The sequence below is a fragment of the Magallana gigas genome, chromosome 3 (genome assembly GCF_963853765.1).
Source record: "Magallana gigas chromosome 3, xbMagGiga1.1, whole genome shotgun sequence".
NCBI classification, from domain to species: Eukaryota; Metazoa; Mollusca; class Bivalvia; order Ostreida; family Ostreidae; genus Magallana; species Magallana gigas.
Window position 1 is genome coordinate 6,834,022 of NC_088855.1, and position 60,948 is coordinate 6,894,969.

At 34.5% G+C, this 60,948-nt stretch overlaps 2 protein-coding genes and 1 long non-coding RNA gene across 5 annotated transcripts; 1 reads left to right on the plus strand and 2 right to left on the minus strand.

Annotated features, from left to right (window-relative positions):
- Positions 1–9,354: 9,354 nt before the first annotated feature.
- Positions 9,355–11,266, minus strand: LOC105321712 (protein hairy). Of its 2 annotated transcripts, none has more exons than XM_011420127.4 (4): positions 10,878–11,266; positions 10,692–10,787; positions 10,373–10,460; positions 9,355–10,268 (listed from the first exon to the last, which is right to left on the minus strand). In XM_011420127.4, exons 1-4 carry the CDS (start codon positions 10,920–10,922, stop codon positions 9,397–9,399), a joined length of 1,101 nt encoding a protein of 366 aa, XP_011418429.3. In that variant the 5' UTR covers positions 10,923–11,266; the 3' UTR covers positions 9,355–9,396. The 2 variants fall into 2 exon arrangements, with proteins under 2 accessions (XP_011418429.3, XP_011418430.3); XM_011420128.4 differs by having other exon boundaries at positions 10,379–10,460; positions 10,878–11,262.
- A 9,717-nt stretch (positions 11,267–20,983) lies between these two features.
- On the minus strand, positions 20,984–55,270 carry LOC105321714 (cholecystokinin receptor type A). 2 transcript variants are annotated; one of them, XM_011420129.4, is made up of 4 exons: positions 54,890–55,270; positions 43,330–43,373; positions 29,478–29,539; positions 20,984–22,451 (listed from the first exon to the last, which is right to left on the minus strand). In XM_011420129.4, the coding sequence occupies exon 4, from the start codon at positions 22,427–22,429 to the stop codon at positions 21,308–21,310; it is 1,122 nt and encodes a 373-aa protein (XP_011418431.1). In that variant the 5' UTR covers positions 22,430–22,451; positions 29,478–29,539; positions 43,330–43,373; positions 54,890–55,270; the 3' UTR covers positions 20,984–21,307. The 2 variants fall into 2 exon arrangements, with proteins under 2 accessions (XP_011418431.1, XP_011418432.1); XM_011420130.4 differs by lacking the exon at positions 29,478–29,539.
- LOC136273303 (uncharacterized) lies at positions 38,328–40,516 on the plus strand. Its single transcript, XR_010711487.1, has 4 exons — positions 38,328–38,598; positions 38,811–38,865; positions 39,537–39,678; positions 40,410–40,516. It is a non-coding gene; the product is annotated as an uncharacterized lncRNA (long non-coding RNA).
- Positions 55,271–60,948: the final 5,678 nt, after the last annotated feature.

Sequence of the window (60,948 nt, forward strand, 5' to 3'; positions counted from 1 at the left end):
TTGATTAGGATTTAATGACATAAATGAAGAAAATATGTCATCATTAATTAAAGAAAAACATTTCTTTTCAGTAATTATTGAAAAATAAGGTAAGTAGCCGTTCGAATATTAATAAGTTATTTATGAAGAATAATTGTGTAATAAAGAAGGAATTATATCTGACTAAATATATTTAAAATAAACTATGCAATGTGATTTTAGATTGTAATTATACAAAATAATGCGTATTATAATGCATATTTCAAAGTATGCTAAGTATGCTAAATCCGTAAAGTATGAAAAGTAATTCAACTAGTACATTTTGATGTTACATTTGATTAATTAAAAGGTTATTTAGATTAATGTTATTTCCTGAAATCAAGTCTATTCTATCACATCTAGTTTGACCATCTGTCTTCAAATTCTGCAAACTTTATATTTTGACAAAGGTTTCAAAATGTACATTTATTAGACTTTACGATATTTATTCACATACATTATCTTTCTCTATACATTGTCCCTTGTTGAAAGTTGTAAGAGATAGAACATGTAAATTTCTTACAACAATTTGCATTATTTTGAGATAATCGTCTTTATGATCCAAAACATGTGGTTATGTACATTTGTGTGGCAATCGTAAAGAATGGGACTCCGTTTGAGAAAAAGATAATGCTTTCACGATTAGATGTATAGGTCTTTATCTTCAAAAGAAATGCTAGGTTTTAAAATGGCGGAATTAGTAGTTATCAATTACCCAATAAGAACCCCGATCCCGATCAACATAAGTTCCCACGCCGTGGACAGATTCTTTTGGAGATTTGGTTACTATAAGAATAATGTGTTCACTTAAGAAAACAGGAGACAAGATGTCTTTTTTCGTCCAATTCCTTCAAACTAGTTATTACCTTAATGTCTCGATCATTATCTAGGTGTTTCTACCGAGAGATTAAAATATGAGAGAGAGAGACCCCAGAGAGAGATAGAGTGAGAGAGAGGTGAAAGCAAGCGATAATTTAGCATTAAACCCACTTAACAAATATTAAATTAAACTCATCTTACTAGAGAGTTATCAGGAATAAACATAATGTTCTCATAAAAGATTGAAATGTAACACTTCGGGGATTGATTCGACAGAAAAAAATTCTATTGCTTAAAACATTTATTTTTTCGCCTTTTATGGTATCTTCATAAAAAAAGATGTTTCAGTTAGTCGGTCGTGAAGAGTCAGTATTAAAGTTCATACTGAGTTTTTCTTGTGGCTAAGCACGGTCGAAAGTGCTTACAACATGTCAAGTTTGATTTTTTATACACATTCATTAGACAACACCTGTTTGACACAGAAAAACGGTGATACAGGGGGCCCACTGACCAACGTCCACCTTTGGCCGCTCATGTCGTGTCGGTTTCATCTTAAATTTCAGGTGCACTCGCATCCCCCCGTTGTCCTTTGGTTGACCATTACATTCTTGTTATTTACGGTCCCACATACCATACAATATTGTCTAGTCTATATACCCAATTTGAATTCTAATCTATTTCTTATACATGTAAACGACGAACTCCTTTAAAAACCATATTATATTTCCTAAATATGAATTGGACGGTTTATCGTCTCATTTCTGATTTGTGTATCGCTTTAATGTTCTTAAATAAAATTAGCATATAAATTGACATTTCCTTATGCTTTTATTTTCTTATTTCATGATGTATGAGAAAGAGAAGTTTTCAGAGGACTTTAAGACTAACTTATAAATTTACTGTTTATCATTAGCTGACACCGGCTCTCCGGGCGTTTGTGGGTGGACATTTCATACATGACAACCAAAATATATATCATAATCCAGTAAGAGGAGCCCAATCATCTGGTTTCCAACAATTAGCCACGATCGACTGGTCGACAAAGCCAAGTGTAATAGAAGGAGCTCTAAGTTATCATTTTTCATTCTTTAATTTGGTTTTTACTCTCCTCTCTTTTTTTGTAAATTTTTTGTTGTTATATATGTATTTTTTTTTTGGTTAACTATTTTGGGGAAATATTTTGTTAAATGAGAGTATTTTTATTTGATACATTTTTATGTGTTCTATAGTAAATATATATTATGGTCCTATTTTTTGCAATGAACAGCTCAGATAAAAAAATATGTACATTGTAAAGCAGTAAGTGATTGTTTTATTTCTGTAAAATGTGCATACTAGAACGAAATCAAACTTTTAGTTGGATTCAAATGTATGTAATCTCTTTACAGGACTTTTTTATTACATGATTCAAAAAGAAAAACAGAAATGGTAAAACTTAATGAATTGCCGCTGTCTTTAATTACTAAATAAAATAAAACATTTCTTTTTTACAGTTTTCTCTGCTTATTTTAAAGTAGAAACTTTTATTTGATATCTTATGTGACTTCAAGACCTTTATCTAGAGTTTTAAAAGCATAAATATTCTAAACAAAAGAAATATGTCAGTGAAATAACTATATTGGATAAATGTTTCGTTTTTTTCATACACTGAAAACAAACATTTTTGTGATGGATCATTTCAGGTATCGACTCATCACTTCCGGGTGGGTTTTTTTCCTTTTGTTGATTTATTAATTTGTATGTTGATGTAAGCTTAAAGTTGTGTAAAGCTCTTAATTTCTTGAAATGTTTTTATCTACACGTTTGTTGTGAACTCAAAATGGTTAATAAATACATTCAAATATCAATACCGTATGCGATTCTTATTAAAAGTTCCTCAAAAATTAAAAATTTACCTTATTTGAAAAAAAACCCTGTGCGTTTATAGAACCGCCATGGTTCAATGGAAAGGACATTGTATTTGCAATCCACCTGTATTAATCTCACTGTAAGTGTTCAAACGCCTTCCAGTTCACCTGATTTATCCCCCTTACCTGTATGACCTAATTTTTTGTCCCGAATGACAAGACCGTGAGCATGGACCGTGTGTTCTTTCATAAACTACAATGGCGATTATCCGTAAAGTCAGTATGATTGTGGACAAACATGAACAAAGCAAGGGGAGCTTCAGACAACATCCAGGGATTTCTGTGTCCTCCTGTCGGTGGTCATTAAGGAGCATTAGGACTCATTAGCATCGCCCTTTGGAAAGGACTCGAGTATATTAGAGGTTTAACTCTTATCTGTCATCATTATCAGGAGATCATTTATGTAATACTTGTCCTTTAACAGATTGTTTGCTTAAGATGATTTCTTTCCATGATTTAGAACTTTGAATGCAATTAAGTGAAAGAGAAAGGCAAGACAGTAATGACCCAAGATGGCGAAAGATAGAACACACACAAAAACCATAAGAAAACACAGAAGGCAATAGCAAGGCATAGGACTTAAGCATAATAAAATTCCCTTGAAATGTTTTTTTTCATAGTTTATGATTTGATTTTGTTAAATGTTTTGCAATCAGTCCTGAGATTTGTTACTTTACTTTAATATATTTAGAGATCATTTAATTGTTGACGAATATAATTAATATTGTAAGTGTTTTGTCATTATCATATGGTAATTTCTGTTGTATAAATTATTTTTTGTATTCTCTATGCCAATATTTATTTTATCAGGTATAGATATGGTTTTGATGTTACGTACATGATTATTTGTTATTCATCAATATATTTTTATCCTGTCAAGACTATTTTGTTCATTGATTATCTTCTCGATTCATTTAAGATAAATCTCAAATACAAATATTTCATATGTACATGTGTAGGGCATTACACAGATACACGTTGCAAATCCGAAAGGGCCACCTGGCTGACATAAAAGTTGTCCTTGCAATTAATAGCGTGTCCACAGACTGGAAGACAGCAATTGCGGTTAAGCAAACACATAAGTGGAGTGTTCATTATTTTCCACACCAGGGCACCCTCTTTGGATAAATCCGATTTCACTTGTGATATTTTCACCGTCTTTCTAAACACGATTTCTTCCATAGGACAGTCTTTTGCCGCTCATAAAGAATCTTGAGTATTATATTTTGCGAACTTGTATTAACATGTTTCAATCATATATATATGTAGGTATGTAGGTATCGCTAATATTCCAAGGTGAACTTGTATGGCACGCGACTGACAACTTACCTGAGTGTGGGAAAACCCCGCCTATTTCATAGGTAACTTGATTACCGGTGTCAAGCTTTCACCTGCGATATATCTGTAGATAAAACCCCTGGAAAGGTTCTCCGCAGAGCGTGAGAAAATACCAGCAAAGATATTAAAATATTTCATATTCACGTGTGAAGTCGCAAAAGTTTTAAATAGTAGAAGAAAAGGAATTTACCCTCCCGGATCACAAAATAATAGCATGAATTATTGCCAAAAAAGTAGAATATAAAGAACTATATATGATATGAGTCAAATTGGTCCCCATAATTCGCAATATTTAGAAATTTCAGATGCGTTACATTATTATGTTATTGTTTAGAATAGTTGGTATAATATATGTTTTTTACCTACTTATTTTATTTATTTTCACTCGATGGCAGTATATGACGTCAGAAATGACGCTATTTTGTAATTCAATCAAAATCAGACACAGATGGAAATTTTTCTTTTCTTTTTTCAATTGGAAATATAGAGCAACACTTTTAACAAGAACAAACTTCCCGTAACTTATAAGTCTTGGATAGATACATTTCTGATGAAAATATTTTGTTTTTTCAATCAATGAATGCTTTGTGATAGAAAAACTGCTTAAAAACAAGCCGCATTTGGATCAAAATGAAAATTACGAAAAAAAATTAACACGTGTTTCCGTACAAAAGAACCAAAGAATTACAGTATACGTAAATATATTATGTTCATTTTAGGGGGCCATAATAGGCCCATATTATATAGTCCTTTGCATAAATTTAATACAATAGTGATAGCTCATAGATAACTTTTTCCTGATTGCACCCTTTCTGTTTTTATAAAAAAAAAAAAACTTCTTTGCGTTTGATAGCAAACTAGTTCAACTCGTTTATTTTGGCATGGTTTCATCAATTCGTGTCCATGTTTTCATTAATTTTCTGCAAGTTGTCCAATTCAAAATCCGCATGACCGATTGAAAACAAATTATATTGAACATACATTGTATATTTACGCAAAAAGCGTCTTTTTAAAATTGTTTTCTTTGACAAATTGAGGCATAAATTAAATTTTTTCTTTATTTTAATTTTTTAAAACTTCCAAACCTGTTCTGAAAGTTAGGAAAAGAGGGCTACTTTCCCACGGTACCAGTGATCTGATACAATGGTAGCACACATAATTTGGTCTCGCTCTCTTGCCTAAGTGACGGTGAGAAATGTATGATGACATATGAAGACAGGTCGAGAAACCACCTGTGATTTACCTTTTTTGTTCGTTATAATTTCCATAACGCAATTTTTATAACCTCTGCAACACAAGGGTTCTGTCCACATATTGCTAGTATTTCCTTTTCTATGTCAATAATTTCATGTATACTTATTAAGTGTAGAAATTTTAATGTCTTGGAGATAATTTACTTTCATTGATATGGCTTTGAACGCAATACTTATGCGAGACCATTGCAAAAACGTTTCATGGAACATACTCAACGGGTATCTTCATACCAATAAAACTAAATATAATTATAGCTCTTTTGATTAGATTTAATAGGATATTATAAAAACTGTTTTGCAGCTGTTTTCATCGTCAGGCCTTACATGTATGTACATCTATTTACACATTGAAAAAATAAAGACTTGGAGTGATAGCAAATAAGGTTTTAGAGAGAAAGAAATATATATTTTTCTATTTATCGCTACTATTAATATTCTTTTTTAAATGTCAGTCAGCTGATAGAATATATCATTACCGCCACCTGTCTGAAGTGAATGCAAGACATCAAATGTAATAGAATAAGTTTACCTATCTTGGCACGAGTTTTGCGTGCAACCAGGTGTATCACACGTGGGAAAATCGCTTCTTTTGACAGGTATTTCTAATTTATGACCCATAGGTAAATGAATAGAAAGGAAAACATCAATCTTCTAACTTTAAATGTTATGCAATCCCACAAGATTTTTTTTAATTACGACAAATTCAAATGAAAAATAAATATGTTTTCTACATCATATACGATCCAGCAATGAAAAGGATTGGGAGGAATATAAACGTTCATTATATATCATGTGTCAAACTGGTGTGATTATACGTTCCTGTTTTTGTCGTTTTAGATAAGTTTACTTATTCTCTAATGTTTATAAAAGGTCCCGCCAATTGTGACTTTTTTATTTAGTGTGATTTTGTTGTTTTTACGCACGAACATTTAATTTATTTTTTGAAGTTTTTTAGACCGAAAGCGATGTTGTTTTGCTGTGGTTGGTGTTGTTTTTGTTTTTTGGTTTTTTTTTTGGAGAGGGGAGAAGGGATTGGGGTACGGTGGTTATTTCAGGAAGGGGGAATATATAAAATCATTTTTAGGGGGGGGGGGGGGTATGTATAATCATAAATACTCGCTAAAGCACAAAAATGACATAAATGGTCATCCGTGAAATGACGTTAATAATACGCGAACATAACCTATTTAATGGGGATACAATGTATTTTCCTTTCAAGTAGGGATTTTCTATACCAAACGTATTATAATCCATTTACATCCGAATTTTAAATTCCGATTTTTATCCCACATGACTGGACAATATTCAACAGCGTCTTTAAGGCGCTGTTTATCAGCAGAGGCAATCTTAATCATGTCTTATTTACATTTCAAATTTAGTAATTTCTTTCAATTCAGTAAAAACTGCTTATGGATAACCTTGCCAGGTAATACCCCGAAAGACATTTTATGCACGTGTCAATCAAAACACTGTCTCCGTATTGCAAGTCAAACAAGATCATCAGCAATATGTAGATAACCGCACACAGAAGAGGCCGTTGGTCTTTCATAAAACGTAAAATATTGCCTTAAATCAGTACCATCGTTTACCCCGAGAACTCAAGTAAAAAAGATACCGCTAATCAAAGCGGCCCACCCAGAAGACACGGTATTTGCTCATAGTCAACTTGTAGATCTCCGGAAAGATACAAGTATTAGCTCTCATTAGATCTGAACTAAGTAATTAAGACTGCCTATTTACTGTAAAGATAATTATATTGACCATTATTTGGTGGGTTTTTTTTGTTTTGCTAACTTTATATGTTGAACATATATTTCAGAACATTTATTTACTTTTTATAAACATGAACACTTTCGTGGGGCCAATAATGACTTCTCTTTATTGTTTACAAGGATAAATTAAGGGTAGATAAAGAGTAGATTTACTGACATCGGTTTTTGTAGGTCCTTGGTTTTGTTCGTGCGATAGTCAATATAATCTTGGTTTGACTGGTTTCTACACAATGTGAAAGTACTTGCCAACCGATAAAGTGTTTACTGTCAATTTAGCATACCTCACAAAAAGCCAAACACACGGCAATAAGAAATTTATCAAATTTCATTGCATTTCAAGTATGCTAAGTTTTTTTTTCAGAAGTATTGCTTACCATAACTAGCATTTACAGCATTTTCGAAACAGTTACAATTAATTTAGGAGTAGCTACATGTATCTGAAGTGTTGAAATTTTGATAAGAAGGAAGGTACACGCAAGAATGTATAAAAATACCTTTTGGATTTGAAATAAAGGAAGAAAAACCGCAAACAGTTTTTACTTCTCGTTTTTTATTCTGTTAAGTTTAATCTATTCATTGTTACAAAAAATGGCGGCTAACTAACACATGTCACATGTTGGATCCATCTAAAAGATGTTTTACTTTTAAAACAGATTCAAGAGGTGAAAACTCTTAACCTAAATGTAAGCCAATTAATAAGATGGAATTACTTTGTTTGTCTATCTTGAAAGTAATGACGTATTCCTTTGCTGCTCTCTCTCAATAACTTGCTCATTTGTGCAATATATTAAGCATGCTATAAAAAGATCTCAATGCTGAAAACTCATAATATTATTGAGGTGAGCCAATTTGTTTGTTACAGTATTAACTGTTCAATGCTAATAGTGGATTTTGATATCACAGACTGTCTCAAGTTATTGCTTCCGTCACTTTTTGATGATTTCTAATTAAAATAAACATGCCTGTAAATGAAGTACAATTCAAATCGATTAAAGGGAAAACATCCAAGATTTCTCCATTGATACATCATTTGTTCATACCTGGAGATTTTTACATGAACAAAAACAGACATCGTACGGAGATTCAAAGTGGGAAATGTTTACATCTTTTCTCCATTCGGAAGTACTCGGGACACCACGCACATCTTTTTAACTTAATGCTGTTTGCAATGCAAAATCCCCGTAATCTTTCTATTTTTAGTTGTTTAGTTGTTTATTGAAACTTGAAGCGATAGAGGGGGCGTTTTATAACAAATAATCTGGACTTTTTCCATTCTAATGAATGGATGTAGTTTCGGCTTCCATCGTTTTTTGCGTAACATTCCAATAATTATAAAAACCTGTGTGCCAAAACTACATCCATTCACTAGAATGGAAAAAGGCCAGATTATTTGTTATAAAACGCCCCCTCTATCGGCAATCAGTTTTTGGAACGCAGTACGCTATTCGCAATTGAAAAGTGAACTGCGTTCTAAAACGCAGTTCGCAATTCAAAATTGGGGCCTGAAATTCAGGGTCATCTACTGGTGGTATACCATTACCATCCTGAAAATATGGTGATGTGATCATCTCCACTACTCCACATCTCTACTTCTAGAGCGCAGTTCGCAATTCAAAATTTAGAATTCATATTTGGGGCCTGAAAATTTCAGGGTCATCTACTGGTGGTATACCATTACCACTGTGAAAATATGGTGATGTGGCCATCTCTTCTTTTCGAGATTTCGGTTCTAGAACGCAGTTCACTTTTCAGTTGCAAATTGCAATTGCCCGAATCTCAAAAAGTAAAGATGATCACTTCACCATATTTTCAGAGTGGTATTTATGATTGAGGAAAGCAGGATGAGATTCATCTCAGGAATGTTAACCCATACAATAGAGAGACAGATGACCCTAACTATTAAAAATACTGTATACAAATAAATAGTCGCCCCTGTTTTATTTTCACCCCTTTCGCCTTCGTTGTCAGTGGGCGAATTGAAGACTGGTTGAATTCTAATGTCTCATATTACCTCTTATTTCAATACAACTGTGTCTGGTCGAATTCAATGCGGGCGAAACTGTTTGCAAGTGTTGAAGGGCTAAAATTACAGGGCGAAAACAACCCTGTATAAAGTAATGTTATGGAGAAGGATATCTGCAGGTGTTTATATCAATTAGCTTATCTACCACAATTGGTATACATGTTCATGCACACAATTCTTGTAAAAAAAAATTAACAGCGACAAAAAAGTAACAAAATCAAAGATGAATATATAAAAGATTTATTTATAAATATGTGTTCGTTTTTTCACCATGGCCTCCACATGTCAGTTCCTTTTGATTCTTTGCTGGTTATTTCTTTAGTAATGTCAGAGTCATTTTGGCCGAATTGGGTGGAAGACAAGGAAAATGTCGTTTTGTTTTGGCCCAGATGGCTTGTCAAATTATTCAAACGTTGTACTGAATCTGTACTCTCGAAGGCAACTCTGTCATTGATTCGAGGAACAGTCTGCGGCAGAAAAGTCAACTTTTGCTCGGGTTGCAAGTTCGCAATGGTCGGTTGATTCACATAAGCAAGGCTCGAGGAACTGGTAGTAACAACAAAAGGAGAACGGCAGGGAGCAGGGGAAGTATTGATATTGATGGGCTGGACAAGGCGGATGAAAACGTTAGAGCACGGGACGGGGTCGTTGTTGTACTGTAAAACGCCGGAAGCAGGAACGAGGTATGCAACTTGTCCAGAAGCAGCACTAACATTGGCAGACTGTGTGTTGTACACCAAGTTACTCGCCATGTTCTGATTCTGAACTGACGACCATTCAATGGCGTTACAAGTTTTACCATTCACTCTTTGGTTTGCCTCGTTTTGGGTTTCAACTGATTGATTCGTTGTCATCACAGAGTTAGTGCTATCAACGTTTGCAGTGATGTTTTGATTTGGACGTGCCTGGTGTATCCGGTCCTGCATTTGTTGATTGGGCATTAACGGGATTTGGGAATCGGAATTTTCGGAATCTTGATCTGAGGACATGGTGACAGTGGTAAGATGATTCAGCAGACGGGACCGGAAGTCAGTCTCGACACCGTCGGTATTCTCCAGATACTGGCTGACTTTGCTAGCACATTCGCTAAATCCAAGTCGATACTTGTTTATTCTAGACACTTCCTTTCCGTCGGTAGCTAAAATGACAAAAAATAAGATAATACATCTACATGTATACTTCTATTGGACGTAGGGAATGTGTTTAAAGTTAATAAAAGATTATTGAATAAGGTGCACATACACATACTTTTGTTTTTCTGCACTTTTCTCAAATGGCGGACCGTCATTTCAAGAATATCGGCTTTCTCTAGTTTATTCTGCCGTGTTCCCTGCAAGATAAATAAATACGAACAATTTATTGCTTAATAAAGAAAATCTTTGAATAATAAAGCAAATGATACATTTCGAGATTTTTCTGTATGCTCATTAAGTCTTAAAGTCTTAATCTAACACATTACTAATCTATATAGTAATGAAAGTCAACTGACCGAAAGTGAAACATATTAACTTTAAATTAGTTAAATGGAACTCTAATCACGTGGTATGAAAGCTACTGATACCTCAGCCTTGATGACTTCGATGAGCAAGGACTTCAGTTCCGCCAAACTAGCGTTTATCCTGGCTCGTCTCTTCCTTTCCATGACAGGCTTTAAGCTCTGAAAAGTAGCAAAAGTAATGAAAAGTTCCTTATTATTATAATGTACAATACGCTGCGTTCATAAGAAGTAACACAACTGATAACTTACTTTACGATTCGGGGATGTGGTGGATGACACTTTTTCCGGACTCATTTTCCTGGACTTTCCCTCGGCTATTTCACAGAACAGATCGTGTCGGACACGTGTCTTGACCGTGCTGGGCTTCCAACTTCTCCGAGTGGCGCTTGCCAGTTCTGTTCGCTCAGAAGGATCAACAATGAAATGACAACCTCAACTCCCCTGTCATTCATATACGTAACCCTGCCTTTGGTAAATCAGAGGAGCAACGATTGGTCCGTGTGGAGGAATTTCAGGGCTACAGTGTACAGGTATTTATGAGTGACTGTCTCTTAAATGGCGGATGAACCGAGTGGCACGCGACCGACCTGATTCTAGACTGTGGGAAAACCCCGCCTCTTTAATACTTTTACCTGCGATGAAAGATTTCACCTGTATGATAGAGGAAATGATGGAAAGTGGAGAAAAATACCTCGTAACCAGCGCATTTATATCGTTTTTCTAAAAAAGATAAAATAAAAAAAAAAGCTTCCGATCGGTTCACATTAGCAATTTGGACTAGGACTTATTAAAAATATATATTTCAATAAAATAAAACCGCGTAAAATTAAATACAGGAACAAGACAACAAGAATTTTTAAAAATGTAACTTCTACCTATATTCTGCTTTCGCGCCATGTTGATTAATAGATAGTATCTGTTCTTTCTATAATTAACCATGAACCCTTAAAATCTCAATGCAATTGTTAAATGTGACAATTGTGGGGAATTTCTTTTTTTTTTTAAGAACACTGTAAAATCAATTACTTCCATGATTCAGTTAGTTGAGTGCAGAAGGGACGTTACCATATGTACCTATTACTCGAGCTATTTCAAATGGATTGCCTAATTAATATAGACTTCATGTAGACAATTATTCCGTACCTTCATCACTAAAAACAAGCAATGTATGGTACTTCTGAAAAATAAAAAAAGTCTTATAAAAGATGCAAAATATTTGAACTGTCATTTGATACCATATTGCTCAAAGTGAAAATATCAAATGAACACCACTTTATCACATGAAAAAAAAAAATTGCTGTTTGAAACAACTACCCTAAGCTCAAGTTCTTACTAAAATGATTCTACATGTAGTTGAATTGAAAATGGAAATGCAAGAAATATTTCTTCATTTACAAGCTTATTTAAAAAAAATAGATGAGCTGGCGTTATCGACATTTTTATACACACAAAGTGAGTTATTTTGCTGAATTTTCCCACGTGAATATCCTTTCTTTGCTTGGATTTTTCCGTATGATAGACTCGAATCAAATTAACTAGAGAGAAATCATCTTTATTTGTGCATTGACGTAAAATTTTCCCGATTGAATGTCGTTGCAAGTGTGCTTTTCTGCCAAAAAATAGCCAGTTTTTGAATGAGCTTGCCGGAATTATCTAAAAAGGTGGTATCGATAATAACTTTAAGGAAAGCTAGGTTTTGTCATATTATCTCTACAATATTGGCATGATATGACATTCATTTTTCTTGTACTTTTATGTGTAGGTTAGACAATAAATTAAGAAACTTCAGCATTTGGACCATATCAATTTTTTTATGATAAAACGAAATTGTAATCGTACTGTCTGTCTACATTAGTTTCCCAGAATGCACGACCGTAAAGTCGAGCATGCGTATTCCAGAAATTACATATAGAATAACGTACATGTAGTTGCTAGCGCTCGAGAGCGCCAGCAATAATGCAAAGAACGATAACCGCTTAAAGGGTTTGGGTTTAGCCAAAAGTTCAATAACAACACCTTGTAAAATGATGTATAATTTCAATATTAAAAATTGATCCGTTTTCTATACTCGGTAAAAAAAAAATGAAAATAATTTCTGATCAAAACATCAGAAAAATACGTACCAATCCTTTAAAGTTGTTACTAAATACCAGAAGGCTATACAGTTGAAATTTGTCCCTAAAGGACTGCCACTATATAAATAGTGCCTGTTTGGGAGAGTAACTGTTGAAATTGACATCCCGAGAAATTGACATCCCGAGAAAACCATTGCCAACCGACGCGAAGCGGAAGTTGACAATGGTTTTCGAGGGATGTCAATTTCAACAGTTACCCTCCCAAACAGACACTATTTATTTTATTATACTGAATGTCATATTTTTAAAGAAAATATTGCTGCTTTTATATAGAAATGAAGTGAATTCTACGGCGAACCGTACGCGCATAATTTACGCGCATGTAACAATTCGTTGTGTTACCTGTTGCCAAGTGTGTTGCGAACGCTTAGGGTAATAGAATGGATTAATAGCTGCGTCTTAACCAATCATATTTCACTTATTTAACATGAAAGTATAATAATACAGTTACTGTTTGTTTACCTTACACTCCTAGGACAATATCAAATGGTAGACAAAAGGGTTCTTAGACCTTAATTCTGATAAAAACTTTATTTTTCGATATTAGTGTAACTATTTAAAAAATTAGGTCCAATCTGCATTTGAATATTAACAAGACGTATTTATTTGCAACACATTTGTATTTGTACATTTCATAAGTTGTTCTAACCAGTTGGATATAAATATTGGAGATATAATATATATATATATATATATATATATATATATATATATATATATATATATATATATATATATATATATATATAGGATTGCCAATTATAATGTTTGTATATCAAGCTGCTTGATTTAGCCCTATAGCAAAGTCTGGATGGTTTATGGTTGCAACACATTAATTTGAAATATAAGCAAAACTATTAAATTAGATTTCTGAATTAGAAAAATCGTGGACAGTATTTTTAAAGATAGTTTACCTGTAATACATTTCTGTTTGGTTCATTGTTTATTTATATATCTTTTGATGAATCTTTGACATTGGAAAGATGGATACTGTTAGAGTGAACAAAGTCCAATCCATCTTGTGTGTTCTATTTGTTTACAGAATTATGTATAACTGGATCCACGAAGATACATTGTTAATAATGGTAAGTTACTAATCACATAAATATACGAAGTGGGTCTAATTTTAAAGGTACGAGAACATAATATTACATCATGTACGTCATTTAAATAAATACATGTGAAGTCAAAAGTTACCTTTCTTTGGCTGCTGTTTTATTATGGAATATCACCATTGTTTCTATGGTGTTAATTTCGAATATAAGATGTATATGAAGTGTATTTTTAAAACTGTGTACTACGTGTATTGTAGTGTTCATAAGAATAGTTAGACTGATTTTCAGTGCTAATTTTGAAACCCCACTATACTGTCAATATTATATAAATAGTGCCTGTTTGTGAGGGTAACAGTTGAAATTGACACCCCGAGAAAACCATTGTCAACCGACGCGAAGCGGAGGTTGACAATGGTTTTCGAGGGGTGTCAATTTCAACTGTTATCCTCCCAAACAGGCACTATTTATTTTGTTATACTGAATGTCTTTTTTAAAATTTTTAAGAAAATTTTACTGCTTTTATATAGGAATAACGTGAATTCTACAGCGAACCGTACGCGCATAATTTTCGCGCATGTAACATTTTTTAATGTTACCCGTTGCCAAGTGCGTTGCTAACGCTGAGGGTAATAGTAAATATTATTAACTGCGTCTTAACCAATCAGATTTCAGTATTTAACATGAAAGTATAACAATATATAAATAGTGCCTGTTTGGGAGGGTAACAGTTGAAATTGACACCCCGAGAAAACCATTGTCAACCGACGCGAAGCGGAGGTTGACAATGGTTTTCGAGGGGTATCAATTTCAACTGTTATCCTCCCAAACAGGCACTATTTATTTTGTTATACTGAATGTCTTTTTTAAAATTTTTAAGAAAATTTTACTGCTTTTATATAGGAATAACGTGAATTCTACAGCGAACCGTACGCGCATAATTTTCGCGCATGTAACATTTTTTAATGTTACCCGTTGCCAAGTGCGTTGCTAACGCTGAGGGTAATAGTAAATATTATTAACTGCGTCTTAACCAATCAGATTTCAGTATTTAACATGAAAGTATAACAATATGATTTAATGTACAAACGTAAACGCACAATACACGCGGATGCTTCAACTTTCTGGTCGAATGAATTTAAAAATATGTGATTTACGGGAAAAATAGACGTGATATGCTAGTTGAGTCAAGAATATCATCATTTATAGCATTGAAAAGGTGAAAATGCAAGAATAATATTTTCCATTTATAACGCTAGAACGAAGTTTTACCTTACTTGTTGTGGTGAAAGATGTTGGAAAAACTTAAGCACGTTCACCTTTTAGAATAATATAAATTATAAATTCCAACAAAATTACCATCTCCTCTACGATCTAAAACTAAGAGGATATAAAATTCCTGGTCAACATGTGACGAATATCAGACGTTTTCTGTGAAGTTATTTCCAAAAATGCAGTTGGAAACCTTATTTAAGTTTTTTTCCAAATAAAAAAATCAGAATGTGCAAAATCTCCATAAAATTTACCTTAAAAGCTAACAGTCGAAAGTTGTCAATAAAGGACTAGTGCTTTAGTTTAGTTTATATTCCCAGGGCAATATCAAATTGCAAACAAAAATATAATTTTAGACCGAAATTCCGATGGGAACTTCTTTTTCGAATTTACGTGTTTAATACTTATGTCTGTGCTGCATTTGACAACACCTACAAGGTTTATAAATAGATGAATCTGACAGTATATATATCAAGATAGTTCTCGGAATCGTTTGTTTTTTTACTCTGTATTTTTTTAATGAATCGTTAACACTGTGAACATGGATACTTGCTAACTAACGAAAGCCCGTTGCTCTACTGCTAAACAACACGTAGGCGGTATTATTCTCGATGCATCTTGTTTGTTATATTATTTAGATGATAAAAATATGTATAACTGGATCCACGATAGATGGGTCAGTGACTTATTACAATCAAAGTACTGAAAGTACTCATAGACGAAGGCATCATTCGGCATATTAAATTTTAAAAATTTAAATTAATGAAAATATATGATTTTATTTTAATTTTAGGGTATCGAAGGTTTGTAGCATGAAGACTTTTCAATACCAAATACTACAGGATTAAAACTACTTTGAGAATTTTCTTACATATTCGTGCTCTTATATGGATTACAAAAAAACCCCATTATTTTACAAAACAGAAATTTTTTTTTAACAAATAACCACTCCATGTTTATTTATTGTCATAATTATTCAACATTTCGTTTGCCATAGGTAATGCATGAGGAATTCTCATTATTTGTTATTCAATATTTCGTTTGCCATAGGTAATGCATGAGGAATTCTCATTATTTTGACATCACGGCCAAGGCATTCACAATATTGTATACAGCTTCCGTCTAAAAAGTAATAACCACTATATACGGCTACATAACTTTGCTTGTGAACCCCAAACATTATTAATATTCATTAAACTCATGCATATTCATACTGTTTGTGAATTTGACGTATGAACCAAAATTTACGATAAATGATTTTCATTGATTGCCATATTCATGAGATTTATTGTTCTATTTATTGTATATTTTGTTATCCTAAATAAGTTATTTATTTTAATAATAATATTACACGTGACATATGAATTCTATACAAATATTGCAAAATTTGCCGCTAGGTGGTGTCCGTCAAATCTATCAAGCTCATTATCGACGTCACATGCAAGGTGACCGGTTGTAATAGGGCAGGCTCAGAGCCACCGTCTACTAAAAGGTATCACCACCGGTAATCGGCCAATCAAAATGAACTTAGTCAATTGTAGTTCCATATATACCTCAAAATTATTTTTTTCCTTGACTGCATTTTCACATTTTCCTTTACTTAGTTTTGAAAATTTTTGTACTACTGAGTAGGATATTTCATGTATTTTGTTAGGTGATGATCTTTTTTCACAGGGACTACTTCTTTCAGGGCACATGCAGCAGCTTCCTGGGGAGTGTGAAATCTGTTTACATACAAATGGAAAACACGTCGTTTTGTGGGTAGACCTGTTTGGAGCTAGATATTTTGAGAAAATGCAGTATCGCTTGCCCTTTTTATGGTGTTAGCTGATGACATAGGTAACAAATAACATTTCCTCCGAATATTTTGTCATGAAAAATACAAACTGATTTTTAAGAATTTTTTCCCCTCTATAGTGCTATAAAGTGAAAACAATTACCGGTGTGATACTTTGAATATTTGTAAGATGCAGATAAGTAAAATCAAAAGTTATTGTTCTTTGCCTGCTGTTTTATTAGCTATTAAAATTACAGGATGCATGTATATCCAATGTCTTTTTAAGATTGACCTACATTAATTTTGTTATTTTACAAGGTACTAAGTATTTGTACTACGGGTTGACTATGTGAGTGTTGTCATTAATAGAATAGAATAGTTATTATCTATGGCTTGACTGATTTTCATTGCTCACTTTAAAGCTTTTTCTCATTATTGGGGAGCACACCATTTACATTAGGACTTGTTTTGGCTGTCTTTGGCTCTCCAACTTAAAGTCTGTCTACACTTAATTCCGGTTTTTGTACAAAGTAAATGTAAAGACAATTGAAATTCAACCTTTTGACGAATTCAGCACAGTTGGACCAACCATAAATGTTTGATAGCTTTATTTCTCTACAACTCTAATGCTCACTCGTCTATTTTATGCTATGTTAAGTTTATCCCGAAATTGTGTAAAATATCCGTCTGATCTGCTATTCTTTCAGGAGTCACGCAAACAACGGTACATGTAAAACAAAGTTAAAAATCGACACAAGCAATTCGCCATGTTGTTTACTTCACGAGACACCTCGGGGATTTAGGTTCATCGGTGGTAAAGAAACTACCAGCCAAGGTTTTGACAGCAGTGATTGCATTGGCTATCTGAAAGGTCACTCTGAGAGAACCCTGTACGGAGTGTTGTTAGTCTAAGATCATTGTATGGCGTATTGTACAGGAGCGGTTTTACTAGTCTAATTTTAATTTGATAAAGTTATAGATAAACGTGCTGTGTAATAAATATTGTTTAAGTTGAAAAAGGTAAAGGTGCGGGATTTAAGAAAAAAATGTTTACTTACTGGTTCGGGAAAAAAAGTTTAAATTTTTTCCGTAGTAGAATTTATAGTGTCGATTCAAAATCGTTTTAGAGTGTGTTTTAAAAAAATTAAAATTGTGAGAATTAACAAAAAATATGTATATCTACAAAATCATTGCGTTGTTTGATTCATATTGGCATTTATTATAGACATCGCTGACCGCCACTATATGATGGTCGGTTACTGGTGGATTATATGTAGGTTTTATGTAACCGTGCGTTTCTGCGGGTTTATTACTGGCATCTTATTCAAGTTGTAAAATTGTGATAGATTAGGTAGTATTCTAGTAGAAATGGTACACTTGCTATGCTACCAGATTAGTCCAAACTTTTTAAAAACATTTCATGAAGAAATAAATGTAATACTAAAGTAAGAAGATGTCTCATTTTCAAGCCTTTTTGTCACATTATTGCATTGTTGCAGTAAAAAAATGTACAAAAATGTATTGTCGCAGTAACCACTATAGGTCACTTGACATTCGCTTGAAAACGGTGATACATTTATTTGAGATATATACTAGTATGATGTGAAGGAATTGCTTAAAAAGGTAAATTAATTTTTTATTTCTTATAGTCAGGAACTTTATTTTAGGGAATAGCAAGTACGATTAAAAATGCATTAATTCAGTAGCAATATATTATAAACAAGTTACAGAAAATGAAGATGCTTGAGCATTGAGGTAACCATACTTCTATAGAAGTCAATCGAACGCCACAGCTATCATATGTGACTGTTCATTATAAGATTGTTTATTATTGTGTAGTTGCAACTGTATACTTACCCTATATTAACCACTGCATATTATGAGAAAGCACCATTTTACAATGGACTAAATCACGAAAGGCAGCTTTTGGGTTCCTAAGAAGTTACATGCATGATCTAGCTGACTTATCGCATAACGCTAATAGAATGACTTCATTAAAACTGTTAAATTCAGAGCAAATTGTTATACAATGCAGATTTGACTTAATTGGCAATTTTAGTCTTTTGATTCATGATTTAAAATCTTTTTATTATTTATTATTTAACTTCAAAGAAATCGAGCATTACATTTATTAACAGTAGAAAGACGAAAGGCTTTAATTCATATCTTTTCATGCTCTGTATGATCCTGCCCCTTCGAAGCCCTGTACTTTCGCTGTGTTGGAAGTGTACAATTGTTTGTATAAAGCTCTCTCTTTCCTCACCCTTTCCTTGTCTTTTTCGACCGTTTCCGCTGGAGGCGAGAATTGCTACCCTGTCTATAAAACAAACACGTCTCTGCTAAAATTTTGAAAAATAACGCATTCAAATTCAAGTTTACTTACCAAAAAAAAGGGGGGGGGGTTTACAAAATGTCGGATTTTTTCCTTGTATGTTTCTTCATTTGTCCATTATCAATAACTTTAATAGTCTTAAAAATATGCATTTATTTTGAATTATCACGTGCATTCAACTTCCACAGAAGTTTTGGGCTGATAAATCATATTTTAATCATATTTTAGAACCTTATTTGTACAAAAATTTTATTCTTTATCCTCGGACATTTTATGACAGATATCGTCACCTTACTTGCCTCTGTTAATCACCAGTCCCGTACCATAGTAAAGTAGTGAAGTTTATTACATGTTAAAATGGCGAATCTTGATCTGCATGTGAATTCAACATACTTCATCTCCCGGGGTCGGTTAGCGTATAAAAGAGACAAGTTGCTGTCCTTTAAAAAAAGGACTACAATACGTGGACCATTTGCATGTGTTTCCAACGAAAACGTGAAAGCCTTAAGATTATCAGAGATTCCACCGACTCTAGCCCTCTGCTTTTAACCACTAAATTTGTACGTTGTATTACGTATACATGTACATGTATGTATAGCCCTGACTTTTTATCTCAGAATTTAAAGGATTCATACTTCTGAAATAATTATGATCTATCTATGAATGAAGTTTGCATGTATAGTATCAGGCATTCGGTGAATTCTACTATTTGCGCACACATTACGATTCGCACTACTTTGTTAACTATGCAGTGACAGCTTTGTGTAAATTAAAAATTTCATATTTTGATGCATTTTTCTTGAGATTAAAACTTTTATACAGTGACATAATTATTCAATCATACTTTAATGCTTAAAAAAATTTAATCGTTCTCTAGCCTCGCCTACTATAAAAGTAAAGTTACATGTGTATTCGGAAAACAACAAAACATTGCAAATTATGCTATTTGATGCATGTTGTAGTTTCGGCATAACATTAACTTATTTCATAATACTGATAGTTCATATCACATGCCAATCATTTCTTTGAAAGGAATACTTTGTTTCTGTATTGTTTACCGACAACTGTACAATTACAGCGCCTTTGAACTTATGCACGGAATTCCGATCCCGATTCAGATAAACGTGTGCTAGCCTGGTTCCCTGAGCTACCCATTACGCACAGGAACCAGGCTAGCTCATGCGCAGGCTGAATTTTTCCCATAGCATCCGGTTTAACCTCGCTTATATATTTTCTGCTTGGACCTCAGGGTCCACGCAAAAAGTACGAAGCAAGTTATGCGAGGACACCTGTATTACTGTAATTAAATGTTCTTAAAAAATTTAAGAGTTCTAATTGTTTTTACAGAATCTGCGTGGAATAAGGTTCATCAGTCCAAAACTATATAGCGCAAGTTTTTGTGCGCCGTAAATGGCAACTTTTTAACACGTAAGGAACTGTAGCTCCAAGGTCGTCCATCTGAATTTTTTTCAGACCGGAAGCTACAGAACTGCAGCTTTGACTTGCCTAAAGTGCTTTTCAAGACCGGTGGCAACTCGTTTCTTGGGTGGTGGGGTGGAAATTGTATGCTTTACGTTGTTTTCGTTTGTTTTTTTTAAATTTGAATTGCACTGAATTACCCAGGACAATCTTTTGTATTTCAATATCCGAGGAAAAAGACTAACGATTAGCTGTTATTCATTTTACAAATTAAAGCAGGGTAACTGTGATTGGCTACAAAATGTTGTGACGTCATAACATGGAAGTACATGTATTCAGAAAACTAACAACAGATCTCGATACAATGAAATGTTTGAAGTTTTCTTTATTTCGGATAAACTGATGATTTCAAATAAACAGCATTAAATGTTTGTGAACTTGTACATGTACATAATATTTATACCATCATAATGAATATACATAATATTACAAGTGTACGAACGAATATAAATAGAAACGATACTGAAATAAAATAAAACAACAAATTGCAATGCATAGTTTTTTTTCAGCCAACTAAACAAAATTCTACACGAGTATTCCTAGAAAACCATTGCAAATCTTGCATGCAACATAAACAAATAATTGTCAAAAATGTGGTCAAGATTTCGGATAACAAACAACCAAATGTCGCATTATGATCTACGACAGCAAATCCTTTGCGCTAACTGTTCCCGAAAAGTCTCGTTCAAAAAGGCGTATATGACCGGATTAACAACATTATAGATAAAGTACATGTAAAACACAATGATGTTTGACGAAAGGACATTCAATGCAACCAGCCAAGACGGCAAGAAAGCTATGATAAACACTAGAGCCACGATGGACAGCATAAACGCCGTCTTAATGTTTGCGATCCGCATTTTTTCCAGTTTAGCTTTTGACACTCCCCCTGGTTTTAAAATGACGTCTTTGTCACTGACCTGCGCGTTGCCGTTTTTCTGTACTGCTTTGTCACACGTTTCTTCAACCTTGTGATCGTCTTGAGAACTTTTCATGTCGGAATTATTCAACATGGTTATTTCTGTTTGTTCCCCAAAACTCTGAGAGTTCCAGATCCCACAACAACCGTTGGACATAAACTTTTCCATCTTTTTTCTTCGACGTGCTAACACCGATCTGTAAATCAACCCATACAGAATTATGACGATCAAAGCACAGATTCCGAAAAATGATGAATATATTTTCTGGAATATAAAGAAAAACTCGGTCTCCTGCGGCAAACAGACCTCATCGTGTGTAGTATTTTCACTCAAAGAGGCGTTTAGTAATACGGTAACATTCAACATCGGATCATTATTAGGGATAGGAGTGATTCGGTAATGGGAGCAAATTGTAATCCCAAGGACTACTGCAAACACACAAAGGCTTCCAACGATTATTTCAGCGCGGCGAATTGTCATTGCATGTTTAAAAGGGTATACGATACAGAGATATCTGTCAACAGCTATTGCTACCATCACAAACGCCGAAAAGGGGACTGTTGTCGTAATGAGAAATAAATAAATCTGGCAAACAATGTCGTATTTCAGTTGAAACTTTACGGCCTCGGTGACAATAGTGAAAGGTATCGTCACACAACACGTGACAAAGTCCACGCCAGCCAGTGTCAGGATGAAAATGGTGGATGTTAGTTTGTTCTTGTACCGGGCGAACACATAGAGAACCAGAGCGTTGCCTATCGTCCCCACCAGTGAAAATAAGGACATGAAGCCAATGGCGATATACACCTGAATCTGCATCGCCTCATCCTCCATCTTTCTCGGTCAAAATGTAAACCTGGAAAGACAATGATTACAATCAAGCTATATTTCACTATTAATGAACCCAGAGCAGACGTTATAATTATCATGCATGATCAGGGGAAAGAGGCTTATATATCCAGAGTTATAATTTCGCTTCGAAGTAGATCACAGGACCTGCTGCAGACAAAGATATTAAAGTGAAAAGGAAACATAGAAATGGCAAAGCGTTTGGGGACGACCGACTCCTGAACAAAGAATTTAGCGTTTTATTGGATATTATTGAAGGATTTTTACCCATGTTTAAGCCTTCATTTCATTAGTCAGTGTCTGTAGCGGCGCCCGTCTCTGATCATCTTTAAGGATTACAGTCAGTATTTTACAGTGGGGCCTACTTAATTTGGATTTTATGTAACCGATATTTCCCTCTACATAACACGTTCATCAAGTTTACATCAAAGAGAGAAATATCACGATTTTGCAATTCTTTGTGTTTCTTACTGAAATATTTAATCTTTCAAAACAGGTTAAAGTCTTCATTTATATGCTGTTTGTTGTGTGTTATGTTATAGATCTATTTCTTTTTGAATTTACGTCAAAACGAATGAAACATATATTGTTACAAAAGATAAAATTGGTATGTATTAAATTCTGGTTAAGGCAACCAACGCAAGTCATTAAATTTTGCAAAAGATAATGAAAAATTAAATTCCTAATCGAACACAGTTCTTTGATTCACACGAGAATTTTCCCAGTGCTCTATGTTGCCTACGGCTTCCTTTTTTATTTTCCATTTCCGAAGACGTAAAATTAATCTTATCGCATTATTCGAATTTTTACACAGAAATTAGCAATATCGCATTTTTGTCGGAGAAAGCCTGCAAATGTCGGACATGGTTTTTCCGGTCCGAGTTGATTAACCAAGGACTGGGGTAACGATTACACACTGCACCGTCCCTTAGTTCAGCGGTTACTCTGTAGTTCACGGTAGCGACAAGGGATCAATCTAGTTAACCGCCGCCCGTCCAGTTCATGTACAGTTCCAGAAATTTTTTACATGAGGGTTCGAGGGATAAATAAGTTTTCCGGCACAATTCCGGTAATTTTACCATGAAAATTGAAGAACTTTTAAGTTTTCAGGGTCCCCGGACCCCCCCCCCTTTTTTTTTTATCCGCGCATGCAGTCGGTCCAAGTATTGTTACTCAACAGCCAGCTACAGTCAATCAGAGTGATGTCCAGAATATCTGTAATGAGTTTGCTTCCAGCAATTTTGCGCCCAGTCGTACTAATGAAATTCACACAGGGAAGGAAATGATGTTTTATGGGCAAAACTTTAAAAGAATACTGATTGAACTTGATAAAATAGAAAATCGTATATGAAAATGTCATTTACATTTGAAAACTGATTACAACGTTGATCGCAAATTGTTGTGTTGTTAATTGGACTGTCTTGTTGTAAATTTTGAATTTACAAGTGTTACTTTGTGGCAGTAAATACAAAACTTACAATATAACCACATGAAAATACTAAAACTCAAATTATGTGAAAGTTACTATGAACAGTCAACTCGAATGTGTTTCATTAGTATTCAAAGGGCGTCTGTGAACATTGTATTACCACTTGTAGGCCTTTACGCACATTGCAATTTCATTTGTACATGTATGGTTTCTGATATAAAGCTCTTACTTTTATTTATTTTGTTTTGAACGAAATATCAAAGAAAAAAAAATAGCAGGAAAACTTTATAAATAAGCTACATGCATCAGATTAAATTATCAAAATATTAATATTTATGAATTTAACATCGAGTATTCCTTTTAAATTGATAATTAACACATTGTAATAATGAACACATTGTAATAATTAACACATGGTAATATCACTTGTATATGTAAATTTTTCATCTAAGAAAGTATTTTTCCAATATAAAGATAAAGAAATTATTTACAAAAAAGGCGTCGAAATTTGTTTCGATCAACGCATAAAATTGACAGCAGTCATTAGGTACAGTATTTTCAACACTTTTATTTATTTATTTATTTTGATTTCAACAAATTTTTATTGTACAAAAATACAATTGGGATTGGGCAACAAGTTTCATAACTTAGAACACTTTCTTTGTTTAAGTAGACGGATTGTCCTGATGGCACATTAGTACATACATGTGAAGTACTTCAATTGCTCATTTCGATACGAGATTCGAGACAAATTGCAAACTAATTTGGTACATATACTTTCAAAAATCTCTTCTTTAAATACCACATCATGTTAACTTATACTACAAAAACGATTTTGCAATGTTTGCATAATTTAAAAGAGATTTGGTTCTAAAAAAGGACAATTGAACAAAATATTTTATCCAAATATATATATATATGTTTTTGCTGTTTCCAAAATACTAATTTGCAATTATCTTATTCGAATGTCAATAATCAATATGCCGTGTGCACAAAACGTGCTATTACTTCTTCAGCTTCAATTTATGATATGTCCATAAGCAGCTGTTGCGGTCTGAATCTACTGGTATCTTAATAACGAGACTCATCAAAAAGCTGATATGTATTGACCGATCCACATGTTCATGTACCTATGATTAAAGTTGATCAGAATCCATGATAATTTGTCGTTCCTTTTTAATGGCACCAGGGGGCGACAACCAGTGAAGGTCACGTGGGATTTCAGAAGGGTAATATTTGGTCGCAAAAATCCTGATGGAGCCAACATTCGTAACATTGCATGTTTTTAAGTTTCAGAGATCAATGCAGTTCTCTCATTGTTATCACTCTTTAAATGCTATACTCAAACCAATAAACCCTCTCCCGTCTTATTCGACCATGTTATATTACCATTTTCAATTATCATTGGCTTACACGTATAATTACGATTTAATCCTTATCAATTACAAATTGTAAATTTAATCTGACTTTGCAATAACAACATGTATCATAGGCCACCAAGTTGAATGAATTCTAAAATTTCAAATCTAGGTGATTTCAGAATGTTTAAAGTAATTTTCTCCCCAGTAAATGATTCTATACCTGTTTTTTTTTAATTGTTTCTCACAAACAATCCTGATTCAATTGCCAACTATAAGTAATAGGAATTTTTTTCTTGACGCAGGCTGAGAATATTCCGAATACCTTTCTGGAGTAGTGACAAATTTCACAGAAATATAATTCTTTTTTCTCTTATTGCTAATCTTTGTGTTGGCGCCGGGAAATCATCTCCTTTGATTGTTATCAAAGACAACATTTTGGAGATTAAGGTTCAGCCATATATTGAGAGCGACGTTATCTTAACGAAGATACAAGTCAAATTTACAACATATTCATCTTATTCTTTTCATTATGCATTATCATTTAACGGTACTAGAATTCTGGACGCTTTTAACACTGATTAACTTTAGAAAAACGTCATTTTCTTGATGTTTGATAGATATGCTAAATTTTGATTAACTCTGGGCTCAATAAAATAGAATTTTTGACCGCATTTCGTAACAATTAGAAACAATCCAATTCTTCGCTGGTGAATAAATAGGATAATTTCTTCACTTGTTGTTAATCAACTTTAGGTCTTTTGTTATAGAAGCAAAGTTAATCGATTGCTGGCGATGGGTTCTGCATCCACACGCGCATTTTGCTTGGTCCAATCAATGTTTATTTTTTTAACAATCCAATATTACGAATGATTACCAATTATTGGCTTTATATTTTTTGTCAATCCTCTGGAAACGTAAATCAAATATCAATTAAAACGGCATTCAAAGAATTAATTAAAAATTAATTTTTTGTTCGATCAGTTTTATTTTCGTATTGATTTTAAACTCAAAATATCGGAGCCGTGTATTATAAAACATGTACTTTTCGGAAACCGTTTTTCTGATCCGTAACACCTGAGGAATTCACATTCTCCAGACAAGATGCAATGCAATGCCACCGGTAGCGAACATATGTTGATGTCAGCAGCTAGCGGGCTTTAACAGATATGATAAATGGAAAAAGTTTACTCCAAAAACAGATAATGCAGAGAGAAAAAACAAGCAGCAAAACCCGCGTGGCACCCGTGCCACGTCTGCGCGGGGTGGGGGCGCCAGTATCGGGTTTCCGGTAAATAGATCAACCCGTCAAGCAAAGTAGTAAACGAAGTAAGATGAACAGGAATTTCCAACACAATTCATCTAAATCAGACTTGCTCTAAAGCTGTTTCAAAATACACCACTTTTATTGCAACTTCCATTTCTTCCACAAAGTGGCATTTCAATCGAAAATTCATATTCAAAAAACCCTTCAACACACTGTTTCTAAAGAATAAAAGAAATTACAGAATGATTTATATAGAATAAGTAGCGTTTTTGTTTGATTTCAAAATTTTCATGTATTCCTGTGGGAATTTCAATTTTCTCACGGAACTTTCGGCATCAACAGCCAAGTCCCCGGAGGTGATTGCAGCTTATGAAGAGATTCCTTAAAATTTGGATCCCATTTCAGACCGGAAACTAACAAAAAATGGGATTTCATTCGAAGGGATTAACGGATGTTGGCCAAAGAATAACATATTTTGGATTGAAGTAATCTGGTGTTTAAGATTATTCTTTTCAAATTAGAATTTTCTTTTCTGGAGCTCAAACATTTGTTTCTGCTATGACTTTAAGTTCCATTCGTGCAAACACGTTAAAGCAAAATATCTCTCTCTCTCTCTCTCTCTCTCTCTCTCTCTCTCTCTCTCTCTCTCTCTCATCTGTATGAGTTAATAAATATTCATGTTTGATAACATTACGTATCTATCCAGCTGCAATTTATTTTCGCGTAATTCGACTTCATTTGATTTAAAATAGTATATTTTAGATGCATACAGTTTTAGCAAATGCAATTGCTCCGGTCCTTCGTTAGTTGAAAACATATACCAATATAAATACAAATCACGCAGCATTTCTCAAAATGAATTAGATAAAACGGATTGATAGTCAGCGTAAAAACAACCCAATCAGTCATTTCCCCCGGTAATATTCTCATTACAAACCATAAAACAATAGTGCCAGTACAATCTCGTCTGAATCCATCGACACAGATTTCTATTGTTCTCTCCCTGTTAACAAAATCAAGTTGCTGACATAAAAATACTTTAATCAAATCAAGGGCTTTGAATAATTCATAAATGCGGGCAATTTTTCGTGGCCTCGTTGATTTCATTCATTATTTCTATCTTTAAAATCTCTCTCTCTCTCTCTCTCTCTCTCTCTCTCTCTCTCTCTCTCTCTCTCTCTCTCTCTCTCTCTCTCTACAAAACAATAAGGTTTGGAATTAATATTATCAAATACTGGTATACAGTATAATGATTAGGCTAGCAAGTCTAATTCACATGCATATCTATTTACTTTTTTTTTTGGTCTAGGGTTGGAGAAGGCGGGAAATCTTTATTTATATGAGATTCGAGAACTTCATTATACACATAACAATGTGCCACATGTATATTACATCGAATTCAAAAAATGTTTTAATATCAAAATTAGCTCCAATTGTCGTGTCGTATTTTGTCATTAAACTGTTTTATTATTATACCCCAATGTCAGAAAGGTTATGGTTTAGAGTGTTTTGAGGACAGCAATTGGTTTGCTTTATGTTCCGTTTCTTTTGATAAAAAAGATTGATTTGTATAGTAGTTATTCAACTATATAATCTGCATGCAAAAATAATGAAAGAACATCATTGAAGCAAAGTTGAATAATATTCTGAAAGATACGACTTATATTGCGTTAACTGAGAGCTACATATTTTATTTTTTGCGTCATAAACGACTGGAAACAATTTATGTATAAAAATTATTAACCCTGCCTTCTTTGATGATCTAATATCTTATATCGGATTTTATAAAATATAAGTATTAGCTAGTATTTAGTGAGGCTATAGATCTTGTGTTGCTTCTAATAATACCAGAAAGCATTTCATGTTACCATCGCTCTATGCGGATTCAATATCTCATATTTCTAATGGTCGCTTACTTCTTACAAACCTCTCTCCTTTCTTCTATTTGATTTAAAATTAAGATAAAATTGATGAACTTTTTTGTCTCTCCTCCACTCTAAAGGAGCTATGCAAAGAGAATAAGTGCCGATTTCTTAAGACATACACCGTTTTCAATCAGGATTTTAAACAGCTGCTAATACCAACACCTAAGACCATTCAAATAGGACCAAAATGAGCGGTAAAGAGAATACGACTGCGCTTCTTATTAGTTATACATATTAACGAGTCTATCTCCAATTGCTAGTGCGGCTTCCTACACACAATATCACATTTTTGCTGTAGTTTATTTACTAACTACTACTTCGTTACCATCCTTTCTAATTTGATTTTCATTATTTATGGCTTGCAAGAACAGTGTGCTTATGTTGTGCGGTTTATGTACAAATTCTTGAAAATAGTTTCTTACAATGACATTTTTATGGATTTTAGTAAATTAGTGTCAAATGAAAAATTGTATAATTAGTTTTTTTTTAATAAAGAAGTCATCAAATTACTACGAAATATTGATGGACAATTCTTATATTCTGTTACATCCCAATGCATGATTTCTGAATTCCGGTTTCATTTCTGCAGACATTAAGGTATCGTTTTTAAACGAAGATAGTTCGTCTGATTAACGGCAAGAGTTTTTGCTAATTATAAGATGATCTTTTAACAATGCTTAGCGGAAAAGTTTAACCTGAAAGGTATGCGAGAGTGTGTTGAAGAGTCGACGCGCCAGAACACACCAATAATTTAAAACAATTGTTTTTTTTGCGCTTTCTCTGCTGCTTTACATGTAAAGTCACGAGTTCTTATTCATTTACTACTTTGTAACAAATTAAGTTGGACTCTTTTTAGCTTTTACAGTAAACAAATAAATTTCAAATCCTTAGCAATTGTTCTTAGGTTACATTTTTTTGTTTTTTGTTTTTTAGGAATGTGATGAGTTTTTGTACAATTAAGTATGAATCTCGGTTAATTCAGTAGCCTCTGATCCTCTCTGAATCCACATTAACTGTCGCCAGACGTAAGAATCAAAAGAAAGGTATGCAATACCTGGCTTAAGCCTGTGTCGTCAGTCAGCTAGTGGAGCTCTCCAAGAAGTCCGGATTACTGGTCTGTAAATAGAGCAATGGTTGTAACTTTAGGAATGTATTGAAGATTTAATACAAATAAATCGGATAGTGACAGGGAAATGGAGTTTTAGTATCCTCTAAAGTCTTAAATGGCAGGTCCTTTCACTGAAAGCCTCGGCAGATTGAAATATTGATTTCATCCTTTAGTTAGGATTAGCTAAGTGTCAGAATTATCTCTACACTGATTGAAATAATTATTTTTGCTAAACGATTTGTTGAAAGCTTTCTTCCTTGACAGATATCCATGAACCTTGTCGGGCTCGGAAATTCTCCGTTCGTGTTCTCGCCTTTTCCGTTACCGCTTAGATTGAGTAACTCATTTCATGAGCGATTGGTTTTTTGCCGTCGACACTTTCAGCGATAGCCCTCTAACCAGCATCGCATTAACGGAGCCTAGTTCTTTAATATACTGAGAAACTAGGCATTGCTCTGTAAGATACTCGAGATATCATGCCTGCACCTTACTGCAAAGGGAAATGGGGATCGATCGAACCATGATCATTCCTTGTCTCGTTAAGAGCAAAGAACAAACTATCCTGCAGTATTTACTACTTTTGAAGCTAATTGTGGTACTTGTAGTACAAACAAAGCGTTTTTCATACAAATAAGCAATCACGTCTTGAAATTCTATCTTCTTCACTACCCGGGATTCATTTAATTCTCTTTATTCGACAATTTTAGTTTTGCTTTAATATCAATTGTACCACGAGTTTGGGGGGATTGTTTCAATCAGTCGCCGAGGATGTTTACGTGTTTATTTGTAATATCCACAGCGTAGAATAATTCTTTAAACAAGTAAGACTATCAATGCTATTTCTTGATAATAAGTAACATATATAAAACAATGTAATCTGAATTAAATTAAATTGAAACATCTACATCCTTGTAAAAAGTGCTTATAAAAAAACTGTTCTGACAAACCTTTCAAAAATTACCCACAGCAAGACCAAAGACACAAAGATGTTAGCCATATTAGTAGAGAAAGGCTTGAATGGAATTTCAGAAGATTAATGTTAAAACAATATTGGCTAGTGACTGGCAATGAATTCCCGAGTAAGGAAAGTAGCAAGAGAGTTGATTTGGACAGGCCCCCCCTGGCCCCCCCTGATGCTACGTGCCTGTTGGATAAGGCCGAGACACACGCTAAATGATTTAATAAAGATGTATAATTTTACTAAAAGAACAGCATATACCCGTACGAATACTAAAATTGCGTAAAGGAATACAAAAGAACTATTTTTAAAATGATTTCCTAACAAATTTAAAGCTACTTGGTCCGATTTTTTGGTTTTTACAGTATCAAATAATTTTCTATACAGACCAATTATTTAAAAAAGTTATGGACTTTCTCCTTTTTACACCAGTAGAATCGGTCTCCTTTCAAAGTTAGAAATATTTAAAGTAAAAAAAATAATTTCTTTTTGGGCAAACGAAAAAACAAATCAAAAATGCATCACAGGAATGTTTAGAAAAGGGAACCATTTGGTTTCGTCCCCCGAATGATTGGGTTTATGTAACCCGCATGTTATGCATCGGTTGTAAAAAAAAAAAGCAAATTTCAGAAATATTAGCGAACAAAATATACACGTTTTTTAAAGTTACCTGAACATTATAATAATGCGATTCCCTTTTTTGTCGCTTGATTTGTTAAAAAATTTTGTACATAATTTTTTTCATTGAAATTTGGCTTATTTGACCGGGAAAATTACTGCAAAGTCTATTATTATACACATACTTAGCATAACCATCGTTTAAAAGCGTACCCAAATTTTGATATAAAAACGGACCAAGCAGCTTTAAGCATTAGTTAATGGTTGTGCAATAAACAAAATCAACTCTCATAATTACTTTCAGTACTTTCAGTACTATGATTGTGTACCCAGTTCGCTGGATATTTTACAAAATGTATAACTGATATCTCTATTAAAAGCCACTTGCGTAATAAAACGTAAAATTTCTGCAAAGACAAGGAAAAGTATTTCCATATCATTTTTCTAACAAAAAGCTATTATCATTACAACTTAAAGGTTTTCAGAGCATTAATCAAATTTTCATCGGCAAGTAAAGAGATAGATCAGAAACCAAGTAGTCAGAGAGGAATCTTTGAAAGCAATAAACAGTATAACTGAATAGTATGTCTGTCAGGCGACCGTGGAAGTATATGGTGCGGGGACCGCAATTATACCCCCGGGTGACCGGTCAGATCTCCGAAACTCCGGACGTCTTCGGTAATTGTCTCGTCCCTTCGCTCCAACGTCAGTTACTGTCAATTTATGCCGACTGCTCATGATGTTAGAGATGCTGTATAGACTTTTGGGTCAATAAACAATTACAGTGTTACATTGCATTTAACATGGTCGTGGATATTAATACTTTTCCACATGGAGCAGCGCAAATCTTTCAACAGATGTGAGGTTAAACGATTTATTTAAGATCCTATTTCTGTTTAATATCAAAGCAAATTTTAAGTATCGGAGAAAACATGAACAGCTGAAACATTTTAAATTTTGCTTATCTTAACAACGGAAAAAATCATCTCTTCGTGATAAGATGATATGCATTTTGTTTTCTTTTGCATGTTCTAAAGAAAGACTTGATGGTGATATAAAAACCTGAATGCGATTTCAGTAAACAAACGCTCAAGAAGCTCTAAGTTTCCTTCCGCATGACAAAACAAATTGCTGTCGTGGCGCCAAGGTGCGCAAAAAAGACCTAACCTCAACAGCCTTTGAACCACACCTCATCACAAGACAAACAACTTTATTGTCGTAGGGTTTCATCTTTATATCAGCAGGAGATTGATTCAAGTTTAAAAATTGATACGGAAGGAATGGCCACGATTACGGCACATGTCCCACGACATCTCGCCGGAGAGAGCGAAGAAAACCGACTCGTATAGTGACGCGAGTCCCGGTATATTAAGAGCAATAGGGTCGTTACTGGGAACATGCAGTTTGATGTATGAAATTCCCGCTAATTTACGTTAGCGTTAATCTTTATTATTTCCGCATTCTTTATAAAGGTCAGGTTTTACAGATTTAACGCTGGAAATTCAAACGTGGAATTGGTATCTTAATAGCAATTCAAATATCACCCGTGACAACTGTAAACTCTAGCAGCGACCTGCGGAGGCTTCCCATATGTATTTCTGATGTAATTTTAATATTGGTTTGTTTCAAGCGTATATGAGTGTGGAGCTAATGCTTTACCCTTTTCCGTCAGCTTAAAGATTAACAAACATTGGAATTTTGAGGAGTTATAGACGAACGAGGAATATGTCTCATGCCGTTAATACGACATTTTATATTTCAACTGAACTAAGGTTTTACAGAAATTTAACTACATAAAAAAGCCAAAATTAATACTGGGCGCCCTATCATTGCGTGACCACTTCCAAAGAACATTAACGGACACTTTCTCCGATAGAGGTCGCTTTAACTATCAGAAATAATGTCCGAAAACGCTCCATCGGAGTTGACAGATCACGTGATTGTTTATCATCCAATCATCATTATCCATCCAGAATTAACGTCTCTGCGCCTGGAAAGTCGGTGTGTAAACACATACCGGAAGTACAAACTGACATCTATCCACTGTCAACCCCGACAACTGATACAGAGGGATCAAACAACGATAGGCACCGTCTTACAGACACACTGAGCATGCGTGACATTTAACCGAAACTGACAACTAAATAAATGTTACCCACTTAATCGATTGAAGAAGAAACATGCATGGAACATTTAGTTTTGATTTTACTTGCATGCAATATGGGATGTAAATCAATCTTGTTTTCAGAAAAAGCAAATAAAAAGAAAATGTTTAAGGATTGAGAGTTTAACGTATCAGAAAAAAAGAACCATTTTAAAATGTCAGGAAGATTCAACTCTTACAAGTTTGATAGAAGGCTGATTACGCAAAAAACTTTTATGGAGAACGATCGCAAGGGGGTGTAATTAAAGTACTGTAGCAGGAAAAACAAACCTTGGGATCCCTATCAATTCTGTAATGCGGCTTTATTGGAGTTATGTTTTATGGATATGCAGTTCACTGCTAACATCAGAACAAATGTACAGTAATCCTGTTTTGGTCCTAGAAATAATAAGAGTTCTAAAGATATTCAGCGGGGTCAATTGTTTGCAAACAATTTATCAATATCACTGTTGTATTTAATACGAACAAAAAAGATCTACCGTCGAGGATCAGAATAATGACCCCCGAGCCGTCGCAATGATATCAATGATGTGAGCTTTATCAATTACTTTTCATCCTGTTTCCTATGGACTGCTCATTATTTGTGTTTAATCCATCGCCAAGTTTTACTTAAAGAAGGGAAATCTAATCGGCCATCGGATCGATAGAACTCGGACCAACAGAATGGTAAACTCAAAAATTGACTTCCGAGGTCGTTCATGGCCATCATTTATATATTTATATGATGGCACGGAAAGGCATACACAAAGTCAAGGGGGCAGGAAAAATAGCAAAGGATATGACCAATTTGGTCTAATAAAGAAAAAGCTAATTCCCACAGTCGCGTATAGTGACTGTAGATGCTGTGGAGATTGAGTTATTGCATCTCCCCTCTACCTTCATCATGTGTAGCGGGGTTTATTACTGTGAATGAGGGTGGTTTCGATGTCATAAAGCACAATTCACAGCCACGACCGGACCATTTATAGCCGGTAATTGGATGGCTCTTCTTAAATGCCGACATTTATATACAGAATGTAAAAGCTAATAAAGCAGGGTTTATTTTTTTCTGGTAGTTGTTTGTCCTCAGATCAATGGATTGGTGTTTTCATTTTATTTTGAGACCCCAGTTAGTGCTGAGCTAAACCGTATTGGCAAGGAAACCCATTACGGCATCGAACAAGATTTTCTTGTCGGAAACTCCTGATATCAATATGTAAAATTCATGGATATCGTTATTAACAATAAAACATATGTCGTCAAATTAAGCAAAACTAATCAGGGGAAAATGGTGTTAAATGCAGCGGAATTAGTTTCCATGGAATCAATACTGTTTCTGAGTGCTATGTTTCAGGCATGTCAGTTTCAGTTCTCTCTGAAATACAACCACACAACGCGGACACAGACACAGACACACACACACACACACACACACACAAATGTACCAAGGTTAATACTACACGCAACATTGTCTCAAACCGGGAAATGTTATCATAAACAATGTACATACTTACATGATCATTTATTTTGTCTAGAAAAATACTTTAAAAATAAAAACATATTACCGGTCGGCACCCCCCCCCCCCCCCCCCCAACGATCTTGTATAAAACAATGAAAACCGTTTACAAGTCAAGAGAAGGAGGTAAACAAGAAGTTGGAATATAATCAGTTGTAGTCTCGGAACAATCTTAGGATTTTAACACTCGAGCACCATGCTTTTATATTAAAGGAAATCGTATTTTTTTCAAGAATATAGAAAGGATAAAAAATGATCAAATATGGTTGACAAATTATTAACTTGTATGTTTTAGCGCATTATATCAGTATGATTAAAACTGAGTAAAAGTCATATGTTTTTATAACAAAGACTGTTTTAAAAAATCATCAAAGATATATCTGGTAAGAGCAAACGTTGATTGTGCAATTTTCAAGGTATCGATATTTCCAACAGCCAGAAAAGTTTTGAAACATCATTGTCTTTAAACTAAATAACGATCTTTCTTTTTTACTTGGTAGTTTTATATTATAATAACTTCTTGGAAATTAATTTATTCAAATTATGTTTAACCATAAACAAAACTACACATATGGCATTCATTTTCATCTAATGAATGACCTCAATGCACTCAACAAACTGGATTCTAAGTGCACGTGAAACACAAGGCCAATTGAAATGAAAACAATGGTTATTGAACCTCGTGATAATACTGTGTGCGATCATACAATATTTTAATGAACAAAGAAATTTTCTTATCTATGTAGCATAACAGTCAACGTGTTATTTCCGATCGGCCCGATCCCGATCGAAATTCTAAATACAAACACATGTATTCCAGGAATGGCATTAAACTTCCAAATATTTGTAGTGACATCGATATATGGAAGATTTTTACTTTTCTGTATATTTGTCATTAGGTACGTTACTGACTATCTAGAGAAATGTCGGGATGCCAATTCCCATTGGGGACGAAGCGAAGATGAGCCATCTTTAGATTTTTAAAAACTTGAGAAATATACGTAGACAGTCAATAAAATAACGTAATTACGCTATATTTTATCGATGACAAAGTCTCTTGTCTATCAACAAGGGATAGTAATTAAATATAGAATTGCCAATATGTTACTCGCAAGTCATCGATACCTAAAAACCAATTAAAATTGCTTCTGACAAGACTCGGCGTTTCAAAAACCAATTAAAGTATCCGTTGGAAAAAATTCTGGATCCGCGCAGTTGTTGAACAGTACTATAAAAAACTCTGTCCCTTTCAACTATTTCAATTGCACTTCTTTCACAAGTATGTGTATTTTTATTATAAATCGTCCAAATGTGCTGCATAAATATCTTGGGACAGACTATAGTTACATGTACAAACACATAGTAACTGTTATTTACTTTAACTGACTAATTTCTCCCGATCATACCCCTGATGCCCATTCCTTCCTCTAAAGTAAGTAAATTGTATATCAACGAGAAAAACAAAAAAAAATAGTAACTTAAAATTAAATTACTCTAATTATTACGATTATCTGGCTACATAATTTAAAATGATTTTCTAGGCTCCAAATCGAGTAAGCAATAAACCCCTTGCCATCCCAAATACAATAAATATATTTATAATAATATTTGTTATACCCCTGTAAAACAGTTACTTTATACTCTATACGAAAAAAAGTCCAGCATTTTGACTGTTGGACTAGAACTGTTGGATTGGAACTGTTACTGTTGGACTAGAACTGTTGGATTGGAACTGTTGAAATCGACTGTTAAAAAAGACTGTTGACCGGTGACGTCACATTCCGCGAAAACGTTTAAGTGATTAGAAGGGGTATAACAAAACAGTTGTTGACTGTGTCTCGGGCAACAGGCCGAAGGCCGCGGGCAACAGTTTACGAGCCGGTCCGACAGATCAACTGTTGCCCTCGACCCCAGTCAACAACTGTATAACATAAAAGAATTGCAATTAAAATGTTCATTCCGCCATGTTACTTTTGCCACTCGCCATGTACAGAATTTTATACGGCAATCACATGACGCCTTTTATCCAATGAGAAAGCGTCATTCTACTCTGAGGCAAAAAAACTGTGTTGTAAGGTACTTTACATGCATTTTCATTCATTGTTAATGCGTAGTCCAAGAGATGTTGATTAAAAAAAAATGCTTTCTTTCTTGCACAAGAAAGTAAGCTAAAGTGCTGACATAGTGGATAATTTTGGGTGTGATTGCGTGATTGAAAAGCATGCAGACCAATCTTTGTCGAATATCGGCGACTGAACGTATTTCTGCTCAATTGTCAATTTACAGTTACAGTGCAGGATAACATTGTTAAAACAAAGAATGGATTTTTCATCTTTTTAAAATAATGGAAGATTTTTCAGTGATTAGTACCGCTACCAGAATTTAGCTGTCGACGGAGGAATTTCGCCCGCGTTGATAATACTACGATTCCAATTACAGCCCGTTTAATGAGGCCTCCATACAATATTAGCGAGGCAGAAAAACAACAGCTTTGTGTGGAAGCTTCCCTGTGATTGATGCTGATTCAATGGTAATGTGAATTCACTGAGATTACACAAAAAACAATCTTCTGTTTAAAATAGAACCATTTCTCCTTGAAAGGGGAAACATATCTGACAACGAATAACGTGAAAGGTTAAATGATTCCAATATAGAATGTTTGCTTTTGTCTAGACCCTCTACACTTCAAATGTATACCTTTGGTTATATAAGCGAATTCTGCTACTTTTCATTGGGAACTATATATAACTATTTTTAATGAATGTCTATTGCGAGGGAATTTCCAGTCATTCCATATCGTTAGAACGTATGTCTTGTTTCAAGCATCATGCTCTAAAAGAAACCAAATGAGTTCGATATTCAAGGATACAACAACACAGCCTAAGCTAATTTCCCGCGCAATTGCATGTAAAGTGAGAAGCATTGTAATTCTCCGTGTTACACTTTTGATAAACCATGCGGAGAAATTCAATGATTCTCATTCTTCCGCCGAATTCTTTGAGCTTAAAATCGTATTATTCAGTTTTCTTATCGACGTTTTATAAGTGTAAATGATACATTCTTTTATATGCTAATTCTGAGTTTTCATCTCTTTATATATACCCGAGACGTTGTCTTTGTACATCAAATTATTATACATCACAAGGGAATAAAGCAAAAGGTTTAAAGTAGTGCGTGCGATTCTTTAATGAAAAAGGGGAGCCAATTATAACCCTATTGTATTTTACACTTTCAAATGTGGAATTAGTTTCATGAGATAAAAGAAGAAACCTTTCACCATCTTCTGCAAATCTCCATCAGTGTCTAAGAGAAAGAGCCTCTTTCTCCTGGTGAAATAAATGACATAATGATTTCAACTGTGACACCATAAACTGCAACAATTTTTATTTTATAGATACAAAAAATTGCTTTTGCAATATGTTTCGCCGCTTAGCAAAGTGCTTTGGGGAGTGAGCGAAGACAGACAAGTATTGATATAAAAGAAGCCCAGATGTTAAAGACGCGCGTAAAAACAACTCTAATCAATAAAACTAAACAGCGTGGTAAAAAGTACGCTGTGTCTTAGCATCCGGGCATTTCATCAAAGCCTCGTTGTCAGTTTTCTTCATATCCGGTGTTAAGAAGTAATTCAATTTTCAATTTACTGCTGTTGGAGCGAGATTCCAGTCCTCGGCGATTTTCTGCTGAGATTGCATGGCATCCAGAAAGCCTGATGTCCAGCTGACTATAAATAAAGTTTTATTGGCGCGATTTACGATAGTTTGCGTAAATCTGGCTTTTCGGAACCCAAGTTCAATCAAAGTCGGCCATAAACAAGCATTCGCACAAGAGGTATGATACAGAGACTTCAGTTTATGCATTGTTTAGATTGCAGCATATTACTTGCTTTATTCCCTTGTTTATATTGATAATCAATACAAAGAGCGTGTGGCCGCATTACTCCATTTAGTCTACGATTGTCACAAAAACCCTTTTCATATCGAATGATCGTGACGCAATGCGTCGTTACAAAGGTATTTCAAATAATCATTTTGTATTTTTAGTTAACAATATAGTCAATGAATGAGAAGTTAGCAGTGAAATAATGATCTAGCACAGGTAATGATTATGTTTCAGGAATACATTTAGAACCATTTTAATAAGAGCTTGGACTTTGGCTAGTTAGTGTCGAACAGCAATGTAACGTAGGCCTGTCTTTTTCATTGTAGACCACCCAGCCATTGCTCTTTGAAACCAACAAGGTTTGTCTGGCTTTTGAGCTATGACTACGCAATCGGTGTATATTTCACTTGAAACCAGCGCCATTTTAACTTGTTTTGACGCAAGAAATAGATAGATACGTCGTGCTGAAAGTCCAAGGCCTTGTTAAAATGGTTCTAATATGTGTCCTTTCCTCTGTGTGCAGATACGGCTACATGTACATGAACTCTCTATTTACATGTATGTATATCGGTATACCTGAACATCTTTACCCGCTTCCGGTGAAAAGGTATAAAAAGTTAGTAGAGGTTTTGTTTTAAAAATCCATTCTAAACTACCAGTATGATTTTGATGCTCAATACGAAAATACATGTAAATTCTTGATTTTTTTTTATTAAATATCTTCATATTAAAAAGTAAAACTCTGAATAAGATTATTAATTCTTTGGATGAGGGTGGGTGTGTTTTTTCGACACATGACGACAGTTTGTGTTTTAAATTGAATGAAATTCGATTGTTATCGACCGATATCCTTTTACACCTGAAAAAGTCTCATTAACTTGTTATAGATGAAGGTTTGAATCTGTCAATGGAATATCCCCTGTAACATCAAACCTCGTCTCTGATTGAACTTGGGTTCACGGTGTCCGAGTGTCCTACCACTTCCGGTATGATCTCCAGGTTGGCTCACATCATTTCACACTGGAAACGGTACATTATCGGTAGAATTTCTTCGATATTGATGTCCACTGAGGAATATTTTAATGCTGGTGCGAGCTCATATAGATATGCATATAAATTATAATGCACTGTTTGACGCGGGGCTAAAATTGCGATTTCCATTGTGATCAAGCTCAGAACATTTTTGCAATAGTAGACAATGATATCGCTGACTTACGCAATCGAGTCTAGTTATTTCTTTTTCAAGATATTTTAATTACATTTCTTGCATGAATTTTTACTTTTATATCAATTATTTTAAGATTAAAAATGACATTTACCATCCTGATTTCCTAAGGGGTCGTCTCAAACATTTTCAGTTTTAACTGTATTGCACCCAGTGGGAATTTGCAGCAAAAGCGCAAAATAACACATTTTTGTATGTTTTTTTTAGTATTTCTACCCTAGTGATTAATTTTTTTCGTATATGCATGTTAAAAAGCTCTTGAAAAAAAAGTAAATAAAAGATGAATTTTGAAGAAAAAAAATGTTGACCTCCTGATTTCATCTAGGGATATATCAAAGTTTGTTTTTTTTTAATTTCAATGCACAATAGCTCTAAAATTGACAAGTGGTATATGATATAAATTCAAAATAATAATCTCAAAAGATGAAACAATGAAGACAGGGTTTATGTTTCTTTTTATGTCCATTTGATAAATATTTGATATAATATCTACTAACGCCTTGAATATATGAGTTTGTCATTTTCCTTTTTTCAGCTTTCAAGCTTTGTTTACAATACCGGGCGGAAAACGATGTTGTGAGGACTATTTTTATCTTTAAACTTAATCAATGTTCTAAAATCACAGTATTTGAAATATGAATGCTTTGGATGAAGTTGATTTTGAATAAAAACACAATGTTAAAGTCCTAACGTCTCAAAATTTGCTGTATACAAGAATAGATATGGGTTACCCCATATCCAAGATATTCGACTTTTAAATTACTTAAATTTTTACTGTGCTTCGCCGATCACTGTTAAAATCAAAGTTAAAATCATTGAATTCAACTTGTAAAGAAAACTGGCGAATATAGTTCTTTATGTCCGCAGAAAATACTGCCACCAGTCTTGCGTCACTTGCAAACAGTGCACACATCCTTAAATAGAGTTAACACGGGTGCGGTCAGAAATGTCATGTTGTAATTTTGAATTTACCGGGTGGCAGTAAATACAAAATTTACAACATGACAACTTAAATTTTGTATTTACTGCCACCCGATAAATTCAATATTTACAATATGACAGAAATATGATGCGGGTGTTGCATAACCATTCCGTCAGTAAAAAAAAAGAAAAGAAAAACACACATATATACAATAAATAATCAAAGAGATTACGTGATAACTAACAAGCAATAATCATGAAAGTAATATAATTATTGTAATAATATAAGCAATATTCATTATTGAAAAATTGTCAATGGAAGAATGACCTATATTTTCGTGAAAAATACTGAGGTGGCAAATAGCGCAGGAATATGTATACTTCTTATTTATACTTCTTTGAAAAGGGTGATTTTTAAAAATAATTTTACGTTAATTTTGCTTTCTTTCACGTGTAAAATATACATTGATATCCTAAAAATATGTTATAATGTTGTATCTGCTGATGATGAATGGAACTATATTGTTCAGCGCAATTGTGTAAAGAGTACCTGACTTTAGTAATATATCTTCAATAGAAAGTAAGCACTGATCGAATATATTAAAAGTAAAAAGCTGAGCAAAGTGTTGCGCACTCGAATTGTACTTGGCCTCATTAAGCTTGGCCATCAACCATTTACAAGTACATTGATATGTTTGGAGCAGTGGCATCGGAAGCAAATTGAAAGTGGGGGGGGGGGGGGGGGTAGACTAATCCTCAGAAATCTTGACATGCAAAATAAAAACAAAAACAAAAAACACCCTAATTTCCAAAATCATGGGAGGGGGGGGGGGGGGGGTGGAAAGAATACCTTTTGTTCCAAAAGAATATTCTTACCTACCAAAAACATCATTTCCCCAAATCACGATATTCCTAATCCGTGGGGGGGGGGGGGGGGGGGGGCTAGTAATAACTTCTCATTGTTTTCAAGGTAAATTTAGGAACAATTATCTTTTCTTTGCGAGAAAAAGGGGGGGGGGGCTGAACCCTCTATGATGCTATGTGCCTAGTGGTTAGGTCTAACTTTGCAAAAAAAGTGGGGGGAGGGGGGGCTTAGGCCCCCCCCCCCCAACCGGTTCCGACGCCTATGTGTAGTGGTTTTTTTTAAAAAAAAAACAAGTTGCTTATATCATTGAGAAAATCGTGTTTATTTGATTTCAAACAGACAGAGAGGTTTGTACTCCTTGTCTAATACAATGAGTCCTCTTGAAGACCTTCCACAATAGAGCCCTTCAAGTGTCTGTTTAAGTTTTTACTTAGTTAGATTTACAAGACAGTTTACGTTTATGAAGCTAGATTTGTGCAATACAGCAATATTCGTCAATCATTTAGAAACGAAGCAGTTGCACATATAGAGTATTGTTGCTGACAACATTACGATTTATGGATCGAATGAGCTTGTCTGGAGCATAGAAGGACAGTCACTAAAAAAGCCCTGGCGAACGGCGGAATGTCATGAACCAATTTAGTGGATGATAGATCGGGCCTGATACTCTGATGCTGCTGAAGCGCTCGGTCTATCGTCTCTCCTGTTACTTATTCTAGTGTAGACTCCAAAACAATGGTCCATTATCGGGGTATCCCTTTAACAGAGCATCTTTAATGGAACTATGTACCGCGACCCGAGTACTAGTTTTATTCACGTTTTTACAATTTTCATCAGTATGAATTGGTTATAATTGCTTATTTACCGAGGTCTCTTTATTTAGCACTACCACAATGTGCCTACACTTGACTCCCGCAAACCTCGTACTTGGAGCGGAAAGAAATTACTGTATTAAGTACACGAAGCGGTGTTGATTAACTGACAAAATATTCATGAACAAAGTTTGATATTGGCCTCTCCCTATTGTTATTAGTGCGGTTATATCGATACTTAAGACAATTTCTTTTAATTCAAAGTAATTTTCTCATCTGAGTTTTGCTGAAAGTTATGTGAATTAGAAATACATTGGACAAAACATATGCGAAATGGGGTACCTTTGGCATAAATAACAAAATACACGTGTTTGTGAAAAATAAAAGAGAGGAAACGGATATCAAAATAAGCGCAATTTTGTGAGAAATATTGAATGTAATCCAATATGATGACAATGTTAATTTACGTTCTCATCTAATAAGTGGGATGTTTTTGACTATTAGTAATATTTAAAACAAAAGTTAAGTACAATCCATCACGAACTTTGTAATTTTCAATATATTTAATGACATAAATGGGTTCTTTGAACGGAGAAGATGGGGGGATAATGCCACAAGGAATAGTTTTCGCACCGAACTGTAATCACCCAACAGGTGTGCTGAAAAGGGTCTTAATTTTGATTAGCTCAACAATCAAGTAATTACAAATGTTCTAGAAAAAAAAAACACTTCATAAATCGGTCAGCCTTAATTGACCGAGATTCCAATAGCTACTCCCTTAAATCAACAAAGCTAAATATTAGCTTGGTATATGTAGGATGACTAAGAAATTCAAGCAATAAAAGTCGTGTACTTACTTCTTTGTAAAAGGACTGTAGTGTTAACTGCCCCTGTCACGAATCTGAAATACGTAAGAACTTGGCTCAGTATCAAGGACATTAGATTCAGCTAAATTAGAAATAATCCACACATTGTAGTAAGGAACACAGCCTCCTACAACAACAACAACAAAGGGGTTATTTTTGTGACAGATAACGCATTGTGCCATCATCATCAAAAAAAAAAAAAAAACACCATATCGCGGTAATTTAATGATCATGCAGCTCAATTGTCAACTCGCACAATGGCTGAGACGACTTCTGTTCATGTTTTGCATGAATTCAATTGTTTTGCTTTTTTAAAAATATCATCCTATATTACAAGCAAAGAAACAAATCAAATAAAGTGTTGACAATATGCCATGTTTTTATTAATCCCTTTCTGGGTATCCTTGTTTTGATGAAATCCCTGGGCAATCTCAAGGCAATCGGTTCCAGAACGCAGTTCCCTTTTCAAATGCAAATAAGCCCAAATCTCAAAAAGGAGAGATATCTACTTCACAATATTTTCAGGGTGGTAATGGTATACCACCAGTAGGTAACTCTGAAAATTTCATGCCCAAAATATGAATTCTAAATTTTGAATTGCGAACTGCGGTTCCCTTTTCAAATGCAAATAAGCCCAAATCTCAAAAAGGAGAGATATCTACTTCACAATATTTTCAGGGTGGTAATGGTATACCACCAGCAGATGATCCTGAAAAGAACGCAGTTCGCAATTCAAAATTTAGAATTCATATTTGGGGCCTGAAATTTTCAGAGTCATCTACTGGTGGTATACCGTTACCACCCTGAAAATATGGTGAAGTGGTCATCTCTAAGGCTACCTTTTAAGATTCGGGCTTATTTGCAATTGAAAAGTAAACGCAGTTCGCAATTCAAAATTTAGAATTCATGTTTGGGGCCTGAAATTTTCAGAGTCATCTACTGGTGGTATTCCGTTACCACCCTGAAAATATGGTGAAGTGGTCATCTCTAAGGCTACCTTTTAAGATTCGGGCTTATTTGCAATTGAAAAGTAAACGCAGTTCGCAATTCAAAATTTAGAATTCATGTTTGGGGCCTGAAATTTTCAGAGTCATCTACTGGTGGTATACCGTTACCACCCTGAAAATATGGTGAAGTGGTCATCTCTAAGGCTACCTTTTAAGATTCGGGCTTATTTGCAATTGAAAAGTGAACGCAGTTCGCAATTCAAAATTTAGAATTCATATTTGGGGCCTGAAATTTTCAGGGTCATCTGCTGGGTGTATACCATTACCACCCTGAAAATATGGTGAAGTGGTCATCTCTAAGGCTACCTTTTAAGATTCGGGCTTATTTGCAATTGAAAAGTGAACGCAGTTCGCAATTCAAAATTTAGAATTCATATTTGGGGCCTGAAATTTTCAGGGTCATCTGCTGGGTGTATACCGTTACCACCCTGAAAATATGGTAATGTAGATATCTCTACTTTTTGAGATTCGGGATAATTGGCATGGTAATGTCATAATAGTTGCAATATGTAAATCAACTCTTTGATACATGTTTTGATTTAAACATCATGCAAATTTCTGTCAAGTGAGCGTGCTATCACGGCAGTTCTTTCAAAATCGTTTTGACACTGCCTAGGTGAATATCATCATAAAACAGACATTTTATTGAAAAAAAATCTTAAAAGTAATAATCCAAAAAATATATTATTATTGGTAGTTTTAATTGAATATAACATGGTAAAGTTATGTATATTTTATGCAACTTCATTGTTGTAACACCAAACGTGTAATATGTTGGTATTAGTTTCGCTAGAAATATCGAATTTCAATGATGTATTGCTGAAGTTTTTATCCAAGTATTCAATATCTTCCGTTATTTACGAGAACGTCGGCATTTTGAAGTCACTTGATACGCCTTGTCGGAGAAATGCAGAAAATTGATTGAAATTTATTTCGTTTATTTTCGATTCTTGAAAACGTAAATCGCATGATATAAATGAAGACGATTCTCGAATTCTAATGGCTGGATAGTATCTGCAACGAAGAGAAATCATTGCATTGAAACCACAGCAATTCTGATACATCTAAAATTCACACGAGTTTTACATAGACTTGCTGTGTGATAAGATACATGTAAATGAACCTTAATCCCCGGCCGGGCCGGGCCGGGCCGGGCCTTTAACAAATAAGCAGTCATACTTGTCCGGTTTTTTAGCTCACCTGAGCTGAAAGCTCAAGTGAGCTATTCTGATCACATTTTGTCTGTCGTCCGTCCGTCCGTCCGTCCGTCTGTCTGTCTGTCCGTAAACTTTTCACATTTTCAACATCTTCTTAAGAACTACTGGGCCAATTTCAACCAAAAAAAGTTTTACATAGGAATATATATATAGAGTAAATCTTTGAAAATCTTCGTCACAGAAACTAATCAGCCAGGAAAGCTGAAACTTGTGTGGAAGCATCCTCAGGTAGTGTATATTCAAAGTTGTGAAATTCATGATCCCTAGGGGTAGGGTTGGGCCACAATGGGGGGTCGAGGTTTTACATAGGAATTTATATATAGAGTAAATCTTTAAAAATCTTCTTCTCAGAAACTAATAAGCCAGGAAAGCTGAAACTTGTGTGGAAGCATCCTAAGGTAGTGAAGATTCAAAGTAGTGAAAATCATGATCCCTGGGGGTAGGGTGGGGCACAATGGAGGGTCGAATTTTTACATAGGAATATATAGAGTAAATCTTTAAAAATCTTCTTCTCAGAAACTAATAAGCCAGGAAAGCTGAAACTTGTGTGGTAGTATCCTCAGGTAGTGTAGATTCAAAGTTGTGAAAATCATGACCCCCGAGGGTAGGGTAGGGCCACAATGGGGGGTTGAAGTTTTACATAGGAATATATAGAGTAAATCTTTAAAAATCTCCTTCTCAGAAACTAATCAGCCAGGAAAGCTGACACTTGTGTGGAAGCATCCTCAGGTAGTGCAGATTCAAAGTTGTGAAAATCATGATCCCTGGGGGTAGGGTGGGCCACAACCGGGGGGGGGGGGTTAAAGTTTTACATAGGAATCTTCTTCTCAGAAACTAATCAGCCATATGATTCTTTATAATTGTTAAGACTTTGGCTCCAGGACAATTCTTTGGCCTCACAAGAAGGTTCAGAGTTTGATGTAGCTTAATATCCCATATATAAACAATTGTAAAGGATTTTTTTGAGAACTGCAATACTCAACATGTGATATGACTATAAAATCATCCTATTAGAAAAGGGACTAATGATTATAAACATAAGAATATCCAGGGGGGAAAATGGATTTTATTTATACAGGATCTACATGTATTATTGCACATTGTCCAGATTGTTTGTATTATGACTCCATTAAGCTGATTTTATCATACCTATTGTTCCTCAGGTGAGCGATGTGGCCCATGGGCCTCTTGTTAAAACATTTCTATTCTTCGTGGGTAGCCGAAATTTTCCTGGTTCGTGGGAACGTAATTTTGTTGTAGTGTAATCGGAATAATTTTAATAAATATTAAACAAATGCTTGAATACGTCCGTTGGGATGTAAATTCGTTGGCAATGGTTACCTGTCATGTTTTAAATTTTTAATTAATTAACTGGGTGGGTGTAAATACAAAGTTACACACACCCAGTAAATTCAAAATTTACAACATGACTTACCCACGAAAACCACAAACATTGGCCCCCCTCGAACAATGATGATTACACAGTAACATTTTTTGAAAAACAAATCACACAAAACTTGAAATTTCTCCCAAGAATGTTAATCTTTACGATGTAGTAATGTAGAAAACTCTGTCCATGGTAGATAATCTGAAATCATTTTATGTATGAAAAGTAAACTTCAAGCATGTTAAAAGAACATCCATATTCTTTCCAATTGTAACATGGCTGCACCTAATTGATTTATTACAGATTCTCGGCAAAACATTGTTGAGATTGTAGCATATGTTTCTTTGACAAATAGCATCTTTTTATTCGAGGATTTTCTCTCCGTTTAATTATGGTCCGCAACAACAGTGGTTGTCAATGAAGCGATTTGTGAACTAAAAACAAATGTTCTTTACACACGAACCTCAAACAATTGCTAGTTCTGACAAAATAGTCTAACTCACGTTATTGTAAGGCCGGGCAACAGGAAGGACAAAGATTCGACAAAGTACGTATACTTTTATTATAAACCCTGGTGATGGTAAAATGGCAGGTGAAGCAGGGACAGAGAGTGTTGTAGAACGATAACGCACCCCCCCCCCCCCCCCCCAAAAAAAAAAGTAACAGTGTTGTCACAAAACTTTTTGATAAAAGAGCTTATACTCACAATTTGCCATATTGAAAACATTGAACATACGTCTCCTCTTGAGGAAAATACTTTCTCTATCATAATATCACTTGATCAAAACCAAGATTTACAGCACAAATGTTATATCATTTTCACAAGAGCATTTATGCTGTAAAAATTATCTCATTTGCAAATTTGTTTTCAAGAAAAATGTGTTGTAATTTTTCATAAAAATGGGTGTATATTAGGTAAAAATTTGAGAAAGTGACGGTCCTGGGTTACCTATTTGGGGTGAAGGCATTTAATAAGAAATAGCTTGTGATGAATTTATTAGCATTTGCATGGTGGAATAAGACCTATTCCACCATGATGTTAAAATAGTTAACTATAGCCGACGATACAGAAACGTTGTGCTAATAGTTAACCAATGCAAAACCCAAACAACTAAAGACAGAGTATCAGCGAGCATTTAAACAGGTTTTCCAGTATTTTCACTTCTTGTAAACGTCATTAGTGGTGTTATAAACGAACAGAAACGTTGGTTCGTTTCAACAAGTTTTTATTTTGATTGAATCAAGAAGTTTCTAGATATTTGAATCGTGCTATCAACTTTTGAAGTAGGAAGTTTTGACTTCAAAGTTTTCATCTACACGGGCAATAATTTGAACTACAATACACCACAATAGATGCGGTTTTTTTTGGGTTTTTTTTGGATGAATTTTATTTTCTAGAATTTCAAAAAGGCATAAAACAAACCTATACCTCTGCAAATATGGTAAAATATATTAATTTCATTTATTAGTCCCCTACCGGTTTTCACCGGAGGGGACTATAGCTTTCCTCTGCGTCCGTCAGTCCGTCTGTCCGTCCGTCTGTCCGTCTGTCTGTCCCACTTCAGTTTTCCACACTTTTTTTCTTTATGCGTTTGAGGAATACTATGAAATTTGCTGAACAGCTTCAAAATGTCAAACAGATCTAGTTTACACTTTTGTAGCATCTGGTTGACATATTTTAGAGAAAATTAATTTTTTATATTCCAATTTTTTAATGTTCGGGTTCGATATTCTGCATAACAGTGCATTGTTTTCACAATTTCCACAAACCGGTAGGGGACGTGTATTGCTTATGCAATACTCTCAGAATGCTTGTTATACCTTATTTTTCACTCTATAAGTGTAATTCGATATATTTAACTGATTCCCTGAGAATCGCCATAAACAGACTGATAACCTGCAAAACAGACTGATTTCATGTGAAAAGATGCGTCAATTCGATGAACTGATACACCCCTATTCGGAACACTTTGTAATTTCTTTTAACCAATGGAAAAGTTCAGAAATACATGTATTTCGAATAAAATCATGAATATTCATAACCATATCATTTAATTCTAGTTGCGACGCCCTTTTTGATTTGCTATACATATTTATCTTTTTCGTATAACATATAATAATTTAATTCTGGTTGTAACGCGGCATTTGATTGGATAAAAAAATTTGGTTAAATTTGTATAACCTGGTTTGCACGTCACAATTAACGCTTTATAATTCGCGAACGTTTTTGACGTTGGTGCATTGTGACGTGTCTTGTGACGTGCAAACCAGGTTATACAAATTTAACTAAATTTTTCAATCCAATTATTTAAGAAATGAACTCAATGTCTACCTGAGTTTTATACTTGTATAACCTGGGTTGGGGTTATTTACGCTTATAAAAAAGCGTATATTGCTCCAACCCAGGTTATACGAGTATAACTTGGGTAGATATTGAGTTCATTCCTTATAATTTAATTTTCTGTAATTTGATGTACAAATTGTGTCTGTTTTACTTTTAAAAATGATACTAATCTGTTCAAAATTCAAACGTAACGTCAAGCAGATTAATACGTTTTTGACGTTGGGGCATTGTAACGTGTCATGTGACGGGCAAACCAGGTTATACAAATTTAACTAAATTTTTCTATCCAATCAAATGCCGCGTTACAACCAGAATTAAATTATATTACTTTGAACTTTTCCTGATTCATTGTTTGTATTGGTATAATGAAACGGTTAAAGTATAACATTGAGGGAGTCAGCAAGATTCCAGTTCCCCTCAAGCTAGCCTATTACCCTCGGCTTCGCCTCGGGAGATATACTTGCTCTCGGGGAACTGGAATCTTGCTGACTCCCTCGATGGTATATTTTAATTGTATAATAACTTAACACCCCATTTTATATCCTTGCAATAAAGCACATGTCATGTGAAATAATATGCGAAAGTAAGTTGTTACAATACTTAGTCTATGGGTATTGTATTCCATACAACAAAACGCTTTATTGACCCTGTCATTTATTACGTCAGTAATGTCATCAGCTTAACAACTTCCCTCGCAATAAGCATTTTTATTCATCAGTTGAAAATAAACCGCACGAGTTTGTATTCAGTTCAGCCATTTAACATGAAGTTGTTTGAATATCGTTTTGCTTACGCTTGACTCCAATGATAAAGTGATAAACATATTTACATAAAGACAAGAATAAACTAAGACATAAAGACAAAATAGGACCAATTGGATCGGCTGTTGATAACAGTTAAAATTGTTGACATTTTGTAATAGACGTATCTGTCAGTTACAATTGTAAACTGTTTTGACATAATTTGCTGTAACTTATTTGTTAATCAAAACATATTTATCTCAGCAAGAAATAAACACCTGCTGCTTTGAATTCTATGATTCTATTTTCAGTCGAAAAATAATTAATATTTTTAGTGTAGGGGGATAGAGGATAATGAAACAAATACTATGTACATCGTTTTGTAATAACAGTATATACATGTACATATAGGAAGCATAAGAAAGTCTTTCTGTCACATGTTAAACGTGACCTGGTTTCTAGCTTGATTTCTAACAAAATTTCTTTAATTTTTCGATGATATCCACGCCATCTAAGACTTTTATTATACTTTCTTTTTCAGATCCCCTAAATTAAATTTGAGTGCTTGGTGTGTTATTGATAATAATAAATCTTTGAAGACGTGTTAATAGTGATAATAACACGTGCTGCTTTATTATACGATTTATTTTATTTTCAAATAAAATAAAAGTAATCAAAAAATTGAGAAATGTCATGTGGGTCGTCGTAAGTTCCCAATGATTATCAGCAGAAAGGACTGAACTTCACGTTACTTTTGGGAAAGATGCATTGAAAGTAGCAATAGCTTACTCTAATTGTGTCAAGATACATGAACATTTCAAGACTTTACGCTATAATTTGATATGAATTCGTTTCTTTTTTACTTTTTTTAATGCTATATAAATAAGGTTTATTCGCATTCCTAGGTTTCGCTAAATCTGTCAATATAAACACGAAGATTTCACAAATAATTCCATGTACTAACCTTATGTATTGACTATATAATACGTAATCATCTCGCGACTACATAACAAAAACTCATAATTCTTACCGTTCTATAAATAGACCTTTTGTAATAGTACGTTCCTGTGATGAAATTTAATTTCTATATGTTTGGTTGAATTGATATTTCTGCATATTGTCCGCAATGAATTTGTATTATTACATCATTGTTAAACTTGCCTAGCACGGGACGGTATAACATACCCCGGTATCTGTTAATTGTAGCGGTTCAAATGACAATTCAAAGGCAAACTTACGGAAGCTAATTTCTAGAATGCACAAAATTTTTAAAATATATATACATGTGGTTGTCAATGTACCGGATGTATTCGTATATTCTTTGAAAGATACAATTATTTTTATTACAAAAATATTCTTTTCATTTAAGCTTGTGTGCCAAAACATGGAAACTATTTACGCAAAATTATGAAAAAAATATATTTTTTATCTCATTTCATCGGTTGGCAGTTGCTCCGATCTCAGACATCTGGCAACAAATTTGTACGTGTCGTTATTTTAGATATCTTTATGAAATTATGCTTGATAAATAAAGACACTTCACATATATTCTTAACTGTAGTTATCATGAAAGAATTCTCTCTCTCTCTCTCTCTCTCTCTCTCTCTCTCTCTCTCTCTCTCAGTCTCTCTCTCTCTCTCTCTCTGTAATATCGTGATATTTTCGAATTCTGATTCTGTGGTAATCTACTGGTATTGGTCCCCTAACTTGTAGGCTGCAAACGACTTTCCTCTCCGTAATATGATGTCAATTATTCGATCAGCAAAACATAATTCAATAATTTTGTCCCGGCCAGCCGCTAACGTCGAAAGTCCTAATAAAATCAAGCTAATTCTCTCTGTTCAGCCCATTGGAGAGGTAAAAAATAGATGTCGGAAAAACAGTCTGACCTTTATTTAAGATCAAATCTTGTACGTTCCTAATCTAGATTTTATTTCTTGTTTTATCATTAGAATTACTGTTCTTAACAAAATCAGAAAACGGATTGCCATTTTTGTTATTATTAACTTACTCTCGCTGACTATTAGTAAGTCTTATCAGCAATGCTATTAGTTATATTACTTTTTCTTACGCTTAGGGTCAAACTGAGGTGAATCAAAGATCTATGTCGTACAACACGACAAGCACGTATCCACCATGGGTGAAACCACAACATTTTCTCCAAATGATATCCCAATGACATACCGTACATGTACTTGTAGATATCTTTAATTTCCTTACTGTTTTACAAGGGCAGATATTATGTCTTTCACGAGTCTTAATTAAATCAACACGTGAGGAGTATAGACCTAGCTTTACATATTCCGAGTGGTCTAACTGTGGTTGTACAATATTGGTGGAAGCTGGAATTTGGTACGGGCAGGTGTGATATATAGGTGTAAATGCATTCCTACTCTGGTGAATGCTTGATGAGGTACTTCAGTGTCTTAACCCCAAGAGTAATATCTTCTTCATCTTTTAAAGTCCTTGTAAGATTTATGGTTCCCTTGAGAAGTAGTCATCAATTCAGACTATGGATGGTTTCTTGAAAAATGTCTCTTTTATAATCCTGAAAGACCAGTTCCTAACATTTGTGTCGCTCCGTACAGAGAGGGAAATCTAAGTGGGAAAGTGAGGACTGTCATGTATTTAACCAAAAATCACCTCATCAAACCAAAATAGAACACCAAACATTGATTTCGATATCGTTCCAAAGGACGTTGCTAAAAATATCGCCTTTTTTATTATTGTGAAAATAATGCATTTGGGTTACTGTTAGGTGGTCATTTTAGATCATAAATGTATCTATGATCAAACTAAACATCTATTTCTATGAAGTCGAAGCCTATTGATATCCGAAGGAGATTGTCTACGAGTAAAGACGATTTACGAGATTTATCATATCTCATTGCAATTTCCCCGGATATGCGTCTGTTATGGTTTCATGTAATGGTTATTGCTATTAATTATTGAGGAGCAACCCTTTTATTCTGCATATCAAATCTACGTACTGCTCCAGCTTATCACTAGAATTATAGTCACAAACCCCCAAAAAGTGTAGTTTCTGCAGATAAATTTGTTTTGTGGGTTTGGTCGTCCCATGCTAGATTTGTAAGAACAAATATAATATTCGCTAATTAAAATATCTGCATAATACATGAAAGAACGCGCATGGTTTACAAAGAAACTCTGACCCAATTAAAGCATGCATTGATTTATTTTATTGATATGGAAATTATTACTTTCAACTAATAGTCAATTTCAGTATCACACAGCTGCACAATAGCAGAGGATTAAACTTTGAACGATTTCTGCTGCAGAGATTCGTTCTGCTGGGCGTTTGCTGATTTTGATACAATTCTAAAATTACATGGACAATCACATCATTCAAATGGGTCAGGGTTCCTGGGCTGTTTCGGTTAACTGTAGCACGTCCAAGGGAAATAAACAGATTCAATCCCGCGCACCTGTCGATGATGTAGACATATGTTTTCCGTGATCCCCAGATTCTCTGCTGAGTTTTATTAGATTATTTTCCAGCAACAGCACGTTAAGGCAAACGATACCTTTATTTCATTAGGTTAAAAGTTAATCGTTAATCATGACATGTTCCATGAGGCTATTCTTTGGACCAAGATCTATGTTGAGTCAGTTTCCTATCTTTGTATGTGGAATGTATCAGTTGAATCAGAACTCTCTATTTCACCGGGATCAAAGTGGAAACGGTTCTACATTTTATTTAATATTTGCAGGTGCTGCTAGGTAAAAACATCAACTCGAACTGTATGTTGTTTGTATTTGTAGAGACGAAGAGGTCTCTTGATGTGTGTATCATTACAATTCATTAACTTTCGTCAATCCATAGAATGCAGCCTGTGTCGATGTCAATGTGTTTTATTGAATTGTAAGCATTTTATCTATATGCCGTTAATGAGAATAGCGATTAGTTTCTGGACCTTTTTCAACATTTCTTCGGATAAAACCGATCCTTTTTGCGCATTATTTTGCAACAGATTTTACTCTGAAACTGAAGAGATTAACTCTTGGCATTGTATTGGTCAAACACCGGTCCTGTCTCCATCATACCTTATCTTGTACATATTCTTAAATGTTTCTATTCTCTTTCATTTCTTTCAAAGAAAGATGTGACAGAATAAATTAAAAGATGCACATCCGGATGTTGGAGACATTTTGCAATAAGACCACTATACATGCACTACAAACCTTTAGGGGTTTCATTGCGTTTCATCGTTTGTTTGAAGCACCTTTTCGTTTAAAAAACAACGCATAGAAAATGTGTACATTAAAGCTGCTTACATAACGTGGAGTACAGTCAAATAAATATTTTTGTTGCATTGAACGTGCTTATTGAAGGCGTTTGTTTTGTTGGAGAGAATTCTCCACATCTTGAGGGATTCAGTCATGGAACCAAGAGCTTTTTGTGTGACAGGAATGGCCAAAAGGCCCCACGCAGTTTTCCTGAAGATAGTTTGCGTTGAAATAAAATTATTGCTTCGATTTTTATTGTAGACGTTTCCATTGATTGAAGCATATCAAAAGTTATCATTAATACGAAGGCTTTGTTTTATACTTTATTTTGTTATGGAAGCCAGCGATGAATTTTGATGTTTCACACGCATAACAGCACAAAATAAAAACATTTTTTCAAATGAGCGAATTATCCTTAATTCTTAAATTCTACCCATTCAAACAATTAATTTCAAATATTGACAATCTCTGTTTACAAAAGGTAAACACTCGTAAGTGGTTGGGAATCGAAGAGAATATGCCCATGGTTATTGGCTCTCTCTTTCAAATAATTAGCGACTGCATTAGTTTGGAAAGAAGAAAAAGTTAAATTCAAAAGGGGCACTTACCTCTGTGATTTGATTCACGCTTGGAACTTTAATCCGAAGAAAATACGAAAAAACAACTTTTGTGTAGTTCCTTTGACTGTGTCTTCTTCTGTGTGTGACCTCGATCGATCCCGCCGGTCTACAGCCTCCAATCGTCAGGCGAGCGCCCGGAATATCTACCGCGGGGAGGGACTTGCATACTAAAACATCTCCCTCATCGCGGCGACCACTTAGAAATCTGCTCGTTTACTTAAGAAACTTGACGAAGACGCTGTCAGTGGCAGGTCGACGAGAGCCTCTGACAGGTGTCGTTACCTGCCGCGTGACGTAATCAGATGATGAGCGGGCCGTCTGCTTCTGACAACTTCGCTCACTCTCTTCTCATGATGTTTACTAACCTTCTCTCTCTATATATATATGTTCCGTAGATTTCAAACACAAGCTTTCATTCGTGTACATAAAGCAATTAAAACCTGAATGACGCATTCGTTGACAATATTGAAAACAATATTATCTAGAACTTGAATCTGTTTATTCACAGCTTAAATAAAGTCCTTGTTCTGAGCTATAGTTCTGCGACGTATATAAGTAAATTGATATTGAACTGAACTCTGTGAAGCCACCTTTCGTTATGCCTTTTGATAATTCATTCGATTGACTGCCGTCAGCCTTGGCTTTGATGTAATTCACATACCCGACTTCCCTACTACTTCCTTTTGCTATATTTTTTTGAAAGTGAGAGTTTATTTATGTGACGTCGACAATAAACCTCTCTCATACCTTATAAACATGTATTTACTGGATGACGTCGATGTAGTTTGGAACATTATGACGAGCTTTTTTCTGTCCTCTTTAATGTTATTCGAAAATACCAATATTACGTTTGAAAAAACTTATAGCTTAAAAATATCGATCAACATGTCTAATTAACGTGTGCTGTTAATTACAGTGCTTTGAAGGGGCAGCCTATATTGAAAATTCATTAGTGTGTAACTTTCCGCATGTGGTTATGGTTTTATTCTAGAAAGAGAGATGATAACAACATCATTTTTGTCTCTGTAAGTACGTTAAAAAGAGATTTGTTTTTATTTCGTGAAACGTGCTGTATAAATGGCTCACAACACTACTGTATATATATTAAGTGGTCTCGTGTAGAAGCTTTACTCTTAATAAATTGAAGCTTTTCCTCTGGAAATCATGTTCTTGCGTGGATCTAAAGAAAAGAAGGAGTCCACCCCTCCCCAATCCCTCTTTGGAAAATTTAAGAATATTAAATCATAGTAAAGTTTTTGAAAATAGGCTCTGGGCCCCTCTGGCAATCAAAACTATCCCCAACCTAATCCCATCCCAGCCTCCCCCCCCCCCCCCCCAAATTATCTGGATCCCGCGTGTGGTTACCAGCATATAGTCATTTTTCCCACTAGTTGTAGACCGTTTCAGACTGAGACCAATTGATATATAGCGATCATTCCTTAAATGTGTAGCTTAACACGTGTGCATACATGTATGTATATACTTGTACTTGTATGCATGTATTCATTAACCCTCCCATTACGATTTGTAACGCGTTATATTCACATAACTTTGGTTGTGTACATGTATAGCCATGGCAATTAATAGAGTTTTAGTCATATAAATCTAAACGCAAATACTTGAAAACATAAACATACATTAATGTAGCTTTATTGGAATTTTAAACTTCCCATATTTCATGGTACAAATTTTGCTTTCTTGTAAATGTCATAACTACGAAACTATTGAAAGAGAGCTTAATTAATGTCAATTTTCCGATCAATAAACAAACCAGTCCTAATACGGTAACCAACGATTATTGTTTTCGTTTAGATTGGAAGCTCATTGAATTTTTAATCAGTAAAATTTAATATGTATCAATTTCCAATTGATGATATTTTGTATTTGATATAAACAAAACGATTTCCTTGTCAAATGTCAGATTCTGCGATTTCAATTTATTTTCGTATCAGCAAAAGACCCGTCAAAGGACTGGTCAAAGAATTGTTAGTAAGTATTGAAAAAAAAACAGGCAGTATGGAATGCGTCGGGTTTTTTTTTATATTTTATGTAATATTTTTGGGTGATTCAATTAATTAAGATCTTATTTACGGACTTTTTGAAGAGAATAAAACGCCTTAGTTGCTTAAAACAATGAAAATTTATATCGATTTTAACCGTACTCAAAGGACAAGGTGTGATATCAAGGAAACCCTAATGACTCTGTTGCATGACAAGGTAACTGAGATTTAATGCATATATAACTCCTTCTTAACAGTTCGCAGGGATAAATGAGAGTAGAATGAATGCTTTATTATTTAATTATTAGCATATGTTTCGCTTTTAATCACTGAAAAAAACTGCTAATTTATCTACGGAATAGCATATTCTAAAACATGGCCATGCCTTATTGGCTTGACCTGGTCTCAAAAAGTGGCATTGCCACAGCATCCTGACGTTACCAAAGAATAACCGACACTAGCAAAAACTCTTGTTTTATCGCTGAACAAATGCATATTTATTAATTTTCTATGATCTTGTCTCTAGTTTTGCGCTATCTCTACCTAAAGTCAATTAATTGAAGATTGAACATCATTTTCGGCTGTAAAATGGGAACTCATAAAAACGCTTTTTATTTATGTTTTAATACCTTTGATAAGAGTCTTCATTACCTCTTGCTAATACAGTAATCAGCACAGAAGATTTATAACCTCAACAGCTGAAATCGACATTGGTACCTATATGCATGGGGGATTAGCGTCGGACTTAATTCAATTTGAGTGTGGATGGGGGAAGGTCACAATAAGTACTTAATGTATAAAAATGACAATTTTAATGCCCCCACCCGTTTCGACGCCTGTCGTGGGTTGCTGCACACTCAGAATATGCTTTTCGAATCATGGATCGTGATACGTAGAAGCGTTAATTCGCTGTTTTAACCTCACTGCAACCAAACGCCAATAACACCGCCAGTGACATTCCGATAAAAAAAAAGAAATTGGTTTTATCAAGGGAGTACGAAAAACGCGCCGATAAATAATTATCAACCGTCGTCTTATTTTCCGAGGCCAGCTTATGCCATATGAAATTAAAGCAGATATTTATCAACTGGCTTACATTTGATGTACATCACTTGAACGCTTTCTTTCCAATGGCACCAGATATTGTTGTTATAATTGTCCATCTGCCTGTTTGTAGAAAGATCAACTGTCCGTTATCAAAGAGTGGGGCCACACCATGGTTCATGTTGTCCAAAATGTAGAACTGCAATGCATGACGTTTTCCGAAACCCGTTTTCAATTTCCCCTGAGACTAATTTTTAAAAAAGGGCAAATAACTGTGCTTTTCTCCACACGAAAAACGGTTTGTGGCAGCAAATTCGTCGCTAAAATTTATTGAGATTGACAGTGACAAGCAGAGAGTTCAATAAGGTTTTGAAATTTCACGGTCTCACGTGCCGTTTTGGCAAAGCTAGTATTGCCCCACACACTCTTTGGAAAACTCTACCCACTCTTCATTTTATATAAATGGCGTAAAACGTATACATTAATCCTCTAGCACTGAATAAACTTCTCTTACCAAATTTCATTTTTTTTTAAATTACCTGAAGTTTTAGTCGCGTTTTTATTCAATTCATTCAAAGAACAGCATATTTCTTCCTCTATCACTTTCAAGCTGATACGCCTGTATAAAATAAATGTACATATTCTAATAAACTACATTGTAGTTTAAACCCATTTTATTCAGAATATACCTTTAGAATATTGTTTACATGTTCTAAATGATGTCTCTGAGCATTGTGTCTTGGGAATTTGATTCAGTAGAGGTATTGAGGATGAGTTAAGGTTGATATAGCCTTTAGCCAAACTTTTCTGCTGTTTGTGTCTTAAAACGATGGAATTAGTAGTTGACTTTTTTAATTTCCCGTCCTCTCATTAATCTAATTAGCAAAAATGCGAAAACGCCAAAATGCTTTGTCGGATGGCGTTTGTATCATAAATACAAAACTCTACATATGATATATTTCAGATAGATTTCTTGGTGCGAGTTGAAAAGGGAGTTTATGTTGAGGTTATTCGACTCCTTTTATAGACATCTCCGTCAAAAACAGTGAATCAGTTAACAATGCGACAGAAACAGCTCTCGTCGGTATCACTTCCTATGACAAGTCGATATCGGTTGAGATTTGAAAAATCAAATTGACGTCCAAAGCAGTTCTCCTTTAACTAAACGTGTATTTTGCTATACAGTGCCTTTTATAACTAGTTGGAAATTTTTTTGTGTTTTCTCGAAAAAAAAAATGTTTACTTATTATGTTTCCCTTTTCATTTGAAACGTCCGTACCTTTTTTGGTTTTGTTGTTTAACAGATAAAATGGCGACCAATCAATAGCAGCCCGTGATCTTGTAGATCGTGAAGTTGCTCTATCATCAACAGCAGGTCTTGATCTCAGCTTGCAGCCATCATCAACAGCCATCCTTTGTATAAATTTGCAGCAATCATCAAAAACTGGCCGTGGCCTCATGTTATGCTTATCGTGAACAATAGGTCGTGCTCTTAGGTTGCATACATTCTCAAAAGCAGATCTTAAAATGAGGTTTCGTCTATCATCAACAGAAAGTCTTGTTTTCAGGTTGCGACTAGTATCGCTATAAGGTCTTGGAATAAGGTATCACGCAGCATAAACAGTATACCTTGGTCTAGGGTTATGTTCATTATCAAAAGCAAGTCATGAGCTCAAGTTGTGCTATCATCAGCAGAAGGTCTTGGTATGAGGTTGCACCAATCATCGATAGCAGGTCCTGGTTTCAGGATTGCACTTCTTACCAATTGCAAGCCTTTTTCTAGTATGTGAAAATTAACCGTAACAAATCTTGGTTTTAAGTCGGGTATATCAAAAATAGCAAGCCGTGATCAGAGAACGCGCCTATCATGAGAAGCAGGTCCCGGTCTGAGTTTGCGCCTAACATTAATATCAAGCCATGATCTGAGTTTGCTAAGTACGATGCCCTCGAAAGGTGGTGGTCATCATTGTCAGCGGGATTAGTCCTCTGTGACACCTTAGACTGTTGATGTTAATTATTAATTTCTGTAATCTTATCTCATTCAAAGGATGTTTTTTGATAAAATAATATCATGTCTCTTCTGAAGAATTCATCATTTTCATATTTTCATTCTCATTTTTTTTTATTTGAGCAGAGTTGTTCATCAATAAGTAGAATGTTGACATCAGGCAGGAATTTCAGTATATCAGTACATGTCTATGGAACATTTATCTCGATTCTGAAGTCAGAGAACATTTTGGACTTTTGTCGATTGACACCGGTGAAATGTCATAATTTGCATTTGCCTCCTGATGTCCCATCAAAATACATGACGATCATTCATCAAATGGATCTATGTCTTTGCATTTCTGATGTCGTCTATGATAAAACTCTGTAACACTAGTATAGTTTGGGAATTTTGGCAGACATCATTCGTCATTTTGGAAATTTCGATTATATACTCGCGATAAATTTTCTTCACCAAATCGTTAAAGTGCTCTCTTACTTGACTGATATTCTTACTCAATGTACTTAAACGACATCATATTGATAGTTTCTGAACACTTTTTGAATATATCAAATGAAATGATCAGGGAAAATATTGAGAAGAAAATTCCTGGAACAGTTAGGGATTAAGCACTGTCCAATTCCAGTTAACTGTCATGATTATTTATTTTGCGTATCGTATTTTTTACGATAAATTGACAGGACTAAGGATAGTTTAATAATTCATACATGATATAAAAAAAACATTGTTTGGAAAAACTTAAAGAACGTTAAGGGGTATTTGGATACCAGTATTTAATAGCATTTTTCTTCCTCCTGAACAAAGAAACAACGGCCGGGATATGAGCATTTGTGATGTACATTGTAAAACTGAAATAAAACTGAATTTAAAAATTCGTACAGATCTTACTTTGCCGAAATGGCAACTGTATAAAAATATGAGTCAGTTTGAAGTTGATTTTAGAGACCAATAATTGACCACCCAGCTTCGATTTTAAACAGACGGGATACTGCTTT

What these genes read in the sequence shown, in the direction of transcription:
- LOC105321712 (XM_011420127.4), bottom strand. Translation starts at nt 10,922, where the DNA reads ATGAGTCCGGAAAAAGTGTCATCCACCACATCCCCGAATCGTAAA. An exon ending in CCACATCCCCGAATCGTAAA is followed by an intron (nt 10,788 to 10,877) that starts GTAAGTTATCAG and finishes GCTACTTTTCAG; the next exon opens with AGCTTAAAGCCTGTCATGGA. An exon ending in TCGAAGTCATCAAGGCTGAG is followed by an intron (nt 10,461 to 10,691) that starts GTATCAGTAGCT and finishes TTTATCTTGCAG; the next exon opens with GGAACACGGCAGAATAAACT.
- LOC105321714 (XM_011420130.4), bottom strand. Translation starts at nt 22,429, where the DNA reads ATGGAGGATGAGGCGATGCAGATTCAGGTGTATATCGCCATTGGCTTC.